Consider the following 68,634-nt stretch of genomic DNA (forward strand, 5'->3'; position numbering starts at 1 on the left):
AGAATGTCCTTATTTCCTTGGAAGTCCGCATTTCGTCAGATGTTTTTACAAGGGTGGTGGAAAATGCTACTGCTTTGTGAAGGCGAATTTAGACGTAAGTGTTGCCGCTATTTTCCTTTTCTCTTTGATTTCCTTCACATTCTTTCTTATTTCAAGTGGGCCGGAGCAAAAGAATTTTGCAGACAGGGTGAGATGACTCTGCTCAGGATTGAAGATTATGAAGAGGATTATTCGATTTTTGTATATGGCAAATATAATCCAGGTAAGAAATTACTGATCAATCAAATGGCAACATCATACTACTCTTTTAGATATGTGCACGATAATCGAATGAATACTTTTTAGGACTATATTACTCGGACTACTGGACTTCGGGTAAATTTTCTAGAAAAGACCAGAGATGGGAATGGGCTCTTTTCAGGCCCTACAAGCCAATGACGTACACAAACTGGAAAATGGGTGAGCCTTCCAACAACGAGGCCGCAAGTTGCGTTAGTCTACGTTTCTCTTACGGCGACTACTATCAATGGCACTGGGACAACTATCGCTGCAGCAAGACTGCCGGAGTAATCTGCGAGACAAATCCAAAACAGTAAATCGATTAAGGTGTAATCTGAGTTAATTTAATTTATACTATCAACAACTACTAACCTCCTTAATGTTCACTTTTCAATTTTAATTTAACTGGGAATAAAATCGTGGTGACCACAAATATCGACCTTTTTCAATTGTAATCGAGGCCAACAAAATTTAAGGGAATGTTAAGATAATTCTGGAAATAGATTAAAAAACGTAAGTTAGTTTTGATCACATGTGCTAATTACAATTATAAAAAAGGAACTTTAAAAAGTTGTTTCACCGAAATGTTGTCATAAATTTTCGCGGTTGATTGTGTCCTAGAGAAAGGCGATTATCCTAAAACAGTAAAAACGCTACGAAATACGATAAAATATTAATGCCGATACATGTGCAAACTGCATGAGCAATCTGCTACACTTTCTGCGAAGTTCCGAGTAAATCGACAATGGCAGATATAATGGTACCTGGAACTTTATTAGTAATACTTCTTGGCAAAACTTATAAACAGCCGAGAAAAGAAACGTAAACCAAACACTGAAAATGAAAAATTCTCCTCGACTATACTAAGTCAAGCGATAAAATTTTAGTACCCAGGTAGCAACAAATACAAGAGAACACTAATATACTAAACGGAATTAGAAGGGTCAAATGGTTGGTTCCATTAGATTTGGCCGCCAGCCTTGTGATACTGAGATATATGAGCCTTTAACCCAAAAAGACCGAAGGTCTTCCCGCAATACTTGAGATACGATTCATCGGCTGGGCATTGCATTTTCCTGTAAATGATCAATAAATTGTTAAACATAGGAAACCCGATTACGATTAAGATCTTAGTATCATCAAATATGACTTGCCCAATTCCGTATCGATACATGAGGCGGTACGCACCTCAATCGTCCTTAAAGCCGCTTGCGTTCCGCTCCTTGTTGTCCTACCACGTCGATATGTTGGCCAAATAACAGATAAATAAACACAATGAGCTTACAAGGGCAAAATATAAAAACTGTAAAGAAAACTGATAAAAATTATAATTGAAAAACTCACGGATCAACGATGCCTTATGTTGAGAGTTCTTAACAGTGTTGATACTGAGCAAAATTATGTGTCCCACCATTTCGAGATGTTTTATCTTGTGCCACTTAATAAATGTAGGAAGTAATTCGTATGCATACTGGACAGCTTTGAGGGAAGGGTTGCTTTCCATCGATCCTTCAATGTCTTCCCAGACGCAAACTGCCATTTTAGAAGCGCTCCACAAGTATTCGAAGCATTCGATGGCTTGAGAACGCTTTTCAAACTTCACAGAATCACGAATTTCAATCGTGGTGGAAGCGGAAAGTTCTAGTAAACGCTCCAGTAGAGAAAGAATCCCAGAAAGGGTCGCTGATGGGGAAATTTGCGCCCTTAGTTGGCGAGCCTCTTCCTGGATTGAGTTTAGCCGATGAGATGGAGTCGCCCAAACTGGCCGCGATTGGCTTGACGATGGTGGGTGTACATCTGGAGGCTCAACTCCCACGACAGATGAAGGGGAACTACTGTCATCGCTTCTCACTTCCATGTCTACAACATTTTCTAAATCAGTGATGTTCTCCTGTCTTGATCTGTAATGTAATGCTGAATGGGGTTCCGGTCTTGCCACGTATTCTATTTGAAGATCAGGTGGGTCTTGCTCTATGGAATGTGAAATACATGTAAAAAAACTGACTGACAAAAATATTTAATAAAATTGATTAAAATGAAGATCACCTTTAATTTCATTTTCATCATTTCTACTGAACCCTATCGGTTCCTCCTCGACATCCGTCCGTTCACGGTTTTCGCTGCTAAGAGTAGAACTACACAATTGACGAATGAGCATCATCTTCAGATGAATTAATTTTGGCAGATTTTTTTAAAAATACGACTTACTTGTCAATCACCGTCGAAGACGACGACTGTTCGTCATCTGATTCATGCATTTTCATGTGTTTCATTAAAATAGCCATTCGTGCTGCAGAATATTTGCAGAGAGTGCATTTGAATTCCTTGGTATGCATATTTCGGTGACGAAGGAGCATAGACGGATATTTAAAGTTTAGATCACACATATCGCATTGATACCTGTTTGAAGTGGTGCTTCAAAATGCAAATCAGTAAACTGTTTTAAAGCAGCTAATAGACTGTTTATTACCTTTGGTGAAGCCGCGTTGCGGTGTTCTGTTTCAGAGACTTGTTTTTGACAAAAACGCTGCCATACTGCATATACTTGGACCTTTTCCCGTGTTTGTGTTTCATGTGGTTTGTCAGACCATTTTTGTAGTTGGTTTCGTATTTGCAGAGGATACACTTGAATTCCTTGGAATCACCGTGGACAAAGTTCTGATGATTTTTTAGTACAATTTGGGAAGTAAAATTTTTATCACAGTCAGGACATTTGTATCTGAAATTTACGACAGTTAATAGTTTGTCAAAATCAGTTCACATTCAATTTTAATTCAAATAATTTTGACTTACTTATGAAGATGACTTGTAGATATGTGGTTTTTAAGGTCCTCTTTGCTGGTAAAACTGATACCGCAACACTCATTATCTCCGATAGTCTTATCGTGGGCTTTCGTATAGTGTTCTTTTAACCTGCACCGTAAATCGTTGCTGTAGGGACATAGTGAGCAGGCGAAAGAGCCTTTTTCTTGGACTAAACGCCACTTGTACCCGACTTTTGGCATTCTTTCCATTTGATATCACCAAAACCTAAATCTGTTGGCTGAGCTAGGATGTAAAACAAGTAATTAGATATATGTACTTGGAATCTTAGTCAATATCAATTTCACTGACACATTTAATTGTTATAAGAGCATTGATATAAACTAGAGGGATCAGACTTACACTAAGTTTCAAATGTTGTATAGCTGAAATTCCAAACAGCGATTTAGTCAAAGTTAATCAAGTTCACTTTCCTATGTTTTCACAAACAATTTCAAACTGGAAAAACTCCCTGCCTACATACTTTTTGTCTCAGAGTTAGAACATGATTTTAATTGATGGGGTCATCTTGCAAGCATTACAAAAGGTAATAAACAAATTATTAACTGCTTTGAAAACAGTTAACTGATTTGCATTTTGAAGCACCTCTTTAAACAGGTTTTAAAATATCAAAGCGATATGTGTGATCTAAACTTTAAATATCCGTCTACTGTCCTTAATCACCAAAATATGCATACCAAGGAATTCAAATGCACTCTCTGCAAATATGTCTCTTAAAAAACCACATGCACAACTCCAAGTTTGGGATCCCTTCAGCGCCTACAGTACACAACTACACAAAACATATTAACTATTCAATTTTGATGGCCCGGTTAATTCGGTTTACTTTTAGCCAAATACTGACTGTGCTAACTTAAGGCATAATTTGTTGTAAACTTACCTTATGGTCGTTCAGACGATAATAAGCATGGGCGACGGTTTCTATTTGTGAGCCCAAAAAAGCTTCCACACGTTAAACAAGATAAGCTTCAACGTTACTTTAAATTTATTCTTCCGCTATTTTTCTGATACAAAATTTTATTTTTGAACTTCTGGAAATGAAATTTTGGAATTTCTTTTGTTTTTGATTCGATTAACTTGATTCATCATGACTAACACAGTAACAGCTGTCAGCTGAGGCAGTGTTGTCAATCGCCGAAATAAGTTTCAATTTTTTATTCAGTCTACTTTCTTCAAATTAAAATTAGCTAATGTAAAGTCATTAGTATTCGTCAAATGAACTAACAAATCCAAATGAACTCAAAGAAAAAGAACGAACATTAGAAGATAAAGTAATCAATAAGCGCTAAAAGAGGAGGAGAAGAGCAATGGTCGAAAAAAAAAAAAATTTTTAAATACGAACATACTTAGATAAGGTTATCTTAACACGTTCGGCATCGCACTATTTTAAATAAACTGACCTTTTAAGTCAACTAGAGCAAATTTATTTTTCGTTTTTACGGTTTTTACGGTCAGTGACTTTTCCAAAATCCCAGATGACACTCCCTCCCTCCCTAGCAATCCACTTTCTCTATCATCGTCTGTGTTCACTTTTGAACAGATATATCCAATTACTGCAGTTTAAGGTGTCTTTTTTCCCTAGTATATAAAAAGACAGACTTTTTTAGAAAAGAGCACAGTTCCTACCATCTCCTCGGTGACAACTGACAAGTTCAAACTTCACTCAGTAATGCATAACAATTTTCTTGGCTCCATCTTTCAGTACAACCTAAATTCTATTTTATTTTACATTAAGTATTAAACAGAAAAGGAAAAGTTCGAGAAAGTATTACCATGGCACCCAAATCATTTCAAATCCGCTGGTTCTTTTGGATGCTGGTCGCAGGCGTCGCTTGGGTGTCATCAGCCGAAGAAAATCAAGTCCGTCAGTACAATTATGGTGACAACGGGCAAACTATTTGGATGTGGAACTGTGACTGGATAAATAACGACATCGCCCAAAAGCCAATTACGCAGACCAGTGCGGAGGCGTCTGCATTGCTAACCCCAATTGCAACCATTTTACATGGACAAATGGCGTTTGTTACATGAAGAGAGCCAAACTCCCAACCGAAAATAGAAGAGTCAATGGCATTTGTGGATGGGTCTTGAGTCGTGCACATTGGTCTAGCTAAATGTCAACAAATGTTTTTTGTTTCGTGAAGGAAAAATACATGGGCTGTTACTGTAAAAATGTGTTGTTACTGTAAAAATAATTATGTTATGCACCTTTATTATTTACGGTGAATGTTTAAAAAAAAGAAGAAAAAACAAATTTTTAAAAGCCTTTTTGTATTTCATCGATAGCTTCAAACGTATTACATTGAAGACAAAAAGAAATTAATTGTACGATCAGAACTTTTCTCGGTTTAAGTTTACGGCGGTTTCTTCTAATTCATCCGGTTGTCAGTGGCAGAAGCCGAGTTCGTGCGGATTTCAGCAGGTTCCAGGCCATTAGTCTCTGAATCCGGGCCCGACTCATATTCTTCCGTGTCCGACTCGTCCGTAGAAGTGTCCGTGTCGCTCTCGCCGCTCTCAGGTTTCAACGTCTGTGTCGTTGCATCCGATTTCTGTATTTTCACGTCCGGTTGTTGAGGGACTTTGGGTGGAGTTGCCGCTCGTTCCAGAGCCTCGAAGCAGGTCAGCAATTGTCTCTGTCGGGTCGGGGTAATCGAATCACAATTTTCTCCGGGTTCAGCGATGAGCAGCGTCGTCAGGAAGAGGCAGAGTTGCTTAACCGATTCTTCAGTGACTCCGGTCTCGAGACGGTGGACCAGAGTCTCGGCACAGTCTGTGATCCAACCGTCCGGCACTCCGGGCATTTCTCTCTTGAAAATGGCGGCCATCAGTTTGACGTTGTTGAATTTTTCGACTCTCGACTTGCCATTTTCGTCGTCACTGTCAAGCGGCCGGTTGAATTCCTCGACGGCGAGTTGGAACAAGAGACGGACGATGTTTTGTGTCCAGCCTTTCTGGTCGCCGCTCCTCAGTCGCTTCAACAGTTTGGCGTAAAGGTGAGAAATGTTTCCGTTTTTCAAAGCTCTGCTGAGAATGGCATCGACGAGGTCTTGTTCCGCTTCCGATCGATGAAGTTGGTGGTAATTCATCAGGACCTCGATGCCATTCGCCACACTCTCGATTGACTCTGGCGTATTCTTCAACATGTCCAGGTAGCGGTTGATTTGGTTGCACCATTCCAAACGAGAGACGACAAGAGGTGCCACTTGATCGTCCATTCCGTTTTCTATGAACGCCGCCATTGTGGATTGGATTCGACGTTGGAATCTCATCGACTCGGGTTGGCCATCTTTGCGGGTCGGTTGTACTGGTAATCCTTGCAGTTTCAGCTCCGATTTGGATGTGCGAATTGTGCGTATTGTGCGAACGCACCAACTGGCGAAGAGACCCGCAAGGATGACAACAATAGAGATAGAGACGAGAGAAATAATCATGTTGGTGGAAGACATGGTTGCTGTATTCAAGTTTTGATCTGTGAAATTCGATTTACTTTAGAAATCTTTGGTCCCCTATAAGTAACCTTTGGTCTGACTTGCAGCAGTGGCATCCCCATTTTTTCTAGTTTAAACGGTCCTAAAAGTAAAATTTAAATGATTTCAAATTAGTAATCATGTTAATCAAATGTAAAATATTTTTCCGAATATTACTCAATAAAAAAATAGTTTAAACAGTTCAATATTGAATAAGAAAACTTTTATTTTAATGCTATATGTCAGTGTCAATGATTACATCACCAACACTGTCCTCAGATTGTGGCGCCATCTACCTATTACGTAATTACAATATTGGTCTGACGACTGAAAAATGTCAAAGCTTACATAACTAACTTACATAACCAACATATCTAATAACTTAGCTTCTTATCTCAATAGAACATAATGTGCCGAACAAAAAGATTTAATCCTGAATTCATGTACGGCCACGTTAAAAAAAAAAATTGACTCTTAAACGAAAAGGTGTCCGTTGAAAATGCTCAGCTGTTGTCAAGTCGAGCCCAGCAACCTTTTCTTTCCCCATTAAATGAATCTATTGCCGTAGTCATTATCGAAAAATTATAGCCTATCACATTTTTTAAGTCTAAATGATACGCGCGTCACTGGTCAAACAGCAGAGACTACTGTCAATCAGGAATTTCTTGAATTCACTACCGGAGATTGGGCATACAGTCGTTATCCAGTTTGCAGTTGTGTGCAACAAAAACTTATGATTGTAGGGCACGAAATGATAGCATACATACGTCTGTTTCGCCATCAGCTTTCTCTTCTTTGATCAGGCCGCAAAGGAAACGCGGGGAGACGTTAATAAGGGTTAATCTATATAATGAATCAATATTTAGACTTGGAAATTGAACTTGTAGTAGCTTGACGACTTCGTCATCTGGAGCGGAGTATACGAAGGGAAAAATTGTTAACTGTTTAACGTTATATTGAAGTGATAGGCGCTATACATACGAATTTTTACACGACTGTGGAATACACCTTCAATCCCTTTCGGCTGTGTTGGAAACGCCCAACAAGAAAGACCATTACAACCTGTAAAAAAAACAAAGGTGTCAAACCGGACTGTTATTGCGCAGATTTTCGTTGACTCCACAGATGTTTGTATATACCTAAATACGATTTCAGTTTTACCTAATAGCATTGGAAACCATGGGAAACTGGGAAAGGAATAAACATGGAATGATGTTGCTAGATGACGTCCGCGCGCCACTAGCATTAGGACTTCAAAGCAACCTATGGTATATGCAGGATCCGTTACCAAATATCCAGCTCAAGTCCTCGTCTGACAATTCACTAATCACATACTCTCCAATGATGAATCAAACTTTTATAAATCATTTTTATAAATCATTTTATTCGTTATAAATAATGGCAGCTTTTTCCGAGAGCGGCAGCCACGGACTCCTTTCCCGATAATAACACTGTCGTCAACTGGGTTGCCGACGAAAACGTAATCCAAGCCCCAGTGACCATTTGCCCACTTCTCCTACGTCGGATGGAGGTGTCGGGATAATGCTCGCCGATTTAAAGAAGTAAAGGTAAAACGCTTTAAATAAAAACTTCGGAACCGAAAACTGGGAGAATGTTTTGTCTTGTTCAACATCTGATTTAATGCACAGACTGTTCAATATTTAAACGAATAACATTTTTTTAAATATCGTACGATCGTATTTTCTCCATAACGCTAAGTAAAGTTATGGGATTCTGGGTATCGGTAACCATTTCCCGTATGACAATGCGTCATATTGCACAAGTCTAATGCAGTAACGATCGATGAAAACTTGAAATAAAAAAAGTTGCGGGACCCTAATCAAATCAAGTATCACTGAACAACTTTGGTTTCTTTATTATTATCATAACGAAAATGAAATGAATTAGTAACAAGCCTAAAAAGTTAAAAATGTAAAAAACATGGGGAAAATCGATTGGCACACTCGAGCAACACCATCAAGGTCTATATGAGCTTGGCTACAGCTTGTGCAATTCCAAATGTTGTCGTTGTTTGAACCCTTTTAACTTCAAAACAAACTCACTGTAGGAAAAATGTCGCCTTTTTTCAGTTTCTTCGGAAAATTTACGATTCGCTCGAAATACTTCAGCATTTACTGCAAACCAGATGCGCATCACGGAGCCATTCTTAAAATCACCCAAGCGACTGTACCTGACGGAAAAACGGTAGTGAACAAAATCTACGCCACTCTCGATGTCACCACTGAACTTTGCGAACGACTCAACGCGCTGGAACATCTTTACCAAGAGGCCCGCCCTCTTCCGCGCAATGGCCGGCTCCACTTTGAGGCAATTGTTGATCAAGATTCGACTTACAAATTGGATTTCAGCGTCAGGGAATATCGGCAAAACTTGGAGATGACGCAGAGCAAAAAGATTCTGACTCTAGGGCCATGCGACAGCATTAATATTCCGGATGTGAGGGAATTTCGCCGCGAACTACTCCACCTGGTGGAAGAGTTGTCGAACAACAACTGACACTCGCGAGATTGAAACGGCCGATAATTCCGGATTCTCCAAAGTGATTCGAGGTAATCGCGAGTGGCCGTCATTTATTGCCCGGTTCGCCCGTGGCCCTGATGGACCCGTTCGTATCCAACAGAAGTGATGCTTCTTTTTGACCCGATTTTGGTGGAGTTGATCCTATTCGATCGTGACGTCGAAAAGATACGCGAGAATTACGATCGCACCTATCCGGACTTGATGGTGGACGCTTATGTCGAACTCAATTCACTGGAACATTTTTTTCGAAAACCTGAAAATCCGCTGGATCCGTCACGGTCGACAGTTCCGCATCAATGATCACCTCGGAACTCTTTCTCTGAAGCACGAAGTTCACCGCCTAATACAAAAAGAAAATCTTCTAAAAATAAAATTTTGTGCTGATTGATCAAAATTTAATTCTGATAATAAACATTTCATTAAAAAAAAAGAATAACCCGTTTTTATTTCTGTAGCATACGACTTCCTCGTGTTTGTTGTTCTAACAAATAACCAGGAAGTGCCAGTGCAGGACTGCAGGTCCCTCTTAGTCATGAAATTTTAAGTGCAACTAGTAAACTAGTAAAAGTGAAAATATTTTCAAATTTGATTGTTTACCCACAGACAAAGTTGTGAGGTAACACAAACAGGCATAAGATCATCTGCAGTTGTTCTAATTCCAAAAAGGAAAAAAAAAAATTCGTTTCCTACTTTTCAGCCTGGAAAATACGGCCAGGCATCCACAATAAGTGCTCCACCCGTAGAAACGAAGTTGAATCCACCAGACAGGATAAAAGGGTTGTCCTCGTGAATACCCCCACACTCGCATGGGTGTACACGAGGACATTTAAAGATAGGGGAACTGGGGAGGAATACGTTACTCATCGGCCGACACTGGAGATTTCTCTAATCAGGATGATGTTTATCTAAATGATAAATAAAAAATTGGGTTACGAAAAATATTTGTAGGAACAAACAAGCAAGGAGAAGTTGAAAACTAGGCAGTGGGTAAACTCAAATTGTTAATAAACAGGAGAATCAATAAAGGTTTCCACGTCTTCATTTGTGCAAGGCATGCATGTTTTGAATAATTAAAATATCTAGCATATTGTGGGAATAAAAGAAATAACACAAATCATATATAATCCTAACAATGATACTGAAATTGTTGCTAATGACAGGTAAATAACACCAGCACAACCAAAACTGGCATATCTTGTGGATATGATATAACGATGCTCAGGCCTCAGATCTTCACAAGGGAAAAGGTAACATCATTCTATTTGTATTCTTCGTTTCATATTTACCTGCTGAACTGCATGCTGTGTGTATCAAGCGATTTTATAAAAAGTTGCGACCAGAGTTGACTTGACACATGCAATTTGTTTGTTTTACCTATACTTTTTGTTCGTGCAGCCAAGTATCCAAAAAGGCAAAAACGCTATCGTTCTGTTTTCTTAAGAATCTTAAAATTCGTCTCTTCGAAACTTTGACACAAAGCGAAAGCAGACGACACTAATATTCTAATTAGCCGTTCTTAACAATCGATAGAAAAATCGAGCATCCCCGCTCAAAAAACGCTCAAACGTTAAATCCAAAGATGGACTATATTTTGCTAAAAGGATCAAAAACAACTTATGCTAAAGAGAAGGTGTAAAGGCAGGACAAATAATAAATTTCGATTAAAAAATTTACTTAGTTTAACCTGTGGGGAAAACCCGAGACCATAAAAACACTTTCACTTTATTCGTCTCTCATTTTCAACTGAGCTGGCAAAAACCAGAGGGCAAAGGCAAAGGGCATTGAGTCCATTGACGAGCAATCAATCGGGCCGGCAATAAGACGTAAAACCTTCTCAACAAATAACTAACACATTTTGCTCCGTAGTCTATTTGAGGGTATATACTTTCTCAAACTGTTGAAAAAACCACGAGTAAAAAAAGCAATAAACAATTAAGCTCCGATGAAAGTAAACTTCCTCATGAATCGCTGTTTTTTTAATTATTTAACGCATGATTTGATTTTACTCAATTTCCATTTTACTGCTTCGAGAACATGAAAGGTTTTGAGAGGGCTTTGACTTTCGGCAATATTTTCACACAGGATGAATACCACAATTTTTTGGGTCATTTCACCCGAAATTTAATCGACATTAATACTCCTACAATCCAACCAACCACTCTGCTGAATGAATAAAGGAATAAAGTTAAACAGAATCGCGGGGTGTCAAATGCGCTTAGGTCCTAACAATTGTCACTCTAAGGGGGCTGGTGGACACGACAGGACCGGACAGGACTGATTGATAAAATCAAATGATCATATGCTGGTATTCAAATTTTATGAATTTAAATTTTCAAACTTTAAGAAAAATCATAATTCTGGTGAAAAGAAATTTACTGGATCTTATAAATAATTTAAGAATTGTAATATTTTTTTCCCCTCTTTAAGTGGAGTCCAAAATGAATCAATGAAAAATCAATAGTAGGCTAATTAAAATTAAATTTGATTGTATTGTTCCGAAAGTATTACACAGATATCGCATCAATTTCAAATTACATCGTATTACATCAAATCACATCTTCACTCTTCAGCTTCACAATCTCATATTCAGTTGACGAGTGGATCTTCGAGGCCTTCAGTCGTATAGTTAACTTAATCGAAGGCTGGGCTGCAGGTGTTGTAAGGACTGATGAGGTAGGAGATGTCCAATTCGCCTCTTTCTTGATAGTTGGTGCTTTCGATTTTATGGCCTTGGCGATTTCAGCCGCTACTGCCGCCTTCGACTCGGTCTTCAGGACTACTCTATTAGGAAGCTTATTCTTCTGGACCTTTGACTTGGTTGGTGTCGTACGTTCTTTTTTCAGTGACTTGATGTCAGTCATCATTTGGTCCATGAGAAACGGCTTCTTTTTCTTTCCTTTCGGCACAAGGTGCATTCGACTGATCGATGGCATCACCAGGTCAACAACGGGAGTTGTGCTGCATCGCATGTATTTACAGCGATGGCGGTGCAACAGCGGTGACAACTTTATTTTCTCTCCGTTTGTATGATCTGATCCTCTCTGGCCTGGTCGGATTTCTTGTTATAAACTTTTCAATGTCATAGATCGCGTGGGCAGGGACATAGTACGGTGTGCGCAACGGCTTCAACAGTGTGTTCGCGGGCAGTGTTGGTTTAGCCAATATGACCGGTCTCCGATTGTCGATTTTGGATTTGACCAAAGGAAATTCTTTCTTAGCTCCAGGCAGTTTTCGAATTGGTTGAGTATTCATTTCTGACTTGGAGTTCGTATTCGTAGGTTAATACAGAACGTATAATTTTTATAGGAGCGGAACACTCCCTACTTATAACCTCGCTATCCCGAAATTGTTCAGCAAAGCCCTGTCGCCACTGATTTTGCTACTTTTTTAAATTAATTGTTTAACGAAAATTGTTTTTAATCAGATAATATCAACACTTACTATTTTAGCAATAATGTTCATTCATATTTAAAAGAATTAATCTATTTCAACTTAATCTTTATCTAAAATTAGTTTTCGTTGTTTCGGCGATGCAAGAAGTCCTGTTCTGTGTTCACTCTAAAGATTGCCGCAAAAATAAGTGGCGCCAGGTGTTTGCTGTGGCACTCTTGGGATAGCTGATAGATAAGTATGGGCAATCCTCCTATTCCATTTCCAATTTATACGTTCTGTATAAACTTTCACCGTAAATACTGAAGGTGAAATAATTAACTATTTTTCGTCGGTGTTTTATTTAACAACCGGCCGTTACAACGCAGAAGCTAGAACCTGACATCGAGGAAACGGAAACGAAATGAGAAACTGGCTCGTCGCAGTCAGAGTCCCCCACAGTCTCGGACACGGACGAATATGAGTCCGGGCACGGATTCACAGATCGACCCGGTACCTGCTGAGAAATAGGAGATTTAACAGCCAGATTAGATCTTTCATTTTAAAGGTAAATCAGAAAAAAACATCTCACTCTTTTTTTTCGTTGATTTAATTTCAATATAATATGTTTGAAGCTGTTTCGACGAATTACAAAAAATCAGTTTTAAAAAATGTTTTTTTCTTAATAACATTTTGTTACCATCCATCGATGTTTTGATTACTTAAAAAATTTATAAAATCTTCCTATTTTCTCTTTTGAAATTAACAAACAGTATATAGCCGTACATTTGAGCTAAGCTTGGAGCTTAGCCGAAGCATGATGGGTATGGAGAGATTATCGAATGGTATGGTTTTGGTATGGGTAAGGGTATTATATGATTTGTTACAGCATGATGGAAATTTTTTAGTAGAATCATTGACCTGAATCAGTTAAACAATTTGTTTAACTCGTATTGCAAGTGAGACGCGTCCTGATGTGATGTGTGTCGACTGTTCTCGATCTTTCTTCCCGGAAGCCCAGATAGTCAGATACCTCTTAACATCGATGAAGGATGTCGAGGAAAAGAAAGAAGTCGCCAATTTATAGGAACTTGTATTTATAGAATAATTGTGGCCGAAAAAAATTACCGTAAAATTACCGTACCTACACGAAAAAGTAGAGAAAAAAATCCCACAAAGAAATGTCTGCTTCATCAAATTTATTAAATCAAGAAAATCAAAAATGTTTCTATCGGTATTAGGTCAATTTGTGCGATGACTTGAATGTTCTTTAGTGCCACGTAATCGAATCACGTCACTGTTCACCGGGCACGCCGTTGACACAACCATTGGGTTGCTCAATAATCCCGCGCAACTGAGCCCATTCGCATCTTTTCTGCCCATTCGGCATAGTCTGACATCATCGCATACACGGACTGACCCTCTAGTATGACTTTAGATCATAACATCATCCGGCATTACACCTTCAGCAGCTGATTTCCAATTGGGATTCTAGTATGAACCTAACCCGCGGACGGGACTTCTGTTTTGAACCGCTAGATTCGCCGATAGATCGATCAACCATCGGATCGAATTACAGTGGCGCCAGAGCGGGGGTGTGATCAACTAACGTTGCTCACTAGGGGGTTCGAACCCTGGTATTGACAGGTGCACCTATTCCTAAGTGACGCCTTATCCAATACATCCACTGTTCCACAATTGAAATAATTTAAAAAAAGGTAATGTTTTTAATTTTAGTAGATGATTGCCAAACATGTAATCTATTGGAATTTATTAAAATTTAAAAAAATTTTATTTTTCGTATACCGGCAACAGTGCCACTGCAACCTGTCATGTTTCATTTTCATTTCAAAACAAACAAATAACTTCGTCTGCAGCAACACCTCAAATAAAAAATAAAGAATCGAACGTTTCGTTGGTTTCGTTTAGGAAGTAGTAATTTAGTATAAATATTTCACTTTTTACCAGAAAGATAGTAGTTGAAAAAAGTTGAGTAACAATGAAGTTAATCTTATCAAAGAATTAAAAACTTGTATCAAACTAAAGCTAAAAAATATTGTTTTAGGCCTGCAACAAGCCACAACAGCCCATTCTTCATTCTTCTCCAGCTGGGGAAGAAGTAAAATTTATCCCCAAGTGTCCAACAGAGAATAACAATACCATGGCAATTGTTTTGAAAAAAATTTGGATTTAAAATGTTAGTTACTTAAGCCATGTAAGGAAGTGTGATTGATACTTGGGCTTGACCATGAATCGATGTAGTGAATTTCAACAGTTTCAGAATTATTTCTTTACCTTTTTATTTTATCACATCTCGTTTTTGGCATTGGAAGGCCCAACAGACAGGAATAGTGTAAAAAATAAGTAAAATAAGTACCAAGAATGGCCGGCTTGAGAGAAAGAACGTTTATTTTTGTGTGGAAGCAATTACATTGTACTGCTACCGAAACTGTAAGAGTAAAATAGAATGAAATTTGGGATCGCTACCTCCATCGTCAAGTTCAGGCGAGTTCAGGCGAGTTCAGGCATGTTCAAGGTCAGTTATATTTTGTCACGGTGTTTGCTATTGGATGACACCGTGCAAAGAGCTTACCTTCATATTCAGTTCACGTTCGTCCCGTCCAATCGTCAGTAAATATGCGTAAATATGGAAATTTCAATCTAGCCTAAGAGTTATTTTCATTGACCCATAAAATTCTTATCACCGTCGTTAATTATGTGTCATTTCTACTATTTCGACATTTCTAATTTTTTTTTTCATTTATTTCCTTGTCCAAAACAGATTAACCCTTAACGTCTCTTTTGCGGCCTGATCAAAGAAGAGAAAGCTGATGGCGAAACAGACGTATGTATGCTATCATTTCGTGCCCTATAATCATAAGTTTTTGTTGCACACAACTGCAAACTGGATAACGACTTTATGCACAATCTCCGGTAGTGAATTCAAGAAATTCCTGATTGTCAGTAGTCTCTGCTGTTTGACCAGTAACTCGCGTATCATTTAGACTAAAAAAGCATGATATCATTTTTCGATAATGACTACGGCAATAGATTCATTTAATGGGGAAAGAAAAGGTTGCTGGGCTCGAATTGACAACAGCTGAGCATTTTCAACGGTCAATTTTTCGTTTAAGAGCCAATTTTTTTTTAACGTAGATTGTGACCGAACATGAATTCAGGATTAAATCTTTTTGTTCGGCACATTATGTTCTATTGAGATAAGAAGCTAAGTTATTAGATATGTTGGTTATGTAAGTTAGTTATGTAAGCTTTGACATTTTTCAGTCGTCAGACCAATATTGAAATTACGCAATAGGTATAGATGGCGCCAGAATCTAAGAAAAGTGTTATGCAATCATTGACACTGACTTCCGCATTTAAATTAAATTTTACTTATTTAATATTAAACTGTTTAAACTATTTTTTTATTGAGTAATATTCGGAAAAATATTTTACATTTGATTAACACAATTACTAATTTGAAACCATTTAAATTTTACTTGTAGGGCCGTTTAAACTAGGAAAAATGGGGTTGCCACTGTTTCTAGTCTGTCCAAAGGTTACTTATAGGGGACCGAAGACTTCTAAAGTAAATCGAATTTCACAGATCAAAACTTGAATTCAACCATGTCTTCCACCAACATGATTATTTCTCTCGTCTCTGTCTCTACTGTTGTCATCCTTGCGGGTCTCTTCGCCAGTTGGTGCGTTCGCACAATACGCACATTGATAAAATCTCCATCCAAATCGGAGCTGAAACTGCAAGGATTACCAGTACAACCGACCCGCAAAGATGGCCAACCCGAGTCGATGAGATTCCAACGTCGAATCCAATCCACAATGGCGGCGTTCATAGAAAACGGAATGGACGATGAATTGGCACCTCTTGTCGTCTCTCGTTTGGAATGGTGCAACCAAATCAACCGCTACCTGGACATGTTGAAGAATACGCCAGAGTCAATCGAGAGTGTGGCGAATGGCATCGAGGTCCTGATGAATTACCACCAACTTCATCGATCGGAAGCGGAACAAGACCTCGTCGATGCCATTTTCAGCAGAGCTTTGAAAAACGGAAACATTTCTCACCTTTACGCCAAACTGTTGAAGCGACTAAGGAGCGGCGACCAGCAGAAAGGCTGGACACAGAACATCGTCCGTCTCTTGTTCCAACTCGCCGTCGAGGAATTCAACCGGCCGCTTGACAGTGACGACGAAAATGGCAAGTCGAGAGTCGAAAAATTAAACAACGTCAAACTGATGGCCGCCATTTTCAAGAGAGAAATGCCCGGAGTGCCGGACGGTTGGATCACAGACTGTGCCGAGACTCTGGTCCACCGTCTCGAGACCGGAGTCACTGAAGAATCGGTTAAGCAACTCTGCCTCTTCCTGACGACGCTGCTCATCGCTGAACCCGGAGAAAATTGTGATTCGATTACCCCGACCCGACAGAGACAATTGCTGACCTGCTTCGAGGCTCTGGAACGAGCGGCAACTCCACCCAAAGTCCCTCAACAACCGGACGTGAAAATACAGAAATCGGATGCAACGACACAGACGTTGAAACCTGAGAGCGGCGAGAGCGACACGGACACTTCTACGGACGAGTCGGACACGGAAGAATATGAGTCGGGCCCGGATTCAGAGACTAATGGCCTGGAACCTGCTGAAATCCGCACGAACTCGGCTTCTGCCTCGACAACCGGATGAATTAGAAGAAACCGGATAATGCGTAAACCATTACTGAGAGCAAAATTCTGATCGTACAATTAATTTCTTTTTGTCTTCAATGTAATACGTTCGAATTGAAGCTATCGATGAATTACAAAAAGTCTTTTAAAACATTTTTAATTTTAAAACATTTCACCCTAAATACTGAAGGTCCAATACTTAATTATTTGTCAGTAACAACACATTTTTACAGTAACAACCCATGTATTTTTCCTTCACGAAACAACAAACATTTGTTGACATTTAGCTAGACCAAACAAACAAACAAAAAAAAAACAACTTGTCGAGAAATTATTCTACACGATTAATTAGTAATAGCGTGCAATTGTGAACTAAATAAACAAAGATTTACTAATTTGAAAAAAAAATGCCATCTTTCAGTTGCTGTGGGTACGCGATTCAAGAGAGCAGCTACGTTTGTTTTATACGCAAACTAAATGTTACATCTAATCAACTCAACATGCATTTTATTTAAAAACAAAATGGTTTAAATACCGTGTTGACAACGGTCCCCGCTGTATCCAGGCTGACAAGTACATTTACGATTGTTGGAATTGCAGAAGCCTCCATTTAGACAAACCGTATCGCATTGAGATTCGCAAACCGGAGGCTGACCTGTCCATTGGCCGTCTGCCTGGCAAACTAATATGGCACTACTTCCATTTAGATGGCGACCTGCATAATTAACGCCAATCGCATATGTATTACCCAAATATATATTTTTAAGGGCAAATTTACCATGTTTGCAGCTAACAAGAAGTCGATCCCCGAAGTGGTACTGTCCACTTCCAGCATCAGCCTCTCCACTGATGACGACCACAGAAGCTGTTCCTTTAGCAACTGGATGACTGCAGTGCACTCCTAAATGAATCAAGTGGCCCAGTTTAATCATCTATGATGGCCTTTATTTAAACAGAAGATTAGAAATGTTTTTACTCTTGCAATGGCCCTTGACAGTGGACCACTGTTGATTGTGCAAACACTGAAGCGTCATGTCACCGACCGGTGTGAACCCTTCCTGGCAGCGAAGAATCAATTGCGTTCCGGTGGTTATTGGCTTTCCGGATGCCGGAGCTATCGTGTGGGGAACGGCTGGAGGAGGCGCGAAGCAAGTCAGAGCTGGCTGATGGAAATTTGCACATTTAGCAAAGCCAGTCCGCAAACGGAAAGTATTTGAATCATTTATTCGGGATGACGCTATACCTTCACACTGAGGCTACACGGTCGACCAAGTTCCATCCGCCTGGCAGGTGGAATCGTCTGCGCCGATTAACCGATAGCCGGTGCTACAAGCGTAGCGAACCCGGTCGCCAATTCGCCATATTGCCGGCCAGTTCCCATCACAAATCCTTGCAATGGCGCTTGACGTTCATTGCACCATACTCCTATAATTTTTATTTGGTTTTATTATTTCATAATTAGGATCAATTTTGTAATCAGATTTGATAATACTTTGACATGGTGGTCCTCGATCGCTCCATGTTCCTTGGTCCGTGCAAGTCCGTTGACCCGGGCCAAATAGTTGATATCCACGATTGCACGTGTAGTGAGCCGTAGAATGATAACTGGAAATCAAACCAAACATTAATGACATCAATCTAAATGAATTCCTTGAGAAATAAAGTTACCCCACGGCCAGCTGTTGATTATTGATAAAAAAGCAATAAACAATTAAGCTCCGATGAAAGTAAACTTCCTCATGAATCGCTTTTTTTTTAATTATTTAACGCATGATTTGATTTTACTCAATTTCCATTTTACTGCTTCGAGAACATGAAAGGTTTTGAGAGGGCTTTGACTTTCGGCAATATTTTCTCACAGGATGAATACCACAATTTTTTGGGACAGTTTACCCGAAATTTAATCGACATTAATAGTTAATACTCCTGCAATCCAACCAATCTGCTGAATGAATAAAGTAAAACAGAATCGTGGGGAGCGGGGTGTCAAATGCGCTTAGGTCCTAACAATTGGCTTAAAGGGCTGGTGGATACGACAAAAAAAAACTTTATGAAAAATCATAATTCTGGTGAAAAGAAATATCCAATTTACTGGATCTGAAAAATAATTTAAGAATTGTTTTTTTCTTCTTTAAATGGAGTCAATCAATGAAAAATCGATAATAATTAAAATAAAATTTTGATTGTATTATTCCGAAAGTATTACACAGATATCGCATCAATTTCAAATTACATCTTCATTCTTCAGCTTCACAATCTCATATTCAGTTGACGAGTGGATCTTTGAGGCCTTCAGTCGTATAGTTAACTTAATCGAAGGCTGGGCTGCAGGTGTTGTAAGGACTGATGAGGTAGGAGATGTCCAATTCGCCTCTTTCTTGATAGTTGGTGCTTTCGATTTCATGGCCTTGGCGATTTCAGCCGCTACTGCCGCCTTCGACTCGGTCTTCAGGACTATTCTATTGGGAAGCTTATTCTTCTGGACCTTTGACTTGGTTGGTGTCGTACGTTTGTATGATCTGATCCTCTTTGGCCTGGTCGGCTTTCTTGTTATAAACTTTTCAATGTCATAGATCGCGTGGGCAGGGACATAGTACGGTGTGCGCAACGGCTTCAACGGCCTCATCGGCAACCTCGGCATTTTCGTGAATTATTTTCGTGAATTATTTGAAAGGCGGAAGGTCGGTGGCAAGTTTAATTGGCGGAGTGGTTCACCTAGCTACGACGACAGATATCGGTAGTTCAGCGTTGAAACTTTGCGACAACAAACTCGGTAGGACGATTTCTTTCAATGGATACCACGTAATGCTAGGACTACGCGCGACTGTTCATCCTTAAGAAGGTCAATGACCCTTGCCCGTGCAGTCTGTACACCGTCCGGCGAATTTTATTCATTTTTATTTGCTCAAATTCGCCTTGGCTCGGTTTTATCCGCCACTCGCTTCCCCGTCAGTGGGGGGTGGGACCGTCTGCGTGAGCAATCGCAGACCGTCATTTGGGCAATTTACACTTAAGGACCCATTGCAGCCCAGAATTCCCCTTGAAATTCTGAGTAGAGCATGCTGCAGTCAAATCTCACCTGAAGCGCACAGGTATCGTCTTGAGACTGACCCCATACCGCAGCGATTACGCTACGGTCAAAGACTCTTTTAATTATTTTTCATTTTTTTAAGGATGTACCCGGATGTGGAATCGAACTCGGGGTCAAGTTGTTAGTACAGTAGTACTACTAACTGACGCCTTATCCGACTACCCCACCCGTTCCCCTATGGCAATGTTAATCCGCTAGATGGCTATGTCGTCTGCTACAAACAGTTTAAAGTGTCAATTATCAAAATAACAACAAACAAACTTTTAAACTTCTCGAAACCATTTTCTCTGGGGACAGGTGGTCATGGGATCATCATATCATCGTGGTGCAACAAAAGATTTCGTTGCAATAGCCAAAATGGCTAGTTAGTGCAACGAAATATTTCGTTGCAATAGATTTCACCATAGCAAAGACATCTCGGAAAACACAAAATTTCCTATTTGCTCTATGCTTTTAGAGATAAAAGTTAATGGAAATCATTTAATAAACTTAGTTTTTGTGAATCCAACATGAGTTGTTTGTCAGGAAATCATTCCAGTGTTGTTCCTGCAGAAAAATAGGCTACCATGTCAATGTGAAAGCAATCACGTTGATAGTAGAAAGTGGTAAACTTTGAATTTCATATATTCCTGTAAGTCTTATTGAATTGTTTCATGCTGCAGCATTAAGTTTTATAGTTTATGTAAGTAAATTCAATATTTTACTTCGCTGTTTGTAATTTTAAACGTTTTGATTTTCTTGGAGGAACAACACTGAAATTATTTGACGACAAATAACAACCAATGTTTCAAAATTGAAATTGTTGAATGTTTTTCACATTCAGAAGTGTTTTTAACTTTAATTTCTTCAAGCAAAGTGCATCCAGAAAATTTGATGACCAAGAAATCATCCTTGCCGCCATGAAATCAATCAGCAAAATGATAATTCTTTTTTGAATGCTCAGCTCAATGTTTGGCTGGAAGTTAATCTCCAACCGGACTGGAACGGTGCAGTACTTGCCCGCAAGGAACGTACCAGACCGAGTACTCGCAGCGAAACTGCCTTCCTTGCCCGTCGGGTTCGACCACATGGCGCCTAGGCGCCCGTCGTCTGGACGACTGCAAGTCCGTCTGTCCACTAGGACTCGTTTCCGAGACGGGATTGGCCCCCTGTTTCTCCTGTCCGGTCGGATTCTACCAGCCGCTCAACGGTCTACTACGACGGCCCACTTTGCTAGAACGACGTTTCCGAATGCCTGCCGGAACCGTGCGCAGCCGGAAGCACCTGCGTCAACCGACTGGGATCCTTTGCTTGTTTGTGCCCGCCTGGAGTGGTCGGATCGACTTGCGACACGGCCGTCAATTCCGATTTCAGTTTAGAATTCACCCGCGCCGGCCAACTGGACTACGCCGTCTGGGAGGGCGGACTTCGGACGAACGCCAGGCCGCTCAGACAGATGCCCATGTGCGCCTGGATCAAGACGACGGACCAGCAGAACTACGGCACCGTCTTCTCTTACGCCACCGACGACGAAGCCAATTCGCTGACCTTGACGGACTATTCCGGCTTCGTTCTCTACGTCAACGGCGCCAAAGTGGTGACGGACGTGACGGCCAACGACGGGCGTTGGCACCTGATTTGCGCCACGTGGAATTCACCGGACGGACAGTGGCGCATCTACTCGGACGGAGAGCTCAAAGACAAGGGATCGGATTGGCCAGCAATTCGTCGATCCATCCCAGCAGGACCGTCATCCTCGGCCAGGAGAAGGACGTCCACGCCGGAGGGTTCAGCAATGCTGAATCCTTCGTCGGCCAGCTGTACGGAGTCAAACTGTGGGATTCCGTCCTGGACGACCAACAAATCGCCTACCTGACCCTCTCCTGCCACCAGCTGGACAGCGAGTCCAGCAGCCAATATCGTGGCAACCTCATCACCTGGGCCGATTTCAAGCACGGACTGCGCGGCGGAATTCGAGTGGAGGAGTCGATTTTTTGCCGCGGATGTTCCGATCCAATTCCGCCGCAACACAGCGGAGTCAAAGTCGAAGGCAACGTGGCCGTCTACGAATGCGAGCTGGGCTACACCTCCTCTCGACTCCGTCGCCTCGTCGACCTTGTCTCGTCTACGGCGGATGGTCCGGTCCCGATCCGGAATGCCAACGGGTCAGTTGCGGATTTCCCGGATACATTCTCAACGGATTGGTGAACGGAACCAATTTCGTCTACGGCAACACCGTCTCCTACAACTGCACGAGAGGCTTCCGCCTGTCCGGCGACGGATTACGCATTTGCGAGGAAAACGGCCAATGGAGCGGCTATCCGCCTGAATGCGTTCCGGTCACTTGTGAGCCACCGATTCCGCCCGTCAACGGCTCCCAGATTGAGCCGCCCGTGTCGCAGGAATTCTACGCCGTTGGCGACCGGATTACTTTTCAGTGTTCGACCGGCTTCCGGCTGGATGGACCGTATTCCTTGACCTGCCAAGACGAAGGGCAATGGGACGAAGTTCTTCCGGTTTGCCAGCCTCTGACGTGCACACGCCCACCTTACGTCGAGCACGGCATCGTCACCAACAGAGTGGCCATAATCCTTCCGGAAGATCTGCCCCACTTTCTTGTGCCCGGCTCCATCTTGACGTTCGCTTGTCTGTTTGATTACCAGCTGGTAGGCTGAGCTCCAGCTCCTAGCTCTTCGGCCGAGGTCCAGTGCAGTCACGAAGGATTCTGGATCGGCCAAATTTCCAAATGCGTGCCCATCCAGTGCGGAACGCCTCCGGAAATTGACCACGCCACCGTCCAGCTCTCTCGCCCAGATAACGACCGAGTCGGATCGGTGGCCTCTTACGTCTACCAGTCTGGTTTCGAGCATTTCGGTCCGGCCGAGCTCAAATGCACGGAGAGTGGCACTTGGCTGGATCGCAACAAACAAGCCACCCTGCCCGTCTGCATGCCCGTCGACTGCGGCTCCCCGCCGACCGTCGACAACGGCGGAGTCTATGCGGAAGAGAAAGACTTTCGGAAGCAAAGCCCCGGTGACGTGTTATTCCGGCTTCAAACTGATGGGCGCCAGCAGCTGGATCGAATGCGGAGCCGATAATCGATGGGGTGTCGCCCCTCAGTGTTTGCCCGTCGCTTGCGCCGAAGCTCCGCTCGTTTGCAACGGGACCCAATCGGCCGCAGAACCGTTCGTCGCTGGAGAGGAGCTGAGTTTCGCCTGCCAGGATGGATTCCGCAGCACGTCATCCGACCTCCTAGTTTGCCTGGAAGATGGCTCCTGGTCGGGCAACATTCCCGAATGCTTGCCGGAAGAGTATCCTCCGCCGGATGCGATCAACAATGGCGCCTGGCTCTACACGTCAGCTGTTGACGGTGAAATGGTCAACGCCCAAACCGTTTTCTACACGGGCAAGAACAGTGTCCGTGAATATTTTAAATGTCCAATCAGAGTAGACAAATAAGAATTCATTCTTTATTTTTTTTAAATTTGAATTTAATAGATTAATCGACAGGTGCTGAAGTGGTTTACTCTTGTAACGAGGGCTTCCTGCTGGAGGGTGGAACACGACGAAGATGTGCTGGAACAGTCGGCTGGATGCCCCAGGGTCTACCTAAATGCCGGACTCTGGCATCGATTTCCGGAATCACGTGTCCGGCATTGGACAACCCGGATCACGTGTCCGGCATTGGACAACCCGGATCACGGGACAATTGTTGTCGAAGGTTTCGAAACGGGCCAACTGGCAACCTACGAATGCGACACGGGCTTCCAGGCCGGCGCCACTTCGGGGCCGGCAACTTTGGTCTGCAATTCGGACGGGTCCTGGAGCGTTAGCGACGCGGAATCCAATTCCAACGAGCCGTTCCGGTGCCAGGAAGTCGTTTGCAGCTAGCCGGAAACTCCCGCCAACGGGTCCGTCACTTTCACGTCCACCAATTTCGGATTGAAGGCGCTCTTCCGCTGCGACCAAGGATTCGTGCTGAGCGGATCGCAGCAGAGGACGTGCGGAAGCGAAGGCGAATGGATCGGCGGAGCCAAGCCCAAATGCGTTCCTCGAACGTGTTCCATCCCGGACATCATTGAGCACGGATACATGGGATTCGAAGTGGGCGGATCGGCCACCAGTCTCGGCACCGGATCTGTCATTCTCTACGACTGCGAGGAAGGATACAAATTAGTCGGAGCGCGGGAACGATCCTGTTTGCCATCCGGTGATTGGACGGACCAAGAGCCGTCGTGCCATTAGATATTTTGCGAGCGTCTGCCCAGCACCATGGAGCACGGGACTGTCACGGGGGCCGAGGAGAACATTTACGGTTCAGTCGTTCAATTTGTTTGCCATCCGGGATACGAATTAGACGGTCCGGAATGTTTGTCCTGCGAAGATGACGAAAATTGGACCGGAATAATGCCCACCTGTCGCCCGGTGGAGTGTCCCAATCCGGGCCTGGTTGCCAACATAGTTGTTTCACTCAAACAAGCGGATGTTCGATTAGATCCGGAAGTCTACCACTACGGCGACATTTTGGTTTACATCTGCCGAAGAGGTTACGGAATTGTCAAATCCGACAATGATTCCGGCGTCGTGGAGAGGCGCTGCTTGGCCGACGGCTCTTGGTCTTCCAAACCGCCCGTCTGTTCCAGAGTCTCCTGCCCGCCGGCCGTCATCCCCCAGAATGGGTACACATCTCGTCCCGTTCAGAATGAAGTGGCCAACGTCAACGAAACGGAGGAAGCGGCCATGGTTGGTCAAATCATCCACTACAGATGCAAAAAAGGCTACCAGCTGACCGACTACAGCCCCAATGTGGCCAAATGTCTGGAGACGGACAAATGGAATGTCTCGGAAACGCCCACGTGTCAGCTGATTCGGTGCCCTAAACCGCCCGTCGTCAAGAACGGCAAACTGGACGGAAACGGGAAAAAGGAATATTCATATTTGGATTCCGTCAAATACGAATGCGATTTCGGATTCGGCATGACGGGCGAAGACCGGTTGGCGTGCACTTTTCCGGGAGATTAGGAAGATCAGATACCGACGTGCGTCCGAGCCATTTGTCTGTCTGTCGACATACTGGAAGACGGAATCATCACGCCCGTCTATCCGCCGTCGAATGGACAGAAGACGGGCCGCCAACAGCGCCCAATGGCATTGAAATTTTCCTGTCAAGACGAATACGATTTGGTGGGCAGCGCGTTGACTGAATGCACGTCGACGGGCGACTGGAATCATCCGTTTCCGGCTTGTGTTCCATGGCCGTGCGAGTCTCCGCCGATCTCACCGAATAGTCAAATCCAATCAAAAGTCATTCGACCGGATATCATCACGGCGATAGTCCGTTGCGATCCCGGCTTTCGATTACTCGGATCCAATTTGACTTGTGGTCCGGCCGGCATTTGGAAAGGAAAAGCGGAATGTGAAGCTCAGCTGTGTTCTCTTCCGAAACAACTGTCAACTGGGAAAGCAGTCATCGGCGATTTCAAATTCACGCAACCGCTGAAAAGTTCGTACGGGTTTGGCGAGACGATCCAGTTCAGTTGCCGGCTGGGCTATGTGCTGGAAGACCCTCAAATGTCTGCGCTAACCTGCGCCGATGATGGGCAATGGGACGAGCAGAAGATTCCAGTTTGTCAACCCATTCGCTGCCCAGATGTCCAGGTGCCGAAACATGGAACTGTCAGCGGAACGAGCTCAATTCTGGACAGCCGGATTACTTTCAGCTGCCAGGAAGGATATTTCAACTGAATGGGGAGGAGCAAATCACTTGCAGGCCGGACGGCACTTGGTCCCATCCAGCAATGCCCATCTGTGTGACTCGTTCGTGCGGCGATCCTCCGAATATCGACAATGGATTTGCCGTCGTCCGCGGCACAGGAGTCGGTGATACGATTTCCTACTCCTATGAGACCGGACATCGCCTTTCTGGTACGCAAATGAAATGAAATTTATTATTTTAAATTTTAAGCTGCTGCAAATTTGACTTTGTTTCAATTTTCTGATGTTTAGGAGTCGAATCTAGAACATGTTTGAGTAACGGTCGGTGGTCGGCAGAAGATCCTGCCTGTGATCCGGTCGTTTGTGCAGTACCGGAAGCCTCGGAACATGGATCCTGGACGAATGGTGGTTTCGTTCCGGGCTCCACCATTCGTTTCGAATGCAAACCGGGTTTTACTCTGGTCGGTTCCGCCACTGTAAGGTGCCTGACGGACAAATCGTGGAGCGATCGCCCGCCTAGTTGCCAGCAGATTACTTGTCCGCCTTTGAGAGATCCGGAACATGGAATTGTCCAGTTGACCAATTGGATTTCGGACAATCAAGAGCTCAATAATCAACAGCTGGCCGTGGGGTAACTTTATTTCTCAAGGAATTCATTTAGATTGATGTCATTAATGTTTGGTTTGATTTCCAGTTATCATTCTACGGCTCACTACACGTGCAATCGTGGATATCAACTATTTGGCCTGGGTCAACGGACTTGCACGGACCAAGGAACATGGAGCGATCGAGGACCAAAATGTCAAAGTATTATCAAGTCTGATTACAAAATTGACCCTAATTATGAAATAATAAAACCAAATAAAAATTATAGGAGTATGGTGCAATGAACCTCAAGCGCCATTGCAAGGATTTGTGATGGGAACTGGCCGGCAATATTGCGAATTGGCAACCGGGTTCGCTACGCTTGTAGCACCGGCTATCGGTTAATCGGCGCAGACGATTCCACCTGCCAGGCGGATGGAACTTGGTCGACCGTGTCGCCTCAGTGTGAAGGTATAGCGTCATCCCGAATAAATGATTCAAATACTTTCCGTTTGCGGACTGGCTTTGCTAAATGTGCAAATTTCCATCAGCCAGCTCTGACTTGCTTCGCGCCTCCTCCAGCCGTTCCCCACACGATAGCTCCGGCATCCGGAAAGCCAATAACCACCGGAATGCAATTGATTCTTCGCTGCCAGGAAGGGTTCACACCGGTCGGTGACATGACGCTTCAGTGTTTGCACAATCAACAGCGGTCCACTGTCAAGGGCTATGCAAGAGTAAAAACATTTCTAATCTTCTGTTTAAATAAAGGCCATCATAGATGAGTAAACTGGGCCACTTGATTCATTTAGGAGTGCACTGCAGTCATCCAGTTGCTAAAGGAACAGCTTCTGTGGTCGTCATCAGTGGAGAGGCTGATGCTGGAAGTGGACAGTACCACTTCGAGGATCGACTTCTTGTTAGCTGCAAACATGGTAAACTTGCCCTTAAAAATATTTATTTGAGTAATACATATGCGATTGCCGTTGATTATGCAGGTCGCCATCTAAAGGGAAGTAGTGCCATATTAGTTTGCCAGGCAGACGGCCAATGGACAGGTCAGCCTCCGGTTTGCGAATCTCAATGCGATACGGTTTGTCTAAATGGAGGCTCCTGCAATTCCAACAATCGTAAATGTACTTGTCAGCCTGGATACAGCGGGGACCGTTGTCAACACGGTATTTAAATCGCGTACCCACAGCAACTGAAAGATGGCATTTTTTTTTCAAATTAGTAAATCTTTGTTTATTTAGTTCACAATTGCACGCTATTACTAATTAATCGTGTAGAATAATTTCTCGACAAGTTGTTTTTTTTTGTTTGTTTGTTTGGTCTAGTTAAATGTCAACAAATGTTTGTTGTTTCGTGAAGGAAAAATACATGAGTTGTTACTGTAAAAATGTGTTGTTACTGACAGATAATTATGTAATGCACCTTTATTATTTACGGTGAAATGTTGAAAAAAAGAAGAAAAAACTAATTTTTAAAAAAGACTTTTTGTATTTCATCGATAGCTTCAAACGTATTACTCTGAAGACAAAAAGAAATTAATTGTACGATCAGAATTTTGCTTTCAGTTTAAGTTTACGCATGATCCGGTTTCTTCTAATTCATCCGGTTGTCGAGGCAGAAGCCGAGTTCGTGCGGATTTCAGCAGGTTCCAGTTCCAGGCCATCTGTCTCTGAATCCGTGTCCGACTCGTCCGTAGAAGTGTCCGTGTTGCTCTCAGGTTTCAACGCCTGTGTCGTTGCATCCGATTTCTGTATTTTCACTTCCGGTTGTTGAGGGACTTTGGGTGGAGCTGCCGCTCGTTCCAGAGCCTCGAAGCAGGTCAGCAATTGTCTCTGTCGGGTCGGGGTAATCGAATCACAATTTTCTCCGGGTTCAGCGATGAGCAGCGTCGTCAGGAAGAGGCAGAGTTGCTTAACCGATTCTTCAGTGACTCCGATCTCGAGACGGTGGACCAGAGTCTCGGCACAGTCTGTGATCCAACCGTCCGGCACTCCGGGCATTTCTCTCTTGAAAATGGCGGCCATCAGTTTGACGTTGTTGAATTTTTCGACTCTCGACTTGCCATTTTCATCGTCACTGTCAAGCGGCCGGTTGAATTCCTCGACGGCGAGTTGGAACAAGAGACGGACGATGTTCTGTGTCCAGCCTTTCTGCTGGTCGCCGCTCCTAAGTCGCTTCAACAGTTTGGCGTAAAGATGAGAAATGTTTCCGTTTTTCAAAACTCTGCTGAAAATGGCATCGACGAGGTCTTGTTCCGCTTCCGATCGATGAAGTTGGTGGTAATTCATCAGGACCTCGATGCCATTCGCCACACTCTCGATTGACTCTGGCGTATTCTTCAACATGTCCAGGTAGCGGTTGATTTGGTTGCACCATTCCAAACGAGAGACGACAAGAGGTGCCACTTCATCGTCCATTCCGTTTTCTATGAACGCCGCCATTGTGGATTGGATTCGACGTTGGAATCTCATCGACTCGGGTTGGCCATCTTTGCGGGTCGGTTGTACTGGTAATCCTTGCAGTTTCAGCTCCGATTTGGATGGAGATTTTATCAATGTGCGTATTGTGCGAACGCACCAACTGGCGAAGAGACCCGCAAGGATGACAACAGTAGAGACAGAGACGAGAGAAATAATCATGTTGGTGGAAGACATGGTTGCTGAATTCAAGTTTTGATCTGTGAAATTCGATTTACTTTAGAAGTCTTCGGTCTCCTTTAAGTAACCTTTCGCCTGACTAGCAGCAGTGGCATCCTCATTTTTCCTAGTTTAAACGGTTCTACAAGTAAAATTTAAATGATTTCAAATTAGTAATCATGTTAATCAAATGTAAAATATTTTTCCGAATATTACTCAATAAAAAATAGTTTAAACAGTTCAATATTGAATAAGTAAACTTTTATTTAAATGCGGAAGTCAGTGTCAATGATTGCATAACACTTTTCTTAGATTCTGGCGCCATCTATACCTATTGCGTAATTTCAATATTGGTCTGACGACTGAAAAATGTCAAAGCTTACATAACTAACTTACATAACCAACATATCTAATAACTTAGCTTCTTATCTCAATAGAACATAATGTGCCGGACAAAAAGATTTAATCCTGAATCCACGTTAAAAAAAAAATTGGCTCTTAAACGAAAAGGTGTCCGTTGAAAATGCTCAACTATTGTCAAGTCGAGCCCAGCAACCTTTTCTTTCCCCATTAAATGAATCTATTGCCTTCGTCATTATCGAAAAATGATAGCCTATCACATTTTTTTAGTCTAAATGATGCGCGCGTCACTGGTCAAACAGCAGAGACTACTGTCAATCAGGAATTTCTTGAATTCACTACCGGAGATTGTGCATAAAGTCGTTATCCAGTTTGCAGTTGTGTGCAACAAAAACTTATGATTATAGGGCACGAAATGATAGCATACATACGTCTGTTTCGCCATCAGCTTTCTCTTCTTTGATCAGGCCGCAAAAGAGACGTTAAGGGTTAATCTATTTTGGACAAGGAAATAAATGAAAAACAATTAGAAATGTCGGAAAAATAGAAATAACACATAATTAACGAAGGTGATAAGAATTATATGGGTCAATGAAAATAACTCTTAGGCTAGGTTGAAATTTCCATATTTACGCATATTTACTGACGATTGGACGGGACGAACGTGAATATGAAGGTAAGCTCTTTGCACGGTGTCATCCAATAGCAAACACCGTGACAAAATATAACTGACCTTGAACATGCCTGAACTCGCCTGAACTCGCCTGAACTTGACGATGGAGGTAGCAATCCCAAATTTCATTCTATTTTACTCTTACAGTTTCGGTCGCAGTACAATGTAATTGCTTCCACACCAAAATAAACGTTCTTTCTCTCAAGCCGGCCATTCTTGGTACTTATTTTACTTATTTGTTACACTATTCCTATCTGTTGGGCCTTCCAATGCCAAAAACGAGATGTGATAAAATAAAAAGGTAAAGAAATAATTCTGAAACTGTTGAAATTCACTACATCGATTCATGGTCAAGCCCAAGTATCACTCACACTTCCTTACATGGCTTAAGTAACTAACATTTTAAATCCAAATTTTTTTCAAGACAATTGCCATGGCATTGTTATTCCCTGTTGGACACTTGGGGATAAATGTTACTTCTTCGTTCTTCCCCAGCTGGAGAAAAATGAAGAATGGGCTGTTGTGGCTTGTTGCAGGCCTAAAACAATATTTTTCACTTAAGTTTGATACAAGTTTTTAATTCTTTGATAAGATTAACTCCATTGTTACTCATCTTTTTTCAACTACTGTCTTTCTGGTTAATGAGAAATCTTTATACTAAATTACTACTTCCTAAACGAAACCAACGAAACGTTCGATTCTTTATTTTTTATTTGAGGTGTTGCTGCAGACGAAGTTATTTGTTTGTTTTGAAATGAAAATGAAACATGACAGGTTGCAGTGGCACTGTTGCCGGTATACGAAAAATTAAATTTTTCAAATTTTAATAAATTCAATAGATTACATGTTTGGCAATCATCTACTAAAATTAAAAACATTACCTTTTTTTAAATTATTACAATTGTGGAACAGTGGATGTATTGGATAAGGCGTCACTTAGGAACAGTTGCACCTATCAATACCAGGGTTCGAACCCCCTAGTGAGCAACGTTAGTTGGTCACACCCCCGCTCTGGCGCCACTGTAATTCGATCCGTTGCTTGATCGATCTATCGGCGAATCTAGCGGTTCAAAACAGAAGTCCCGTCCGCGGGTTAGGTTCATACTAGAATCCCAATTGGAAATCAGCTGCTGAAGGTGTAATGCCGGATGATGTTATGATCTAAAGTCATACTAGAGGGTCAGTCCGTGTATGCGATGATGTCAGACTATGCCGAATGGGCAGAAAAGATGTGAATGGGCTCAGTTGCGCGGGATTATTGAGCAACCCAATGGTTGTGTCAACGGCGTGCCCGGTGAACAGTGACGTGATTCGATTACGTGGCACTAAAGAACATTCAAGTCATCGCACAAATTGACCTAATACCGATAGAAACATTTTTGATTTTCTTGATTTAATAAATTTGATGAAGCAGACATTTCTTTGTGGGATTTTTTTCTCTACTTTTTCGTGTAGGTATGGTAATTTTACGGTAATTTTTTTTCGGCCACAATTATTCTATAAATACAAGTTCCTATAAATTGGCGACTTCTTTCTTTTCCTCGACATCCTTCATCGATGTTAAGAGGTATCTGACTATCTGGGCTTCCGGGAAGAAAGATCGAGATCAGTCGACACACATCACATCAGGACGCGTCTCACTTGCAATCCGAGTTAAACAAATTGTTTAACTGATTCAGGTCAATGATTCTACTAAAAAATTTCCATCATGCTGTAACAAATCATATAATACCCTTACCCATACCAAAACCATACCATTCGATAATCTCTCCATACCCATCATGCTTCGGCTAAGCTCCAAGCTTAGCTCAAATGTACGGCTATATACTGTTTGTTAATTTCAAAAGAGAAAATAGGAAGATTTTATAACTTTTTTAAGTAATCAAAACGGCGATGGATGATGGTAAAAAAATGTTATTAAGAAAAACATTTTTTAAAACTGATTTTTTGTAATTCATCGAAACAGCTTCAAACATATTATATTGAAATTAAATCAACGAAAAAAAAAGAGTGTGATGTTTTTTTCTGATTTACCTTTAAAATGAAAGATGTAATCTGGCTGTTAATTAAATCTCCTATTTCTCAGCAGGTTCCGGGTCGATCTGTGAATCCGTGCCCGGACTCATATTCGTCCGTGTCCGAGACTGTGGGGGACTCTGACTGTGACGAGCCAGTTTCTCATTTCGTTTCCGTTTCCTCAATGTCAGGTTCTAGCTTCTGCGTTGTAACGGCCGGTTGTTAAATAAAACACTAAAACACCGACGAAAAATAGTTAATTATTTCACCTTCAGTATTTACGGTGAAAGTTTATACAGAACGTATAAATTGGAAATGGAATAGGAGGATTGCCCATACTTATCTATCAGCTATCCCAAGAGTGCCACAGCAAACACCTGGCGCCACTTATTTTTGCGGCAATCTTTAGAGTGAACACAGTACAGGACTTCTTGCATCGCCGAAACAACGAAAACTAATTTTAGATAAAGATTAAGTTGAAATAGATTAATTCTTTTAAATATGAATGAACATTATTGCTAAAATAGTAAGTGTTGATATTATCTGATTAAAAACAATTTTCGTTAAACAATTAATTTAAAAAAGTAGCAAAATCAGTGGCGACAGGGCTTTGCTGAACAATTTCGGGATAGCGAGGTTATAAGTAGGGAGTGTTCCGCTCCTATAAAAATTATACGTTCTGTATTAACCTACGAATACGAACTCCAAGTCAGAAATGAATACTCAACCAATTCGAAAACTGCCTGGAGCTAAGAAAGAATTTCCTTTGGTCAAATCCAAAATCGACAATCGGAGACCGGTCATATTGGCTAAACCAACACTGCCCGCGAACACACTGTTGAAGCCGTTGCGCACACCGTACTATGTCCCTGCCCACGCGATCTATGACATTGAAAAGTTTATAACAAGAAATCCGACCAGGCCAGAGAGGATCAGATCATACAAACGGAGAGAAAATAAAGTTGTCACCGCTGTTGCACCGCCATCACTGTACATGCGATGCAGCACAACTCCCGTTGTTGACCTGGTGATGCCATCGATCAGTCGAATGCACCTTGTGCCGAAAGGAAAGAAAAAGAAGCCGTTTCTCAAGGACCAAATGATGACTGACATCAAGTCACTGAAAAAAGAACGTACGACACCAACCAAGTCAAAGGTCCAGAAGAATAAGCTTCCTAATAGAGTAGTCCTGAAGACCGAGTCGAAGGCGGCAGTAGCGGCTGAAATCGCCAAGGCCATAAAATCGAAAGCACCAACTATCAAGAAAGAGGCGAATTGGACATCTTCTACCTCATCAGTCCTTACAACACCTGCAGCTCAGCCTTCGATTAAGCTAACTATACGACTGAAGGCCTCGAAGATCCACTCGTCAACTGAATATGAGATTGTGAAGCTGAAGAATGAAGATGTGATTTGATGTAATAAGATGCAATTTGAAATTGATGCGATATCGGTGTAATACTTTCGGAACAATACAATCAAAATTTAATTTTAATTATTATTGATTTTTCATTGATTCATTTTGGACTACACTTAAAGAGGGGAAAAAAATATTACAATTCTTAAATTATTTATAAGATCCAGTAAATTTGATATTTCTTTTCACCAGAATTATGATTTCTCAGAAAGTTTGAAAATTTAAATTCATAAAATTTGCATACCAGCATATGATCATTTGATTTTATCAATCAGTCCTGTCCGGTCCTGTCGTGTCCACCAGACCACCAGCCCCCTTAGAGTGACAATTGTTAGGACCTAAGCGCATTTGACACCCCGCGATTCTGTTTAACTTTATTCCTTTATTCATTCAGCAGAGTGGTTGGTTGGATTGTAGGAGTATTAATGTCGATTAAATTTCGGGTGAACTGACCCAAAAAATTGTGGTATTCCATCCTGTGTGAAAATATTGCCGAAAGTCAAAGCCCTCTCAAAACCTTTCATGTTCTCGAAGCAGTTAAATGGAAATTGAGTAAAATCAAATCATGCGTTAAATAATTAAAAAAAAAAGCGATTCATGAGGAAGTTTACTTTCATCGGAGCTTAATTGTTTATTGCTTTTTTTACTCGTGGTTTTTTCAACAGTTTGAGAAAGTATATACCCTCAAATAGACTACGGAGCAAAATGTGTTAATTATTTGTTGAGAAGGTTTTACGTCTTATTGCCGGCCCGATTGATTGCCCGTCAATGGACTCAATGCCCTTTGCCTTTGCCCTCTGGTTTTTGCCAGCTCAGTTGAAAATGAGAGACGAATAAAGTGAAAGTGTTTTTATGGTCTCGGGTTTTCCCCACAGGTTAAACTAAGTAAATTTTTTAATCGAAATTTATTATTTGTCCTGCCTTTACACCTTCTCTTTAGCATAAGTTGTTTTTGATCCTTTTAGCAAAAGAGTCCTTCATTGGATTTAACGTTTGATCGTTTTTTTGAGCGGGGATGCTCGATTTTTCTATCGATTGTTAAGAACGGCTAATTAGAATATTAGTGTCGTCTGCTTTCGCCTTGTGTTAAAGTTTCGAAGAGACGAATTTAAAGATTCTAAAGAAAACAGAACGATAGCGTTTTTGCCTTTTTGGATACTTGGCTGCACGAACAAAAAGTAAAGGTAAAACAAAAAATATTGCATGTGTCAACTCTGGTCGCAACTTTTTATAAAATCGCTTGATACACACAGCATGCAGTTCAGCAGGTAAATATGAAACGAAGAATACAATGATGTTACCTTTGATAACAATGATGTTGCCTTTGATACAATGATGTTACCTTCTATGATAACATAGAATGATGTTACCTTTTCCCTTGTGAAGATCTAAGGCCTGAGCATCGTTATATCATATCCACAAGATATGCCAGTTTTGGTTGTGCTGGTGTTATTGACCTGTCATTAGCAACAATTTCAGTATCATTGTTAGGATTATATATGATTTTAGTTATTACTTTTATTCAACAATCTCCTAGATATTTTAATTATGCAAAATATGCATGCCTTGCATAAATGCAGCGTGGAAACCTTTATTGATTCTCCTGTTTATTAACAATTTGAGTTTACCCACTGCCTAGTTTTCAACTTCTCCTTGCTTGTTGTTCCTACAAATATGTTTCGTAACCCAATTTTTTATTTATCATTTAGATAAACAGCATCCTGATTAAAGAAATCTCCAATGTCGGCCGATGAGTAACGTATTCCTCCCCAGTTCCCCTATCTTTAAATGTCCTCGTGTACACCCTGCGAGTGTGGGGGTATTCACGAGGACAACCCTTTTATCCTGTCTGGTGAAAAATTCTTGACTAAATTTCAAAATTTCATGACTAAGAGGGACCTGCAGTCCTGCACTGGCACTTCCTGGTTATTTGTTACAACAACAAACACGAGGAAGTCGTATGCTACAGAAATAAAAACGGGTTATTCTTTTTTTTTAATGAAATGTTTATTATCAGAATTAAATTTTTATCAATCAGCACAAAATTTTATTTTTAGAAGATTTTCTTTTTGTATCAGGCGGTGAACTTCGTGCTTCAGAGAAAGAGTTCCGAGGTGTTCATTGATGCGGAACTGTCGACCGTGACGGATCCAGCGGATTTTCAGGTTTTCGTAAAAGATGTTCCAGTGATTTGAGTTCGACATAAGCGTCCACCATCAAGTCCGGATAGGTGCGATCGTAATTCTCGCGTATCTTTTCGACGTCACGATCGAATAGGATCAACTCCACCAAAATCGGGTAAAAAAGAAGCATCACTTCTGTTGGATACGAACGGGTCCAGGGCCACGGGTGAACCGGGCAATAAATGACGGCCACTCGCGATTACCTCGAATCACTTTGGAGAATCCGGAATTATCGGCCATTTCAATCTCGCGAGTGTCAGTTGTTGTTCGACAACTCTTCCACCAGGTGGAGTAGTTCGCGGCGAAATTCCCTCACATCCGGAATATTAATGCTGTCGCATGGCCCTCGAGTCAGAATCTTTTTGCTCTGCGTCATCTCCAAGTTTTGCCGATATTCCCTGACGCTGAAATCCAATTTGTAAGTCGAATCTTGATCAACAATTGCCTCAATGTTGCTACCCCTGGCCATTGGAATGATCCTGATCTCATTGTGAATATGGTAATAATTAACCTTAGCGAATATTCTCTAATTGTGTCCCAAAATGATTCCTTGAATTCTTCTCGTCTTCATTTTGACATTTCCGACATGATTTTTGAACACCAACAAAACCCCTGAAAAATGAAATACTTATACGGTCTCGTAGCTCAACGACAAAATACTTTAATGTAATCCGGTGGTACTAGTTACCTGCTGGGAATGTGTGGAGACGACATGAAGTTGTCCGGACGACGGATCGCGACTCTCCCGAGACTGAGCTGTTAAAATTACTATTTTTATTAATTAATTCAATGGTAAATCGAATTACTAAACATATTAGATCAATACGATTGATTAAATTTTTCACACGAATTCGTTTCAGGTACCTTCGGAGCTGCTAGCTGAATCCTATTATAATAAGGGCTGCGTTTTTCTTTTACTTTGGTTTCGCCATCATTTTCAACCAATCGAGGAAAAATGATTAAGCGTAGAGGAATAAATTCACCAATAATTTACCATATTTTTACTGGAAAGTAATAATTGTTCAGTGTGTGAGACTGAGTTAATCATGAGAGGAATAGCCCTCCCAATATCGTGTAAGAGCAAGTAAGAAAAGTTCTCCTTCAAAGTGCTGTGAATTTCTCTCAACTGTCATACGACGGTAACCATTATAGGTGTCTGGGTGTCCTAACTCCTAATGTGTATGGTTTTGGTTAGTTTTCATTTTTCATCACATGGGAAGGAAATGAGGCGATTATTAGTTCATCTAAATTAGATGAACTAAAAATTGAAAGATGATCTAATTGAGTTCCCAATCACAATCAAGTCATCTATCTTATTTTGCAGCAATATAGCTTTTCTCATTTTCTGTACTCAAGAAACGGAAGTCACAGCATTTCTCGTATTAATATCGAACGAGTCGGCAGAAAGTAGTTGGAGACATTTTTATTGCGATCCTTCCTTATTAGAGTAGTCCTAGATCGCCCCTAGTCAATCCGTTTGAAGAAATTGACATGCGGCAGGAAAATTCTCTCGTGTTTTTCCATTAAAATTGTTTGGTTCAAACGTACCAATCGAAACTTTTTTGAAAATTCAGTTCTGATTTCCTTTTGTTGTTACTTTTTAATTTATTAAGATTTGGAATTCGATGAAGTGATGCCGAGCTTAAATCTTGGATCATCGAGTCAATCATTCTGCTGGGGAAGACTCACACAATCGCGCCCAGGATCCTTCACGCCCACCATTTAGGGAACCGGCCAAGAAAACCTTCACTGCTCAGCCGCGTTTTCCACGAGCGAATATCCTTCAAAACCAAATTAGGCCATTCAACATGGGAAGCGGAAGCCCCTACCCAAGTCAATCTGGAAACTGGACAGCGTTCCGGTGATCAGCTAATATAACCTTAAAATTTTCATTGCTTACGCATTGTAATCGAAAATTTTCATTTGATCACTAATTTTTCTTTTTACTTTATTTAATGGCCCACTCTTTCAGATATGACGGCCGAATCCGCCTCACCCATCTGCGCTGAAAATATGTAAACGAAAAGCTTTCCTTACGAATCAAAAATTTTCATTAATTCTCTTTTTTTTTTCCTTTTTTTTAGTATAAACTAACTATTTCACTATTTCCCTACCCATACTTACTGGGTCTGGGTTTGTCCGTTTAAAAAAAAATTTCGAAAAAGTTTTTCCGTTTTTGGGTGTGTTCAACTGAGGCAAAAATGCTACATCTAGTGGTAAAATTGTTAACTAAATGCTTAAATTACATTTTATTATGGATTTGAATAGTAATGTTGAAAATTAAAAGTATGCATTTTCGTGAGAATTTCTATGATTTATTGGCGTTTAAAATTAACTGCCAATTCAAACCAAACAGATTGTGCGACCATGGTTTAATGGTTATGGCGCCTAGTGTTGAGAATATGTCCTCCGGTGGTTTCCGGGTTCTATTCCCCCTCCCTCCACAGTGTCTTCTTCCCGTTATAACTATATAAAATAATTATGTAGGTTAATGGTAGTGATTGAAATACATTTTTATTATTTCAATCTAGGTTATAATTTCTGCAAACGTTATAAAATTGAGCTAAAAGAGTAAAAGAAAATTTAAAAAGTACAAAAGCTAGGGAGAATTGAGAATTCAGAATTTGACATCGTGAACGGAACACCTCCTTCTTTTGTTTTATGTTTTTGCACGTCTCCTGCAGACGTCGTTTCTGTTTTTCCTTTTTTTTTCCCCTCTATTTTATTTCTTTCGTTTGCATCACAGACTCTGTTTGCATCGTGGTTTCTTTGCATGCTCGTGCTACATCCGACTCGCGAGTTTATGAAAAGCAGTTTCTAATAAGATAAAGAAACAGTCCAGATAATAGTAATCTGGACGAAAATACCAAGTAGGTCTCTGCTTCATTCTTGCTTGTGAAATAGATTTCTACATATTAGAATGGCACTTCTCTTATCTTCAGTGTATTCAGGTGAATTTCTAAAGAAACTATTATCGTTTTTGCACGTGCACGGATCTTTATATTACGATGCTATTATCGATATTAAGAAAGAATTCCAAATGTAGGCAAAGAAAAGTTTCAAAGTAAGAAAAGGTGATTGACATCACTGTTTCAGTTTAATGAAAGTTAAAACAAAGTACTTGACAAGAACCAAAGAATGTGATGATGGCTTAGAAGTACTCTTAAATAATTCTTGCAACTCAGTTAAGAGTTGAATATTAGACCCCTCTGTCTCCATTACTTAAATAAAATAGGCAGAACAGTTTTAATCTGCATGACAATTTTAACAAAGGCCTTTTTTTTCCTAGGTGTAATCATTTGAGAGCCAACTCGATGACATGATTGTTGTGGTAGCAAAATACAGCCTCCATTTCCAAGACCACTCTGTTGGAAACTCAGTGTCAATCATCACACCTGTCAATCAACATTGCCAATGCTATCTTTCGAGCTGAATGAAAGTAAGATGAACTTCAATTTTATTGCTGGTTTTGGTAATTGTAGTAATCAGTTTCAAACTTGCCCAGCCCAGCAACTTGCAGCTTGGTGAAAATACGTCGAAACTTGAAACGATAATCCTCAATGAACGCCTCCTATGAATTTCCCTTCAGATTTTCCTCGTGTACATCCATGTGAGTGTGGATGTATTCACGAGGACGTCATACTTTTTCACGTCAGTCAACCTTTTTTATATGGGCGTCAGTAAAGTCCAGCGGAAATAGTTCCGTCAGAAAAGGTAAACTCTAACTAGATATTGAGTTTTTTAAGAAAAATAATTAATTAGACGTTCGGTTTTCAGAGTTTATTTCGTTAAATTCTAGTGCACGTACAGATTGAGAAAGTATTACGAAAGAAAAACATTAATGGAAGGCGAATCTTGCGATCTGAATAATATCTAATTTTTGAACATTTTCTCTGTCATTAAATCAAATTTAAAATGGTGTATAACGAAAATAATGTTTAAAACCTTGTAACAAGAAAATCAGCCAAACGAATTTGAAAAAATATCCCCTGGTGGTATTTGATCTAGCTTTTTTTTACTGATATTGATAAGTTGCTTTGTATCCGTTTGAAGTCTTCAATGTGCTAATTTTCCCTCTTCTGTTTAAATTAGACCATCGTTGATTCTTCTTAAGGAGCCACTCAATTTTCTCGTGCTTTGATTGTCACCTCCTGCATCCTGATGAGTTGATTGTAAAGGTAGGAGATTGAATTTTCCTTTTTTTTGGACGTTATTCCTGTTCGTTTGGGGTTGGGCGTATTTTCATGAAGACGAAGTGTCGCACATACGTCATCCGAGCTTGCACCGTCCAAGTTCTCAGTGTATCCAATGTTCTACACGGAGAGTGTCGGTTTGCATTTTCGTAGTCCTACGTTGTAGGACTAACGGGAAAGATGGGGTGACTTCTATCAAAAGTGTTTCTTTTTTGTTCCTCAAAAGAAAAGGTTACTTTCCCATTTTTCCTAGTTTTTCTTCGACGTGTCGTTCTATGGCGCAACGTCTTGCGTGTTTTCAAAAGCCTATATCCATTCCGTGCGTTGAATTGTTGCGATAAAAGGTCATCTGTTGATGACATCCCCATTGTTTTTCGCTTAAAGGAAATGAGTGCTGTAACTTGCCGACAACTCTTAAGATAGCCATAATCCCAAAATTGTATTCCCAAGTTTCCACAGTCCTTATAATCCCCTCCAGGCTGCGATTGGTCGTTTTGTCTCGCCAGACGGTTTTTCTGTTGGTAACGTTCCAGGACAGTCTCACCATGAAAGGAGTGCAGCAAGTTTTCAGCAATTCAAAGATGGCCATTCTCCTTAGAAAAGTTGGAGATTTTGGGTGTATGTTAGGAATATATTTGGCAACAGCCAAGCTGGACTTCTATTAGAGAATTCTCTCTAGGCTGTCTTTCACAAGGCGAAATTTTCTTTGTTTTAAACAAAACTGAACCGAACTTCCCGTCTTGCGACTTTCTTGACTAGATAATACGATTTTTAAAAACATAAATGCAGCTCATCGAATCCCCACCCGAAACTTGATGATTCTGTGACCAATGTTAGGCCTACGCACTAGCGGAGAAGCATTATTGCATTAATTCACCCTCATGTTATAAATTGATTTTCATATGTAGATATTATTATTCAATTTTAGAAAATAATTCCTTTAACCCGACATGTTCTATTTTTTAATTGTAGTTGGTTTTTTTTCTTAAAGTTGCTGCCAACAGCCGCTAGGAGTAAACATGTCGTCATTTTCATTTTTTTTTAAATTAAAAAATTCGATAAATTGAATTTAGTTATTTGATCTTCAATTCGGTAATAATTTTAGAACGGAGTTCAGGACGGTAAAGCTGCACCAAACTCAAATACAGTAAGCAATAATGCGATTAAAGATACCCTAAAACGCCATCGTCGATCGTCCTTTCTGGAAGTCAAAGAACTGTATATGATGCCGACGTTATGTATTAAAGTTAGGCTGAAATGATGTGAAACAGAGGTGCGAAACCGACAGCTACTCCAATAAGGGAGAAATTTGGTTTATTTTTCGGCATTAAAAAAAAAGCGCCCATTAAAATTTTTCGTCTCAACTGATTTGCACCCAAATGAACGATTGTTAAATGGATAAATGAAGTCATGTGCACAGTAAGAACAATCTTTACGGTATCACCATTTCCGTTTAAGATCCTTCCGCCGGTCCGCCCCCATGAATGGTAGGGAGTATTGTCCAAGACACAAATCCCTTAATCACTAGATCATCGTATTCGCTAAATCGTGCATTGATATCCTAATGTCAAACTACAGCAACCCTACGAGGTCAGGTGGGTCAGTAGTCTTGACGATCAATTTAGGAACTGAATCTAGGGAACTGCCACAAGAATTTGCCTGGAAATTTATCGAAGGTCATATAAGAGAACCTATTTGTGTTTTTTTTTCAAAAAGAAATTCTAGTAGCACATCGAAGACAAAGTGAATGGACGTGTTAATGACAGTGGAATATTCTGAATAATTAAATAGCAACTTATAAATAATTAACTGATTAAATTAATTATTTTAAAGATCATTGAAGCTTACGAAAGAGAATATGGTTCCGAGTAGTCTAGAACCATGTTTACACTTCAAACTGTTGGTAGCAGACGACATAGCCATCTAGCGGCTAAACATTTCTGTGGGAGTGCGGGTGGGCGAGTCGGATAAGGCGTCAGTTTGTATCAGTACTTATCACTCGACCCCGAGTTCGATTCTACCTCCGGGCATTTCCATTATCTCCCTTCTAAAGAGGTCGAGAAAGTCTTAGTCTTAGGCTGAAGTGACGCAAACAAGGAACAAGGTGCGAAACCGACAAGCCATTCCAGTAATTCGTTATACGTTCTAGATTCACGAGACCCCGATAGGGGACCCCCTCAGTTGTCCTAGAGTCCCACATTGATTTAACGCACTCAATAGGTTTATAACCTAAAGATGAGCTGTCAATCTGGTGAAGATTACTTGTTTTGCCATATGAGCATTTCTTTCAATTTTTTTTTCCACCATCCTTCATGGGGATAACGAATAAAGCCTTTGAGTATTGAACTTAAACGAAATGTTCGGTTTGGATCCACTTAAAGTTCTTCGGACTTTGTTTAAATTGTTCGCTATTCGTTGACTTTCGAAAATTGTTCATTGTTTCCGTGTTACTTTACCTAAGTTAAGACCACCGTTGAAGTAAAAACCTACACAGCATATGCAAATGCGCAACAACTATTACTAGACCATTAAACATAATGGAATTAGTGAGAAGTCTCTAGACGCGAAAGAACTAAAACACGCAACAAAATGATAGTCATAATTAACAAAAAATTAGTGCGGTGATTGATGAGTGAGTGATGTGATCGCCGCAAAAATTTCTTTGACTCGAGTCGACACCTTTCCTAAAAAGGGGAAGTCATATTTTTCTGAGTGAAGATTTTTCCCCTCTTTTCGGATCGACAATTTATTTCAAGTTTTTGCCAAATTCTTCGTCTCCTAACGGATGTCTAAATTGAAGAAAAGTTTTGTTCCATGTTTTTTTTTAACTCCTGACGAACCCAAACGAGGGTCTTCTACCCATAATCCTTCGTCAATAGACTCTCATCGTCCGCTTGGCTTTGGCTGAACGGTTTCAAGAAGTTCCTTATTTTGATGTTTTTTTTTCCTTCGATTTTCTTCGATTTTTTTTTTCGATTTCTTTGATCAGTTCTTTGTTCAGCCGTTTTTGAATAATGTTGTCAGCAATATCCAGCAATAGCGTCATCTACTCCTTATAGCGATTGCAGTCGAATGTTGCCGTTTCAGTGGGCCCTATAAAACTCCACCAAAATCTGCCGCTTTTTTTTTTAATAAGTCCGCGTTTTTCTCGGCTTTGTGTTTATTTGATGCCAGACAGATTTGCTTATGGCTTGTTCAGGATTATTTAAGAAATGGAATTCTTTCTTGATATCCTTTCAAGTTTTTTTTAAATAATTTTTTCTGATATTGGGCGTATTTTCATGAAGACGAAGTGTCGCACATGCGTCATCCGAGTTTGCACAGTCTGAGTTCTCTGTGTAGAAATGATCCAATGTGCTACATGGAAAATGTATTCCTAGTCTTTAGTCCTATGTTTTAGAACTGAAATTTAGTGTATTAAAATTTTACCAGTATCGATCAATCATCGATACACAAAATTCTATTTATGGCGATCACGGATCATCCACTAAAATTAAAAATACATTTTTATTTTTACTGTTTGTTACTGTGGAAGAGTGGGTTTGTTGGATAAGGCGTCACTTGTGAACAGGTGTGCCTTGTCTTGGGGATGGGAGTTCAAATCCCCCAGTGAGCATTAGAAGTGGCCCCCCAGTGAGCATTAGAAGTGGCTCACACACCCGCTCTGGCGCCACTGTGGTGTTACAAATCTAGTGAATCCAGGCATTGTGTTCTCGCCTCCCGAGTGATGACCTCTGGTGAGTTATCATTGAACCTAGATTCCCAATTGGTAATCAGGCGCTTCAGGAATTAAGTACCCGAAGAGATGCTTGATCTAAAGTCAAGCTAGAGTGACATTCATTTTGGCTAAAATTGTTAGCATTTCTTTCTCGAATTCTGTTACGCGAACTTTTAACTTTGATTGTATTACCTCTTTCTTAAGTCAAGTCTAACATGAGCCAAGTCCAAATTGAAATTTTAAAATAAAAAAATGTGAATATCCATTCCGTGCGTTGAATTGTTGCGATAGAAGGTCATCTGTTGATGACATCTTCATTGTTCTTCCCTCAATGGAAAAGAGTTATGTAAATTGCCGACAAGTCTTAAGATAGCCATAATCCCGAAATTTTATTCCCAAGTTTCCATCGTCCTTATAAAGTTATAATCCCCTCTAGGCTGCGATTAGTCGTTGTTGCCGGTTGTTGCGCCAAACGGTTTTTCTGTTGGTATCGTTCCAGGACAGTCTTCACCAGGAAAGGAGTGCTGCAATGTTTAAGATTGCCATTCTCCTTAGGAAAGTAGAAAACGTTGTTTTTGTTTTGTAATGTTTGGCGACTTTTGGCAACAGCTAGTTGGCCTTCTATTAGCTTCCCCTGAGAATTCTCTCCAGGCTGTCGTTCATAAAGCGAAAACTTTTTTTTTTTGCTATTTTTTAAAAACAAACGTAAACCAAACTTCCGCGGTTGAGATATCTTGCCACCTTCTTGACTAGATTTTACAATTGAAAAAAAAACATGAAGTTTTATCGCCATCCGTTTTGGAGATAAAGCCTTTAAGTATTGACATTTAAAAAATGAAATGGTCTGTGTAGATCCACTTAAAGTTCTTTGGAATTTAAAATTGCCCGTTGTTTTTCTTATGTCACAAGTTTAAAAAATATAATTTTGTCTTCGAATTTAATTTGGTATTAGTCATCGTTAGTTTGTTTGATAGATTTCGATTCATGTTATTCCGTGACACTTTGCTTTACATTCTGTGGGAATTTAAAAACTACTTTCACCCGATTCAGTCAGTCTCAGCTGGTCCAGTTAGCTCTTCACTTTACTTGGCGGCTCATTTGAATAAGTGACTGATCCTTTCAGATAATTCCGATTCTGGAGACGTGAATTCATGCGGATTTTCTGCTGATAACTCGCACAGTCGCACAGGTGTTGAGCTTGTTTCGACCTCGGTTTCGACTGGAAGTACACAATTCTTTCTTGTGCGTTTTGTTGATGTTACCGTTTGACACGATTCGTTTCTCGAGATTTGTCATCACTTGATAAAAGACGCAATACGTGGAACGGTATTTGAAGTGATGTTGCAATCGCGCAACATTTTTCTCGTCAATACTCTTTAGAGCAACGCAATTGTCACAGTGGGAGCCATTCCAAACTGTCACGGGTTCCGCGATTTATCTGAAATATTCGCGCCTTGGCCATTTTATGTTGCTCTCTGCTTGATCTGTTTGTTTCTGTTAGATTTTTCTCTTCGAAATAAACAGGTGTCGGCGGAATTATCGATGTCGGCTCTGGTAATTGTTGTCGTGCTGATTTGTTTTTCGTGAAGTCGATAGCGACAAATCACAGTTGAATGGCAATTGTTTTCCAATCCGTTTTCTCTCGACAGTTGTTTAAATATTTTTGTTTTTACCATGACAATTGTGCCATTGTGGGATGGCGTTGGCTGTATCTTTGATCCTTTTTTGGTTGGTGTAGCTGGCGGCAATATTTGCTCTTTACCATTTTGTAAATTTCTTGTTAAGTACGCTCTTGCATTCGTATGATCAACATCAGTCCATGTTCTAAGCAATGCCAATGGCATGTCTAAAGTTCCTACCGCGTGAATTTCAAACGGATATATTTCTTGTTAGGCTACTTTTAACTGTAAGATGTTAACAGATTGATCTTTGCCGTTACTCAGTTCGCAATTTTTTGTCGCGATGTGGAGTGCGCGATACATAGGTGCGGGCTGCTGTGTAGCCAATCACAAATACGTAGGATATTCGTGAGTTTGCGCGTTGCACCAATACCAAGAGGCTTTCTTGTTTCGTTGATCTCGCACTCTGTGCCATTTCGGGACTCGTTCCTTGAGGCAATTTTCATCATGTGAGACATTCTTTTTTTGGTTTTTCTGTGTTTTCATTTGAAATTTTAATCAAAGTAAACTCCTCCTTTAATAGAGATCAAGATCCTAATTGTTAGATAAGAACAAGATCAAAGATTCTGGCATTTCAGTATCATAATTTATACATTGTTTGCGGAAATCGAAAGGCATATTTTAGTCGATAATCGAAGGAAGTTTCCTTCAAGACTTCGAGACAAAATTTCTACGGTCAATACTCAATACCTATACAAATCCCGTAGATGTAGAGCGGTTGTGACCAGTCTTGCCTGTTAACTTGTCAAAGGAGAACTGTGTGAGAGAGTTGTCCGCTGACTCTGTAGCGCGTCGATAACAATAATTCAGTCAGTTGAGCAATCAGTTTTGGGATATTGACGATTAAATGAACAGGTATCGATATAACAAGCTGTTGCATATTTGATCGACTTATCTTTGGTTTTAATTTTGCAGATAAAAAAGGGTTTGAAAGTATTGATCTCTCAGGATTTGCTAACCACAGATTTGCCATGATTCACGGAGACTATTGCCGGACCATAGACAACCCATTTTACTGTAGGCGTGGTACACTGAATTCGTTGATAGTTCCAGGTTTCATCAACGACGTCGTTCTTATTATCCCGACTTATGGATGCCGCCCTGCGATTTTCCCTTTCTGTTATTTCAAAGGAACTCATGATATTTTCAATGAAAATCTTAGCTTCTTATATTTTACTTCTCTGTTTATATCTGTTCGCTTTGCTAAGCCTCGAAGGGAAGTTCAGAGACACTGTCTTAACATTTTGCAAAATGTGAGGGATCAACAAAACCAAGACACACATGAGAGGATTCACAATGTGAATTTGTTAATAGCCATGCTTAACAAAATGAAAGAATTTTACGTTTTACTATCACAACACTCCGAAATTAGATAATTTTAGGAACCGGTGTGAATCAGAATTACTTAACATGAATTCCGAAAATCATCTTTACTAGCCTATACCCTCCCCCCCCCTTCAGATACCCAAAAATATTTCAAGATAATGCGTTCACGAATTTAGCTAAAAATGAGAAAGTACCAGTAAATGACCATGCATTCCGCATGCTTTGACAACAAATTCCGCATTCGATTTAGTTTTGTTGCAAAATTTAATACAATGTTTTAGCCCTCTGTTTAAGTACAAAACCCATACTCTCAAACTGTTTTAGATGTCGTCAAAATTTAACTGTAACCTGCAAACTGCATGACGTAGGAGACTCCATGTAAATCAGTAAATCACACACGAAGCAATCTGTATTCAATGGGTAACGACTTCTAGACGCTGATTCTTAGCTGTATTTGACAGTGTAGTATTATTATCTTTTTTTTTTCTGAAATTGCATCCTGGAAAGTGAGCTTATAGTAGCCTACTATATTAATGGAAGAGTTAAAAGGTAAGTACCTTTTAACTCTTCCATTAATACGTGCGAGTATTATTTCCTTGAAGATGAACTAATTCAAATTGGTGGGGTTTGTTTGCAATTTTGCCATTTTTCGTTTATGTTTCCAGGAACAGAAAACATGCAAACAAATCACAGCAGAAATCATGGCATATAAAGAAGTACAAGACGCGACGAGTAGTTAAAAGAGACCACATGACATGACCTCGTGCGATTTATTAACCCAGCTTTTATCGTCGACTTTAATCTTAACGAAAAATGTCTAAATAGTTAGAATTGACCGCGCTCATTATTTCTCCATTAAATCTTCTAGAATAGACTGTGTAACTTTTCTTGTCTTCGATGTGCTACTCGAATTTCTTTAAAAAAACATAAATAGGTTCTCTTATCTTACCTTCGATTCTTTTGAAAAAATGAATCTCCATATGGAAGGTATCACAAGGTTATTAAATGCCATCATTCCTGAACATTGTCTTTTGGTAGTACTCTATAAAGATCTTTTTCGTTCTCAACATCTTTATTTTTTTTGCTACATTGATAATCAGATTCTGAGAATCACTGAAAAATTCTATATTTTTTTTTTTATTTTATTATTTTACTAGAATTTTAGAAAAACAAAAGTTTACTAAGTATTAGTAGTATTGATATCTCTAATGCTAAACTTCAACAACCCTACGAGGTCAGGTGGGTCAGTAGTCTGACAATCAATCCCTGACATCAGCTGAGCCGGTACACTTCACAGATGTACATCAATTTAGGAAGGGAGTAATACACTTTTCAAACTATATTCGTTGCAAGCAACCCAGTGTTCACACACTTTCAGTTATCGAAGTGCTTCAATCCTAAATCGAGTTCTTTTTTCCTCTCAGACTCGGGCCTACACACCCACCCCTGAGGATGGGATTACCCACATGAAAGTGGGGATCTTTTCTATTACTGTTGAATGAAGTCGAGTATTGCGAGATAAACCTTTACGGTATCACCGCCTAAGATTGTCTCGCCTCTTCAGAAAGGAGTTGGTACCCCTTGTTCACTAGAACATATCAAATCTAATGACTAGCCATTAATAATTAGTATTGCCCGGATGTGGAATCGAACTCGGAGACCAATTGTAACATGTGTACCAACTGACGCCTAAGTCGACTCTCCCACCCGTTCCTCTTAAACATGTTAAGCCGCTAGATGTCTATGTCGTCTGCTACCAACAGTTTCAATTTTTCAAGTGTCAAACATGGTAAAATACTCGAAACTATTTCCTTTCGTAAGCTTCTTTGATTTAATATTGATTTAATCACTTGAGATTAGTTGAGCTGTTTTATTATTTAGAACAGTCCACTGTTAATTACAATTTACAGCAAGCATCAAGAAATTTGATGCAATAACTATGATGAAGTTAACCATCTTGGCTGGATTTTTAATCTGCTCTTTGGTTTGTGGAGATGCACTTGAAAATGGATATTAGCTCGAACTCCTTCCATGAGATGGGTTGGCATCAGAAGTACACAAGCTTTAGGATTTTATTTCAAATTTTGTCAGCTTGCATGGGAAAGTTTTCATTGTAATTCAGACTGCAAAAATGATCCCGAAAACTGCATTACTAAGGTATGCATTGTTTTACTACACATACTTTTTGGTTTACACAAGTATTTTTTGTTTTGTTTTTTAAGATTTATTTCAACATTGAACATCTAGTGAAGATTATGGTATCTGAAGGATATATTTAAGTGCTGGTTACAATATAATTTCATTGGATGTTGACTTGATCATTATCGGGCAACTCCAAGCTGATGCTACTAGATTCCCTAGTGGAATCAAAGCATGCTGATTGCTGACTATGTGAGTTGATCAAAACTTATGCTAATTGGTATTCCGTCATCATATTTTTTTTTCCCCATAGTAATAACTTTTTTAAAGATTCATTCTAAAGGTTTACAATTTGGAATGTATGAAGACTATGGAACTCTTACTTGTTGACGAGGTGGTTGGAAATTACTCTCAATATTGATTCTGCATGTGAATTTATTTGTTTACTTAAATGTTGGACAGGATATCCAAGGATTCTCACTCATTTAACTGATTCAAACACTTTTGCTGAAAGGGTGGGTGGTGATTATGTTAATCTTGATGGATGCTATGCAGATTCTTCTGAAATGGATAAATCAGGTAACTTATTCCAAATATGTCTTAAAGAAAATATGTTTGCAACTTTTATAAAAAAATTTTTTTTAAAGGTAACCCTGAATTTGGAACTCTTTTGAATCTGACTGGTAACCCATAGTGCGTACTTCTGTAGTTGGTAAAACATTAATATATATGATCAACGTAATTTTTGAAAATAAATTTTATTCTGTATTATTTTAGGCCGGATTATCAGCTTCAACTAGTGGCTATAAAGCAACCCCGATATTAGTAATTACAGGATTTGTCAATTTTGGTTTAATTTGCCTAATTATACTTCATAGGACCTGTTTGTAACCTTTGGCGAAACTTTGACGACATCGATGATTCGTGGGTTAGTGTGTCAAGCATTGATTATTATGGTGATAACCAAGATAGGTTTGATCCCGGTTGCTGGAATATGGTAATAATTACCGTTAGTTGGGTGATCTAGCCAGGTAAATTATTGTTAACTATCATCTCTTGGCAATATGTAAAGCAATTTTCTTGAATCGTATTGTTTATTCAGAGAGGGAGTTCTGGTAGATCCGAAGCCAAGATTGTTGACTTGTCACGACTTTACCGTTCTTGAGTTTATTCCTCCCAAGAACTTACATTTGAATTTTCTTTGAGTAAAGTATTCTATGTACGAAGCTTAGTCCATGATTTAGGAATTGGTGAGTGTATGAATGATTTTGATTAGAATATTAAGCCACCCAGACATTTATTGGGATTTCAGTTTTAAACAGCTGTGCTTACCTCGACACGCCGGAGAGAACTCGCCAAGGTCCGTTTGAAACTCAGCACTGTCTTACGGAAGAACAATGCACGGCTACCGGTATCCGCAAAAATTTTTTTTAGATGCAACAGGTTACACGCAAGTATCTAGATACTCAAATGGAAAACTATCGTTCAAGGAAATCCCTTCAAAGTCAAAATCAAAATGTTGTCAAACGAAAGTATTTTGAATCTAGTATAGGACTATATTTACTAAAAAGTATGATCAATGGGATTAAATCTAAATAAATTGCAAAGTTTTTCTCCCGTGCCGACTATGTTCCAATTAATTTTGTTAAATAGTTATCGCGTCGTTTAGCGTCGTCAAATCAATTGCGGTAGCGGTCAGCAAAGAAAAAACCCCAGCCAACCAAGATAAAACGTTCCTTTCCAGTACAAATACTTTTTTCACCGGAAATGACTGGGTTGCAACGGATTGTGCGGAATAGCTCCTATAGGTCCGCTACAGCTAATAATATTTTAATTTGACAAGTTTATGTTTTATCTTAACTTTGAACTGGTTGCACACTTCTTTATCTACATTCTCTCGCTCTTCACAGTCTGCGTCGCCGAGTATTATTTAGTCACTAAACTTGAGTCCATTCCACAGTTAATCTTGAACACTATAGACACACAAAATTGTTAGCGGGAAACCATTGTTATTTTGTTTAGTTGCAGTCATGCTGGTAGTGCAAGTGTTGACTGCCGTGTTGGCCCTTTCATGTTATTGTGATTGTTCAGCATACGGGCAGAATGTTCTTTATATTGATACATCATCATCCTCTTCTCCCAGAAATGTTTTCTCCACACTTAAATCGGGTAGGAATTTTTTGTTCTAATGTACGCACTATATACGCAGTAAAACAGTCGTTCTGTTTTGATCATTTCGATCAAACACAACTCATTTATAACTTTGTGATGGTGTCCCAATTTTACGTGTCTTCATTATAGTTATTTGGCTAACAAAAAAAACAGCAATGCGGAATTGCAGATGAATCCGCACCGGAAAAAATTTCCTGATGATAATCGCATACTCGTGTATTTTGTTTTATTTTTTGCTTGTCGTGTTTGTGTGTGTATAGTGTCCTCAAAGTTTTGAATTAATTAACAACTCGTTTAATTAATAATTAATAAAAACTCTGAACTGATTTATTACAGAACCACCGACAACACCGGCCGCTTGCCAAGGCTTTCAATGTAGTGACGGATTGACTTGCCTGGACGATGCCTCTGGGCAGTGCGACGGATGGGCCGACTGTCTCGACTTCTCCGACGAGTTGAACTGCCCACAACCACATACATCAGGTACGTTACCCGCTACTTAAAAAATTACATAAAAAAATCAAGAGTTAAAATAAGTTTATAAAAGCTCAGCGAATGTTGAGCCCCGCATTTCCGTTTTGCATTTCCGTTTTTCTGTCTAATATGGATGGGCTTGGCTTATGGTCGGCTGTCCTGATACGACGCCGGCCTATCCCTCAGTCCTTTACAACAACAACCAGTTAATAACATTTAATTGTTACTGAAAGAGAATGCACTCTAGCTGCAGCTGTGTTTTACACGTTTTATGTGTTTGTGCATGGCGGAGTGTTTGTGAGAGGCGCCAAAATTCAAATGACGTAAGTAGAATACGACGCCGGACACCAGAATAATAAAACGGATAGGAGAAAGAGAGAGTTTAAGAGTCTGTGAAGTCGGGTGTGATTAAGTGTGAGATCAAAAAGTTGTCGACGAGGATCAGCATGCGATGAAGATTCACTCTCTAATTTCACTTCGGAATTGAATATGCGTCAACGTTGTACATTGCAGGACCTGAACCGTGCCTGGCCGGCGAGTTCCAGTGCAAGATCGATAAGACTTGCATCGCCATTACTCAGCGCTGTGACGGCCGAGAGCACTGCCAAGACGGAAGCGACGAAATCGGATGCCGTAAGTGACAAAACTTTTTCTTTCTTACTCGAACGGCAGTTTCTTATCAATTTTAATTTGATCTAAAATTGTGGAAATGAAATTTAATTTGCTCTTCTGCCTCGGTCCCGCTAACCAGTAACTCATTCATGCTAGTACATAAATTTCATTACTTTTTCCTTGACACTTTGAATCCACAGCCGGAATGTTTCCTCATTCAATCAGTCAAAAGAAAATTAAATTTATTACCAAAACAGAAAATGTCTATAAAATTTTCGTATTTATCATCATTTGTGGTAACATTTATTCCATTTTATACATTTCTTTCCCTGTAAACAGTTTTACTAAGTGCTGCCAAATTGGATTTTCTATGCGTTACACCCAGTTTTGGTCAGCGGTGCTTATTAGTTCACGCTCTCGTGCTTATGATGGGATTTTGTTTCTTTTTAATTCCTCTTTGGATTAATGACTCGCCACCCAGCTTGTGCCAAGGATGAGTGGAAATGCAATTTCGGCTCCTTCAAGCAACAGCACGTTGAAACAGACGAGAAAAAAGACGCGAAACAACACCACGATCACCACAAAGCGGCGGTTGCTCAAAAGAAAAGTCAAGTTGTTGTCAGAGCCAACTTAAAGCAACTGGAACCGAACCATAAGAAGCACAACAACAACAACAATCACAAGAGCAACCACAGCAAGAAAAACCACAAGAAAGTTCCGGCTGTGTTGAAAATTAACGACGATGATGAAGACTTGATGTTGGGCGATGGATCAGCAGAAGACGGAGAAATTATTCTTCCATCACCTATTTCTCCAGGTGGAGCTGGAATGGGCACACGACGTAAAATACAACATTTATTATCCCGAAAATGTGGGTTGAAAATAATGGCGCCAATTTTTGATTTGATATTGCAGAGATGTACCGGTGCTCGTTGCTGGTTCAGGAGCCGTACAATGAGAAGCTGGGCGACCGAGACAGCAGCGATTTTAGTGAAATGGCGAACCGTTTCAACATTGCCGTTGATTATCTTTACCTGCACGTATCCGGCACTCAGACGACCAATGTCCAAACATTCGAGTAAGTATTCAACTTGGCGTATACGTTTCTTTATTTGGGATTTTTTTAAAGGACTATTTTCTCTTTTTAAGACGGACAAGTCAACGACAGTTGACCAAAGTCAATTTCGATATCGAATCGCAAGATTTTGACGATGTGAAAGTCACCGAGTCGACTCTCTGTTCAGCCGTGCAAAACGGCGTAATTGGGTCATTCTACGTCGAGTCTGATGAGGGATTCACGTTCCGAGTCGTCGAAGGTAAATCGATCTGCAGCAGTATTCGTTTTGTCACTTGATTTGATTTGAATTTGATCTGTCGATCGGATGGAATGGTCGTCTGTAGGTTCCGCCATTAGTCCACTTCCATCTCCTCCTGAGTATCCAGACGATTGTGAGATTCAATGCAAATCGGATGGCCAATGCATCACATTGGAGCAGCGTTGCAATGGCTTCGACGACTGCGAAGATGGATCCGATGAGGAAGGATGCCGTGGTAAGTCTTTGATTTCTTACCTTTCTTATGCCTGTTTTTTTTTCCCCTTCCAATTTTTTGTTTCGTGACCGGCCGACACACGCGTCCATAACAATGGTGGGCGTTGGAATGGCCTTTTTTGGGAAGAGGAGGATTTCTTCATCATTTCTCTCCTTTTTTCTTCTCTCTTCTGTTATTTTGTTTTATGTTATGTGTTGTATTTGTTTGCCTAGTTAATTGTGTTACTATCACATAAAAACAACACCACCACCACCCGTCCGGTATTTGTGTTTGTTGTTCCAATCAATCGATCACACCTGAGTTGATGCAGCAGCAGCAACTTTTTGTTTATATCTATATGTAGCCAATTCAATCCAGCTGTCATCTCGATCCTCACAATCGCAATGAAAATAGATAAACAACTGACATGGCCCGTATAAAGGGAAATGATAAAATAGACAAAGGTCGACTCCTCCTTAACTTCGATCTTTACATGGCCTGGTATTTCCAATAATTTTTCACCTTTCTCCACACAGTTTGTTTTGTTGTATTTCTTGGTTTTTAAAATATTTCAATGACATATTATAATATTGGGTGGTGAATGATTTTTTATTGGTAGCGCCGGACTTATTTCCTCAACCGGGAGATTCTGATTCAGCACCGGAAGAGCTGGACTGCCGTGGCGACATCAAAACCAAATGCCGAGTACCCAACGGTTTATCTTATTCTGAGGAACCGCAGTGCGACGGAATCGTCAACTGTCCAGAGTGCGACGACGAGGAGGATTGCTACGGTTGCTCCGTTGCGTGGACCAACACCAACCGTCCAGCACCGACGACGACGACAACAACAACAACAATAACAACTACAACGACGACCCCAGAGCCGCCACCCGTTGGTAATTGATTCAATTTCAACATCCTCTTATAGTTCTCAGTAGTTTCCTTCTGAAATATTATTTCCAACTGAAATTTCGAGGTCGGTTGTCACAGGGCGTGGAATAAGTGATCGAGCTAGGGGGGGAGGGGGGAGGAGAAAAAATGACGCACCTCGGAATATGTAAATGGCGAAATTCTTCCATCATTTATTGTTTTGTATTTTCCAACTGACTGATTTACATCAATCAAACACCGTCAGGTGGTTCTCTCGGCTACTCTTCCATTCCTCCCAGCATGATTGCGGACCATGTCCGCCGCTATCTCTATACTGCTCGCCTTTATTATGTAGTTATAAATGATCAGTGTGAGCTGATTGATTAGCCTTTAATGGTCGATTCAGGGCATTTGCTGATTATTATTCTTTTATTTTTATTTTTTTGTCGAATCATTTGTATAAATCGTTTGGATTTTTTCTTCATTTTTCTTCTTCCCTTTGCTCACGAGAAGGTTGCCAAGAGGACGAGTTCAGTTGCGATGGCCGGTGTCTGCCCTTTTCCGTTTTCTGCGACGGTCAGGCCGACTGTTTAGACGGAGAAGACGAAATTGATTGCCTCGTCACAGGTAGACATCCAATCATTTTATTTTTATTTTATTTTTCTCTTCGCATCCATCATTCCCCTCGTCTTATTTTGCGTGAAATTTTTTTAAGCCCGTTTCGGATAAAAGCTCGAAAATTTAAAATCAGCCACGCCTCGTATAGGGTAATACAGTCAGCAAGTTGAAATGTGTTGACACGATAGGAAATTCTTAATTACGTAAGGAGGAATGCGCGTGAAAGAATAAAGGAAAAAGTACCGTGATGTGAACCGGCGTCCCAGCATGGAATAACCAGTCGACAGAACGGCCGCTCGACCGCTCGCACGTCACCCTTCACCTAAATCCCATTCCAACGAAATCTTTTAACTCTTTCATCACCACTTCATAACGTATACATAGGCGGTCCATCGCCCTCCCTCATTGCGTGTAGCCATTAATTTCGTCAGCAACTGAAACAGCATTTATTTCTCCTTCCTTTTTTTAATTTGGGCGTAAAAAAAGAAACGCGGGTCGATGCCACTCGGTGGTAGGTGCCTGCTGGTGGGGAAAAGACATGAAGTAAATTCCAGCAGTCACGTACGTAGAAAACACAGCGACTTCCAATGCCGAGTCATCATCCGAACAAAAGCCGAAAGGGCAGCGCTGAAAGAGAAGAATAAAAACTGGGGGGGAAGCGGGAGAGAGAGAGAGAATCCCGCGTGAAGGAGGTCCCCGCCGGAGTAACGGAGTAGTACTTTCAGCAGCGACTGTGTAGACGGTGAAGTATAATATATATACAGAGAAAGAATAAGGAATGGGATATTTGTAGGAGTGATGCGCTGCAGCACAGTAAAAGCAAAAGGCGGATTGCTGGTTGGTTGCTGGGATCGCACTGCTGCGCTCAGCCTTTCCTTCCATCATCTGAATCTTCTCTCATCAGTCTGACTCTGATCGTCCCGAGCTCCGGTTTGCTGCGCGCTCTCATCTTCCGTTCGTTTTTTCGCACACTTGGCCATTCTCCTTTAACAAGTCGAGGAAAAACCTGTTCAGCTTCCATTGTCCAATTTTACCAGGAAGAATTGCTACGAGCAATTTTTTCTTGATTAGGCCCTACTCCAACCGGAAGTTTTGACGGGGTTTCTATAATAACTCGAAAGAAGAAAGAAAAAAGAAAGGAAGGAAGAAAAACGGGGAAATGAGAGGAGGCCTAATAGCGTTTTAATTAACCAAAACGAAGGGCGAAAGGAAAATTTTGTCTTTGGTATGTTATTTCTTTCAAGCTTTTTTTTGTATTTTTATTTCATCAAATCCATTAATCGGTCGGACGAGCTATTTTGCGAAATCCAGCCGCCGTTTTCAATCAATCTGTTTTTGTTTTTTTTCAATTTCAATTTTTAATTTTAATCAACGCCGTTATTAATCAATCACAATCAAAAGGCAAAATGTATTTATTTAGAGGTGGAGGTTTCAGTGCTGGTGGAAGTTTCTGTTCTGGTGACGGTGTAATGATTGTGCATATGCGTCTCAGCACGATCATGACTAACTTCTTTTCAATGTTTGTGTCTTTTGTTATGTCATGACAATGACATAACGTTATAATGACGTAATGTTATAAAATCTGCTCCCCCACAGAAATCAAGCATTTTTTAAAACATCCAACTCCACCCATGAAGTGTTCTTTATTGTCCTATTCGTTTCTACATTTCTCTTATTCTTTGTTTGGGTTTATACGATTTTTTTTTTCTCAACTTCTTGGTGACACAAAAAAAGGCTTGACCCCGCCATGTCCGTGGTCCAATTCTTTCCGCTGCGGCGACGGCTCCTGCATCGACGCCAGCACTCAGCGGTGCAATGGCGTCGCCGAGTGCGCCGACTCCTCTGACGAAGCCGACTGCGTTATTCGTAAGACCGAATTTCATTTTTAATCACCAATTTTATTCTTGTGCTTTGTGTGGAATATTTTTGTTTTTTTCTGTCTCCTTTTCACTCAGCACGAACGCCTTTTTCTGTCTCTTTTTCTCGTAGCTCCACCCTTTTGTTCTATTCTTCCCAAATATTTTCTTCTTCTTCTTTTTCCTCCTCCATTTTGGCTTAATCGATCCTCGGCAGCTCTTTGCCAACTTCAGAACAGGAGACGCCTTTATTTGTATGTACAGTATATGTATATAAACGGCCTCAAAAAGAACGGTGTTATCTACTACTCACTAAGAACTCTATGTTAGAGATTGGCTAGTATGTTTCGTATATGATCATTCACATAAGCATTAATATGAAGCCAATAATAATAGAAAATATTTTTGCGCAGATGACATGATGACGACTGTAACAATAAATATTGGAGCTGGCCAAAACTTGATCAGTTGTAACTCGGCATCAGGTGAAAATATTTAACTTCATTTTAAGTCGATTACAAATGTTTAACAAGTGTACTATCAATAACGTATATAGATCCGACTCTTGCGATAGTTTGTGGCGTTGTCTTCCCAATTCTAGCGCTCGCAATTATTTTCTCTGTTGTGCTAATTCGTAAAAGTCAAGGGTATGTATACGTACGATATGTTAAGAAATCAAGACTTTTATCAATATTTTCTTTCGCAGACTCTCTGTTTTGGCTCCAACCGCAAATCTTCATTCGCCACAGTGTAATATAGGTCCAAATATGATTGTAAATTGTGAGGTGAAAAAATCGGTTCGATCTGTATCCGTATGAAATGTCAATTATTTTTTATTTAAGTCCGTGTCAAATAAGTGTCATGTACGTATTATGTGAAACTACAAAGCATATAATATATACTATTCTCCTCGTTAAATTTTTAAACGCCTTCAACGTTTTGGCTTTCAGTTGCTTGTAACATATGGATGGGTTGTAATAGAATATAAAATGTAAATTCACTTGAGATGCCGCGTAATACACCGCAACATATTAACAGCAGTCAAAGAAGAAAAAAATATTTATCATTGCTTACAATTGATTGTAGGAATAACAACAGATGCCCAAAAGATTACACTGCTTAATTTTGGTTTTGATCAGGTTTTGATTTATCAATGATACCGACAGTAGTAGGCCTACATCATCATCTGCCGACAAACATTCTTCAGTTTTTTGTTGTTGTTGATGTGGCAGTGGCAATTTTCCTTTAATAATTCAATAAGAAATCAGCGGGAATCAGTAACAAATTTCTATGTAGGAAATTAAGAAAAAAATTGTATTTTCATTATATGTAAATAAAAAACGTAATAGTATATTTCTTTGTGTTACTACTCTATATCATACCAGCAATACCTTTAAACTGTAAAATCTGGAGTCATCGATACATCAAATTACATGTTTGGCGATTATCCACTTAAATTGAAAAGATTACCTTTTTTAAATTAATAAATATTGTGGAAGAGTGGGTGCTTCGGATAAGGCGATACTAAAAAGAAGGTGCACATGGGACTAGAATTCGATCCCTCTGGGCTCTGGTGAGCATTGTTAGTTGCTAATACATCCGCTCTGGCGCCACTCTAATGCGATCCGTTGGGTGATCAAACTATCGGCGAATCTAGCGATTCTAGACAGAGGTCCCGTCCGCGGGTATAGGCTCAGATTAGAATCCCAATTGGTAATCAGGTGGTAGCCAGGTGTAGTGCCTGATGAGATGTACTTGATCTAAAGTCATACTAGAGGGTCAGTCCGTGTATGCGATGATGTCAGACTAATGGGGTTATTGATTGTTGCGCGGGATTATTGAGCAATCGAAAGGTTGTCAACGACGTGCCCGGTGAACACTGACGTGATTAAATTACGTGTCACTAACAAACATTTGACACATCGCACAAATTGACCTAATACCGATAGAAACATTTTTGATTTTCTTGATTTAATAAATTTGATGAAGCAGACATTTCTTTGTGGGATGTTTTCTCTACTTTTTCGTGTAGGTATGGTAATTTACTAATTTTACGGTAATTTTTTTTCGGCCACTCAATAAATATCGAATGTATAGGCCTATATATATCAAATAGGTCCTAATGTATAGGCCTATTGCCTGTTAAATTGGCTGTTAGAGCTTTAAGGTATCCAGGAAGAAAGATCGAGAACAGTCAACTGGCGCCGTTACCAGTTTGTTCTTCTTTCAATCCTTGTCGTTTTCCTCCTTTATTTTGATTGACCCCCTCCTACCACCCACTATTTAAATTAATAGCTCTCTAATCCTCTTTGCATAATCGGTTCCGATGTGGTTCCTTTTAAAATTTCCCAAACAGCTATCGATGCACAGATCGCAACGGTGCGCTAATACTCGTGGATTAAACTTTCAGATGAATGTATAGATCGAATCAAAAATTATTATTAGTTCCACGTCGCATGTTATTGCATGTTATTTAAGGGTTTTTTCAACCACGTTTAATCTAAAATAGTGTATGAAAGCACACGAATCCATACACGGAACCAGAGTGTTGGTGTTGGTAACTTTTGATATTGTGACCTCTTTAGTTTTCACTTTTCAGATTAATCACAGCCGCGTCCTTCATGAAACATGTTTGTTTTCAAATTCGATTTTTCCCCTTCAAAGTGATTCCGCGAGAATGAATATGCCATTGCAATCAAAATTATTAGCAAAAGAAAATTTGAAAATTGAAAACAACATATTCACGACGTGTTGCCATGGCAACTAGCAGGCACATAATTTCGCATAAAGCACATTACTCCCAATAAAGAAATTCAGTATTTTCCTGAATCAGGACGCGTCTCACTTACAATGCGAGTTAAACAAATTGTCTAACTGATTCACGTCAATGATTTCCGTCATGCTGTAACAAATTAGATAATAATACCCTTACCCATACCAATACCATGCCATTAGATAATATCTCCATACCCATCATGCTTCAGCTTAGCTAAAATGTACGGCTGTATACTGATTGTTATTTTCTAAAGGGAAGATAAGAAGATTTTATAACTTTTTAAAAATAAGAATCAAATGGTGGATGGTAAAAAAATATTAATCAGAAAATAAAATTTTAAACTGACTTTTTGTAATTCATCGATAGCTTCAAACGTATTACATTGAAGACAAAAAGAAATTAATTGTACGATCAGAACTTTTCTCACTTTAAGTTTACGCATTATCCAGTTTCTTCTAATTCATCCGTTTGTCAGAGGCAGAAGCCGAGTTCGTGCGGATTTCAGCAGGTTCCAGAAGGCCATTAGTCTCTGAATCCGGGCCCGGCTCATATTCTTCCGTGTCCGACTCGTCCGTAGAAGTGTCCGTGTCGCTCTCGTCGCTCTCAGGTTTCAACGTCTGTGTCGTTGCATCCGATTTCTGTATTTTCACGTCCGGTTGTTGAGGGACTTTGTGTGGAGTTGCCGCTCGTTCCAGAGCCTCGAAGCAGGTCAGCAATTGTCTCTGTCGGGTCGGGGTAATCGAATCACAATTTTCTCCGGGTTCAGCGATGAGCAGCGTCGTCAGGAAGAGGCAGAGTTGCTTAACCGATTCTTCAGTGACTCCGGTCTCGAGACGGTAGATTAAAGTCTCGGCACAGTCTGTGATCCAACCGTCCGGCACTCCGGGCATTTCTCTCTTGAAAATGGCGGCCATCAGTTTGACGTTGTTGAAATTTTCGACTCTCGACTTGCTATTTTCGTCGTCACTGTCAAGCGGCCGGTTGAATTCCTCGATGGCGAGTTGGAAAAAGAGACGGACGATGTTCTGTGTCCAGCCTTTCTGGTCACCGCTCCTAAGTCGCTTCAACAGTTTGGCGTAAAGGTGAGAAATGTTTCCGTTTTTCAAAGCTCTGCTGAAAATGGCATCGACGAGGTCTTGTTCCGCTTCCGATCGATGGAGTTGGTGGTAATTCATCAGGACCTCGATGCCATTCGCCACACTCTCGATTGACTCTGGCGTATTCTTCAACATGTCCAGGTAGCGGTTGATTTGGTTGCACCATTCCAAACGAGAGACGACAAGAGGTGCCACTTCGTCGTCCATTCCGTTTTCTATGAACGCCGCCATTGTGGATTGGATTCGACGTTGGAATCTCATCGACTCGGGTTGGCCATCTTTGCGGGTCGGTTGTACTGGTAATCCTTGCAGTTTCAGCTCCGATTTGGATGGAGATTTTATCAATGTGCGTATTGTGCGAACGCACCAACTGGCGAAGAGACCCGCGAAGATGACAACAGTAGAGACAGAGACGAGAGAAATAATCATGTTGGTGGAAGACATGGTTGCTGAATTCAAGTTTTGATCTGTGAAATTCGATTTACTTTAGAAAAAATTCGGTCCCCTATAAGTAACCTTTGGTCTGACTAGCAGCAGTGGCATCCTCATTTTTCCTAGTTTAAACGGCCCTACAAGTAAAATTTAAATTATTTCAAATTAGTAATCATGTTAATCAAATGTAAAATATTTTTCCGAATATTACTCAATAAAAAAATAGTTTAAACAGTTTAATATTAAATAAGTAAATTTAATTTAAATGCGGAAGTCAGTGTCAATGATTACATAACACTTTTCTTAGATTCTGGCGCCATCTACCTATAACGTAATTTCAATATTGGTCTGACGACTGAAAAATGTCAAAGCTTACATAACTAACTTACATAACCAACATATCTAATAACTTAGCTTCTCATCTCAACAGAACATAATGTGTCATTGGAAACAAAAAGATTTAATCCTGAATTCATGTTCGGTCACAGTCTACGTTAAAAAAAAAATTGGCTCTTAAACAAAAAGGTGTGTTGAAAATGCTCAGCTGTTGTCAAGTCAAGCCCAGCAACCTTTTCTTTCCCCATTAAATGAATCTATTGCCATCGTCATTATCGAAAAATTATAGCCTATCACATTTTTTAAGTCTAAATGATACGCGCGTCACTGGTCAAACAGCAGAGACTACTGACAATCAGGAATTTCTTGAATTCACTACCGGAGATTGGGCATAAAGTCGTTATCCAGTTTGCAGTTGTGTGCAACAAAAACTTATGATTTATAGGGCACGAAATGATAGCATACATACGTCTGTTTCGCCATCAGCTTTCTCTTCTTTGATCAGGCCGCAAAGGAGACGCGGGGAGACGTTAATAAGGGTTAATCTATTTTGGACAAGGAAATAAATGAAAAAAAAATTATAAATGTCGGAAAAATAGAAAATTTCCATATTTACGGACGATTGGACGGGACGAACGTGAACTGAATATGAAGGTAAGCTCTTTGCACGGTGTCATCCAATAGCAAACACCGTGACAAAATATTACTGACCTTGACCATGCCTGAACTCGCCTGAACTTGATGGAGGTAGCGACTAGCGATCCCAAATTTCATTCTATAAATTCTACTCTTACAGTTTCGGTTGCAGTAGCCTACAATGTAATTGCCTCCACAAATGAACGTTTTTTTCTCTCAAGCCGGCCATTCTTGCTACTTATCTTACTTATTTTTTACACTATTCCTGTCTTTTGGGCCTCCCCAATGCCAAAAACGAGATGTGATAAAATAATAAGGTAAAGAAATAATTCTGAAACTGTTGAAATTTACTACATCGATTCAAGGTCAAGCCCAAGTATCACTCACACTTCCTTACATGGCTTTTAAGTAACTAACATTTTAAATCCAAATTTTTTTCAAGAAAATTGCCATGGCATATGCATTATTATTCCCTGTTGGACACTTTGGGATAAATGTTACTTCTTCCCCGCCTGGAGAAGAATGAAGAATGGGCTGTTGTGGCTTGTTGCAGGCCTAAAACAATATTTTTTCACTTAAGTTTGTATAAGTTTTTAATTCTTTGATAAGATTAACTTCATTGTTACTCAACTTTTTTCAACTACTATCTTTCTGGTAAAAAGTGAAATCTTTATACTAAATTACTACTTCCTAAACGAAACCAACGAAACGTTCGATTCTTTGTTTTTTATTTGAGGTGTTGCTGCAGTCTGCAGACGAAGTTATTTGTTTGTTTTGAAATGAAAATGAAACATGACAGGTTGCAATGGCACTGTTGCCGATATACGAAAAATTAAATTTTTTCAAATTTTAATAAATTCAATAGATTACATGTTTGGCATAGGGCTGTGGCCCGGACGTTTTTTAGCGTTTTTTTTAAATGGGTTTTTTAGATGGGTTTTTCTTCTTCCGCGGGTTGGAGCGGGTTGGGCCAACAGAGCAAATGGGTTCGGCCCGGGCCGACCCATGGGTCAAAAAATTTTGACCGGCCGGGTAACGGCCCGGGTAAAAAATCGGGTCAAACACACTTTTTTTGACAAACTTTAAAAAATTCCCTTAATTTCTTAATTATCTTCTTCTTCTAACAGTGACACGTCAATTCTGTCTTCTGAACACCCATGAACGCCCTTTTCTACCACTTATCCTACTTTTCATGCTACGAAATTATCGTAGAGCATTTGCGGCAATATTTTGAGGCCGCAGGCATAGAGAATAACGAGCTTCTCTATGTGACTACTAGATGGCGCCACCGCTCGGGTTGGCCCGCGGCCCCGGGGGTTCAACCCGTCGCCCGCCCCCGTTAAAAAAAATGCCTCGGTGGGTCGAGTCGGGTTGGTTTTTTTTTCGTTCAGCCCGGGCGGTGGCCCGGGTTTTATCGCCCGGGCCACAGCCCTAGTTTGGCAATCATCTACTAAAATTAAAAACATTACCTTTTTTTAAATTATTACAATTGTGGAACAGTGGATGCATTGGATAAGCCGGCGTCACTTAGGAACAGGTGCACCTGTCAATACCAGGGTTCGAACCCCCTAGTGAGCAACGTTAGTTGATCACACCCCCGCTCTGGCGCTACTGTAATTCGATCCGATGGTTGATCGATCTATCGGTGAATCTAGCGGTTCAAAACAGAAGTCCCGTCCGCGGGTTAGGTTCATACTAGAATCCCAATTGGAAATCAGCTGCTGAAGGTGTAATGCCGGATGATGTTATGATCTAAAGTCATACTAGAGGGTCAGTCCGTGTATGCGATAATTTCAGACTATGCGAAATTGGCAGAAATGATGCGAATGGGCTCAGTTGCGCGGGATTATTAATGTTTGGCAGTCTGCCATTCCATTTTGAAAAAAAATATGAACATTAATGTTGTACAATTTTAATGGGTCAAACCACCATGGTCAAAGTTTGGGAGTCTCGATTGATAATTTATTAAGCTATTTACGAACGAAACGTTTTTTTTTTAAATGTGACTCGGGTAACTTGAATATCTTCTTACAATGGCAATTTAACGAAATACTGTTTTGTAGAGCAAATGAAATTATAATGGTAGCCTGAAAAGTAGCACAACTTGTTGCTTTTCATCTACATTTTAATTGGTTTATTGTGCAGTTTGCTCACAAGGTGCATTTCCATCACGACTTAATTAAGTTGTCTTTTGAATTTCTTTTGAATTTTACACGACTATTCTATTCACTTCTAGGAATTTTTTGTGATAATTATTAATGTGTTCAAGAATATAGAACGACGGGATCAGGAAAGTTGGCAAATGGTACACACTTTAGTCAGATGGTGCCCAGGTTTGAAGTAATGCAATTAATTTCTATAGAAAAGTCAAGGACTCTAGCTGATTTGTTTTCCTCAATGGTGGAATCATGTAGATTAGTGTTCGAATGGTTTAAACTCCGCGAAGTGGAGCAGGGATAGAGTCGCGGTACATCGGCTTTAGAGGGGAAAAAAATGATGTGTTACAGCGCGTTAGTTTTATTAATTTTTATAGTAACTCTTACGTCGTAATATTTCAGTGCGTAAGTTGAAGCCGCTTTCTTCGCAGTTTGGAAATTGTAGCCCGCTCCTTTAAAGATCAGGTTTCCAATTTGGAGCTTTGCGCATGCTCTATTTCGAACGACGCCATGGTCTCTATCAATTGAAATAAAATAAAATAATTTTTTATTTAAAAAATGGGAAATAAGTTTACCTGAATTTGGCGGATGGATAGAGCCTTTCCACCTGTTGGATAACCGACTTCGGGTTTTGCTTAGCATTATCTGAAAAGTGAAAACAAAATAGCGTTAGAAATTTTTTTTTTGTAAAGAACACATTTTTTGTTTACCTAAGCCGAGCTTTAAAAAGGGTGAGAAGACTCTCCATACAGTCTCGTAAGAACTTCCGCTGTCAATAAACACCGCACCAGCCAAAGCCTCAAAAAAGTGCCCTAGCTCTTTAGGGATTTTGATCCGAACGGACATTTGTTCATTACGAACTCCATATGGTTCAAAATTAAGTTGCTGTAAAAAAAAAGAATTGGGAAATTATAAGTATTTAATAGGGTAATATTGCCAAGTAGCACTTACATCGTCGATAAATTTGTGCCCGTAGATTTGTTGGTTGTGCACAAACTTGGCAATGTCATTTTGTTTGTTCGTGTTGAAGTTGTGTTTTAAAAAATCGTGAAGTCCGTGTCGCACAACAACGACTCCTAGGGCATCATTACACATAACGTTTGACCTGATTTCGGTCATCTCACCAGGAGTGTTCTTTGTTGGGTCGCCAAACGAAAAATCCGAAAGGACGGACGCTATTTCAAATAGAACAATAGATTTTTATTAGTTATTTCATATATCTGTAACGGATCAGGTTGCACCCAATTGTTAATTGATTAATGATGTCATTCTGACTCATATTTGTGAGCGTTGTGGGTGTCCTAAACGTGCCTTTATGAACGTTTAATGTCACGTATAAAGGATATACGATTCAAGTACGTGACCCAAGTATTATGATATTTCTGCACCTGTCATCAGTTGTAACTTAAGCGTTTTCTAGAACTGCGTAGTTAGGTGCCAACTACGTGACAATAGAAGCGCTTGGGTATATAACATGATGATAACTAGTTAGTTCTGCCATTGTTGTTGTAGTGTCAGTCAAGAGACGAGTTGCTGTTGATTGCTCTTCTTCTTCCGTTGTCATTTGGGTATGTTCACACTTCCTTAAAACCAATACACTATTCTACATGTGGGAAATCGCCTCCTGGCATTTCACTTTTAATTATTAGAAGTGTAGAGTTCTTCCTAAATATTTGTGAAGGTATTAAACCTTTACATAATGGTGGCAGCGATTCTCGAACTCGCCCACAATGTTTAATGGTGGTGTACTTGGTATTATTTCTAGATTAGCGAAACATTTTTTTTTGTGTGTGATTTTGGATTTCATTTAAATTTTGCGATTGTTTTTTTAAATTCAGAAATGAATCGTATTTTAAAATCGAAGTCGTTTCCCGTTGTCAATACCCTTCGTAAATTTTCGAAAGTAAAATTTTTCGTCAATTGGTAGAACATTTTTTTAACGATTATTCGCAAATTAAATTGTTTTTTTTTTTTATATTTTTGGTTTGCGTTTAGAAATCCTATTTTTTTAGAATGGTTTGTTTTGGATTTAAATCGTTTGTTTAATTCCTAAGTTAGCAAGTATTTCTATTCCTAATGAATTCCATAGTGCATGTTGTTGATGTTCATCCCCCTCCAACCACTTCTTTAGAAACAGTTGATAGTGAGAATTGTAATTCTTTTTCTCGTTCTGATGACGAAAGTTTATTAGTTCCATGTAAAAACGATCTTGAGATAGAAAAAGTTAGTTCGAAGTTTTGTATAAGGCACGATTGAGCAACAGAATAAACCATCTTCCTCCACTGAGGAACCGAAGTCAAGCTCTGTCACAGTTAGGAAATATTCGCTTGAGGGAGGCAAAGAAGACCTTAAGACAGGTTCTAGCGTTAACAACTCGCCCGGCGGAAGAGAACTGCCAGCCGATAGGCAGGAGAATCAGGCGAAATCGGGGTCAACAGAGAAGAATCCCAGTACAATCGATAGGATTCAGACTAAGAGTAACGTTCGTTCAACCAGGGAAACGGCGCGGAATCTTAGAATAGACCCCAACATAATCGAAATGGCGAGTAGTAACAAACATGGGTATGCGAGGGTGTCAGAGCCGTCTGAATTTTCAAAATGTCTGCACATAAGGTCGAGCTTATAAATTCTTTGTCTTCTTTTTCGGGTGAGCCAATCCAGAGATTTGATTCATGGTTAGATACATTCGAGAGAATTGTAAATAATTCAGAATTTTCTGACGAAGAAATGGTCTTAGAGTTGTATAAAAAGATGACTCTCGATGACACTAAAAAAGTTACCAAATACGTTTTGGAAAGCGGCGCAGACCGGCAGACGAATAAACTATTGTTAAAGCAAGATTAATTGACCATTTTCATGGAGACGAAACCGTTGAGAAATATTTGAAAAAATTTGAAAAAGCTAGTAAAAAACCAGGAGAGAAACTCTGCGATTTTGCCATTCGTTTGAGGGAGATTTTCAAGTACGCATATCCAGACGCGTACACTCAGGACTCTTTTCAAATAATCTTACAACAGAAATTTATTGACGGTTTAGATGAGAAACTTCAAATAAAACTAAAGTATAAGGCATTTAAAACATTCGACGAGTTAGTTGCTGAGGCAAGAAAATATTCGATTCGTCTAGAAACGATTGAAGGAAGTAAGGGAATACCGGAATTTGTCAATGTCATAAATGGAACTTCTGATTCGAAACTGCGTGGAAGCCTCGCGATGGTAGAATTAAAACAACTTATTGAAAAACCAAATGACTCCGTTGATAAGCAGAATGAGTTCGTGAACGCTCTGGTTGCGGCCTTGAAAGGAGAATCAAACCAGTAGTTACTCCTGGTACAGGACAGTCAGAAGTGTTTTTCTGACCTGACTGTAAAGGTTCTCGAAAAGAACCCTACACTAAATAATAACGAAAATGAAATGCCGGAGGCGATTTACCCAAAATGTAAATGGTGTATTGGTTTTAAAAAGGAAGTGAGTACATACCAAATATAGGAAGAAAAAAGGGAAGAACACTCACAGCAACTGGATTGATATTGGCTATTCTCAACTGACAGTTCTAACTCAAACTAACTCAGGTCTGGTCTCGGAATAGCAATGCCAATACTGACTTAAAAACATCAGCTTTTATACCCAAAAATTTCTATTGTCACGTAGTTGACGTCTAACTACGCAGTTCTAGAAATGATTAGGTTACATTTTATGACACGTATACGGAAATGCAATTACAATAAAGTCACGCACTATGAACTCATGGATCCTCCATACCAGTCCCACAAGACGCCAAACGTTCAATCAGCACGTTTGGAACACCTGCAGAGCTCAGATATACGAACAACATTACATCATTAATCAATATAAATCTGGTGCGTTGCATGATCCGTTACACGTTTTAGTCAATTATATGTTATCATTTCTATTTCATTGTTTTCCTTCGTTTGATTATCAAGATACTTCCCTATTTTTTTCTCTCTCATTTTCTTTTCTTCTCCGTCTTTTCCCCATTTTTATTACTATTTCTATGCTATTTATCTTATTTTAGTTTTTATTTTATTTTCCAACCTTTCAATTGCAACCTAATCTAACCCAAGTTATTTTTTTTATGTGTTTTGATCTTAGTCTCTCTTTGGAATTTTTTTTCGCTCCTCCACTATTTTTTTACAGTTATTTTTTCCGTTTTTTTTG

The 68,634-nt window shown here is 40.1% G+C and overlaps 7 protein-coding genes and 1 long non-coding RNA gene across 29 annotated transcripts; 4 read left to right on the forward strand and 4 right to left on the reverse strand.

Annotated features, from left to right (window-relative positions):
• Window positions 1–1,032: 1,032 nt before the first annotated feature.
• Window positions 1,033–4,181, reverse strand: LOC124327042 (histone-lysine N-methyltransferase PRDM16-like). Of its 5 annotated transcripts, XM_046785893.1 has the most exons (10): window positions 3,983–4,181; window positions 3,780–3,874; window positions 3,445–3,467; window positions 3,073–3,327; window positions 2,750–2,998; window positions 2,488–2,694; window positions 2,326–2,414; window positions 1,624–2,250; window positions 1,434–1,510; window positions 1,033–1,355 (listed from the first exon to the last, which is right to left on the reverse strand). In XM_046785893.1, exons 4-9 carry the CDS (start codon window positions 3,291–3,293, stop codon window positions 1,479–1,481), a joined length of 1,425 nt encoding a protein of 474 aa, XP_046641849.1. In that variant the 5' UTR covers window positions 3,294–3,327; window positions 3,445–3,467; window positions 3,780–3,874; window positions 3,983–4,181; the 3' UTR covers window positions 1,033–1,355; window positions 1,434–1,478. The 5 variants fall into 5 exon arrangements, with proteins under 5 accessions (XP_046641849.1, XP_046641866.1, XP_046641857.1 ...); XM_046785910.1 differs by lacking the exon at window positions 3,445–3,467 and having other exon boundaries at window positions 2,488–2,679; XM_046785901.1 differs by lacking the exon at window positions 3,445–3,467 and having other exon boundaries at window positions 1,468–1,510.
• A 1,204-nt stretch (window positions 4,182–5,385) lies between these two features.
• LOC124320571 lies at window positions 5,386–31,250 on the reverse strand. Of its 3 annotated transcripts, none has more exons than XM_046783400.1 (4): window positions 31,100–31,250; window positions 29,977–30,039; window positions 29,091–29,327; window positions 5,386–6,441 (listed from the first exon to the last, which is right to left on the reverse strand). In XM_046783400.1, exons 3-4 carry the CDS (start codon window positions 29,201–29,203, stop codon window positions 5,472–5,474), a joined length of 1,083 nt encoding a protein of 360 aa, XP_046639356.1. In that variant the 5' UTR covers window positions 29,204–29,327; window positions 29,977–30,039; window positions 31,100–31,250; the 3' UTR covers window positions 5,386–5,471. The 3 variants fall into 3 exon arrangements, with proteins under 3 accessions (XP_046639356.1, XP_046639355.1, XP_046639357.1); XM_046783399.1 differs by lacking the exon at window positions 31,100–31,250 and adding an exon at window positions 30,179–30,972; XM_046783401.1 differs by lacking the exons at window positions 5,386–6,441; window positions 31,100–31,250 and adding an exon at window positions 30,179–30,972 and having other exon boundaries at window positions 28,056–29,129; window positions 29,245–29,327.
• Window positions 14,401–17,226, forward strand: LOC124320573. Of its 2 annotated transcripts, none has more exons than XM_046783402.1 (4): window positions 14,401–15,120; window positions 15,262–15,324; window positions 15,986–16,068; window positions 16,181–17,226. In XM_046783402.1, exon 4 carries the CDS (start codon window positions 16,290–16,292, stop codon window positions 17,184–17,186), a length of 897 nt encoding a protein of 298 aa, XP_046639358.1. In that variant the 5' UTR covers window positions 14,401–15,120; window positions 15,262–15,324; window positions 15,986–16,068; window positions 16,181–16,289; the 3' UTR covers window positions 17,187–17,226. The 2 variants fall into 2 exon arrangements, with proteins under 2 accessions (XP_046639358.1, XP_046639359.1); XM_046783403.1 differs by having other exon boundaries at window positions 14,401–15,110.
• On the reverse strand, window positions 17,680–18,272 carry LOC124320575 (fibulin-7-like). Its single transcript, XM_046783407.1, has 3 exons — window positions 18,144–18,272; window positions 17,946–18,068; window positions 17,680–17,882 (listed from the first exon to the last, which is right to left on the reverse strand). The coding sequence occupies exons 1-3, from the start codon at window positions 18,199–18,201 to the stop codon at window positions 17,695–17,697; spliced, it is 369 nt and encodes a 122-aa protein (XP_046639363.1). The 5' UTR covers window positions 18,202–18,272; the 3' UTR covers window positions 17,680–17,694.
• Window positions 23,565–27,866, forward strand: LOC124320574 (E-selectin-like). Its single transcript, XM_046783404.1, has 8 exons — window positions 23,565–23,654; window positions 23,748–26,162; window positions 26,244–26,583; window positions 26,647–26,759; window positions 26,827–27,008; window positions 27,089–27,274; window positions 27,350–27,472; window positions 27,536–27,866. The coding sequence occupies exons 2-5, from the start codon at window positions 25,841–25,843 to the stop codon at window positions 26,940–26,942; spliced, it is 891 nt and encodes a 296-aa protein (XP_046639360.1). The 5' UTR covers window positions 23,565–23,654; window positions 23,748–25,840; the 3' UTR covers window positions 26,943–27,008; window positions 27,089–27,274; window positions 27,350–27,472; window positions 27,536–27,866.
• Window positions 31,251–38,520: 7,270 nt separating the features above from the next.
• LOC124320576 lies at window positions 38,521–50,509 on the forward strand. Of its 13 annotated transcripts, none has more exons than XR_006913996.1 (10): window positions 38,521–38,785; window positions 39,124–39,273; window positions 39,324–39,548; window positions 39,927–40,012; window positions 49,352–49,468; window positions 49,537–49,601; window positions 49,667–49,714; window positions 49,768–49,920; window positions 49,992–50,139; window positions 50,202–50,509. It is a non-coding gene; the product is annotated as an uncharacterized LOC124320576 (long non-coding RNA). The 13 variants fall into 13 exon arrangements; XR_006913985.1 differs by having other exon boundaries at window positions 39,340–39,548; XR_006913992.1 differs by having other exon boundaries at window positions 39,340–39,548; window positions 50,212–50,509.
• Window positions 50,510–50,838: 329 nt separating this feature from the next.
• On the forward strand, window positions 50,839–58,250 carry LOC124314533 (sortilin-related receptor-like). Its single transcript, XM_046779764.1, has 12 exons — window positions 50,839–51,058; window positions 51,398–51,544; window positions 52,049–52,168; window positions 52,629–52,988; window positions 53,063–53,225; window positions 53,297–53,463; window positions 53,549–53,695; window positions 54,297–54,575; window positions 55,063–55,176; window positions 56,902–57,033; window positions 57,437–57,508; window positions 57,580–58,250. The coding sequence occupies exons 1-12, from the start codon at window positions 50,920–50,922 to the stop codon at window positions 57,780–57,782; spliced, it is 2,043 nt and encodes a 680-aa protein (XP_046635720.1). The 5' UTR covers window positions 50,839–50,919; the 3' UTR covers window positions 57,783–58,250.
• A 2,564-nt stretch (window positions 58,251–60,814) lies between these two features.
• On the reverse strand, window positions 60,815–63,042 carry LOC124321158. Of its 3 annotated transcripts, none has more exons than XR_006914164.1 (3): window positions 62,281–63,042; window positions 62,134–62,209; window positions 60,815–61,450 (listed from the first exon to the last, which is right to left on the reverse strand). XR_006914164.1 is itself a non-coding variant. In XM_046784070.1 (3 exons), the coding sequence occupies exons 1-3, from the start codon at window positions 62,436–62,438 to the stop codon at window positions 61,451–61,453; spliced, it is 249 nt and encodes an 82-aa protein (XP_046640026.1). In that variant the 5' UTR covers window positions 62,439–63,042; the 3' UTR covers window positions 60,815–61,450. The 3 variants fall into 3 exon arrangements, 2 of the variants coding, with proteins under 2 accessions (XP_046640026.1, XP_046640025.1); XM_046784070.1 differs by having other exon boundaries at window positions 60,815–61,465; XM_046784069.1 differs by having other exon boundaries at window positions 60,815–61,465; window positions 62,130–62,209.
• Between the last annotated feature and the right edge of the window lie 5,592 nt (window positions 63,043–68,634).

Source organism: Daphnia pulicaria, chromosome 1 (assembly GCF_021234035.1).
Source record: "Daphnia pulicaria isolate SC F1-1A chromosome 1, SC_F0-13Bv2, whole genome shotgun sequence".
Classification (NCBI taxonomy): Eukaryota; Metazoa; Arthropoda; class Branchiopoda; order Diplostraca; family Daphniidae; genus Daphnia; species Daphnia pulicaria.

What these genes read in the sequence shown, in the direction of transcription:
- LOC124327042 (XM_046785883.1), bottom strand. Translation starts at nt 3,293, where the DNA reads ATGGAAAGAATGCCAAAAGTCGGGTACAAGTGGCGTTTAGTCCAAGAA. An exon ending in TCTACAAGTCATCTTCATAA is followed by an intron (nt 2,999 to 3,072) that starts GTAAGTCAAAAT and finishes CGTAAATTTCAG; the next exon opens with ATACAAATGTCCTGACTGTG. An exon ending in TGATGAAAATGAAATTAAAG is followed by an intron (nt 2,251 to 2,325) that starts GTGATCTTCATT and finishes CACATTCCATAG; the next exon opens with AGCAAGACCCACCTGATCTT.
- LOC124320573 (XM_046783402.1), top strand. Translation starts at nt 16,290, where the DNA reads ATGAGATTCCAACGTCGAATCCAATCCACAATGGCGGCGTTCATAGAA.
- LOC124320575 (XM_046783407.1), bottom strand. Translation starts at nt 18,201, where the DNA reads ATGACGCTTCAGTGTTTGCACAATCAACAGTGGTCCACTGTCAAGGGC. An exon ending in TGTCAAGGGCCATTGCAAGA is followed by an intron (nt 18,069 to 18,143) that starts GTAAAAACATTT and finishes TGATTCATTTAG; the next exon opens with GAGTGCACTGCAGTCATCCA. An exon ending in TCTTGTTAGCTGCAAACATG is followed by an intron (nt 17,883 to 17,945) that starts GTAAATTTGCCC and finishes TTAATTATGCAG; the next exon opens with GTCGCCATCTAAATGGAAGT.
- LOC124320574 (XM_046783404.1), top strand. Translation starts at nt 25,841, where the DNA reads ATGGGACGAGCAGAAGATTCCAGTTTGTCAACCCATTCGCTGCCCAGA. An exon ending in GACCGGACATCGCCTTTCTG is followed by an intron (nt 26,163 to 26,243) that starts GTACGCAAATGA and finishes TCTGATGTTTAG; the next exon opens with GAGTCGAATCTAGAACATGT. An exon ending in TCGAGGACCAAAATGTCAAA is followed by an intron (nt 26,760 to 26,826) that starts GTATTATCAAGT and finishes TAAAAATTATAG; the next exon opens with GAGTATGGTGCAATGAACCT.
- LOC124320571 (XM_046783400.1), bottom strand. Translation starts at nt 29,203, where the DNA reads ATGTCTTCCACCAACATGATTATTTCTCTCGTCTCTGTCTCTACTGTT. An exon ending in CGCACATTGATAAAATCTCC is followed by an intron (nt 6,442 to 29,090) that starts ATCCAAATCGGA and finishes CACAATTCGCAC; the next exon opens with ATCCAAATCGGAGCTGAAAC.
- LOC124314533 (XM_046779764.1), top strand. Translation starts at nt 50,920, where the DNA reads ATGCTGGTAGTGCAAGTGTTGACTGCCGTGTTGGCCCTTTCATGTTAT. An exon ending in ATCCGATGAGGAAGGATGCC is followed by an intron (nt 53,696 to 54,296) that starts GTGGTAAGTCTT and finishes TTTTATTGGTAG; the next exon opens with CGCCGGACTTATTTCCTCAA. An exon ending in CAGTTGTAACTCGGCATCAG is followed by an intron (nt 57,509 to 57,579) that starts GTGAAAATATTT and finishes TAACGTATATAG; the next exon opens with ATCCGACTCTTGCGATAGTT.
- LOC124321158 (XM_046784069.1), bottom strand. Translation starts at nt 62,438, where the DNA reads ATGAAATTTGGGATCGCTAGTCGCTACCTCCATCAAGTTCAGGCGAGT. An exon ending in TTCGTCCCGTCCAATCGTCC is followed by an intron (nt 62,210 to 62,280) that starts GTAAATATGGAA and finishes TGTCCAAAATAG; the next exon opens with ATTAACCCTTATTAACGTCT. An exon ending in TGATGGCGAAACAGACGTAT is followed by an intron (nt 61,466 to 62,129) that starts GTATGCTATCAT and finishes TTTTACTTGTAG; the next exon opens with GGCCGTTTAAACTAGGAAAA.